The following is a 72,089-nucleotide window of genomic DNA, read 5'->3' on the forward strand; positions in this document are numbered from 1 at the left end:
TTCTACTCTACAAATATTTTTTGCTAACTTACTGCTGTATATGCCAGGTATTATGCTATATGATAAGGATCTGTGATGATTAAGACAGTCTTTTACCCCCTGTTAACATATTAGCGGGGGAGAGAGGCAAGAAAATAAATGATTGCACAGAGTCAGATGTGTTCACGACACAGAGGAGTAAGTGGAGGCGTGCAGAGGATGTAACAGGAGTTCAAAGGAGACCTCATCTTTGGGTTCCTTGGCTTCCCTAGAGAGGTGGTGGAGAGGTGACAGGGTACGGAGTTTGTGATGAGCTTTGGAAGGATGTTTCAGGCACAGGGAACAGCCTGAACAAAGCTATGGAGGCCTGAGACAGTTCCTGAGTGTGTGAGAAGCTGGGGAGACAGGAGACTGGGCAGGGAGGCAGGGGCAGGACCCTGATGGCCCTGCCTGTCTGTTGTGGGGCATGTGCCTTCTCTTGAAGGCCATGAGAAGCCACTGAAGGATTTTAATTAAGGAAAAGCCGTGGTTAGATAATCTGTGTTTTATCAAAACCTTCCTGGATGCAGGGTGAGAATGGAGACAGAGAAACCACTAAAGGCAACTGTAGTAATCCAGGTGAGAGGTGCTGGGCCCGAGCCAAGGGGCACATGTGTGTGTCTGTGTGTTTGGGTGAACAGGAAGGTGTGATAAAAACTCATGAGGTTGCTGAAATGACAACATTGAAAAATATATAAAGTGCTTAGAACAGAACTTGTATAATCTACACGGAATTAAGGTTAACTCATATTTCTCTTTGGGACTGTCTTGGGCAGGGTGGACTGCTATAACAAACCATCATAGCCTGGGTGGCTTAACATCCATTTCTTACAGTTCTGGGGACTGGGAAGTCCAAAGTCAAGATCCCAGCTGGTTTGGTTCCTGGTGAGGGCTCTCTTCCTGGTTGGCAGGCAGCTAACTTCTTGCTGTGTATTCATGTGGCAGAGAGAGAAAGCACTCTGGTTGCTGCATCTCCTTCTAAGGGCACTAATCCCACCATAGGGACTCCACTCTCATCACCTCTTCCAAACTTAATCAGCTCCCAAAGTCCCCACTTCCTAACACCATCACATTGAGGTTAGGGCTTCAATATATGAATTTCAGAAGTACACAAATGTGCAGTCCTTAGCAGGGACTGAATAAATCCCAGTGGTCACGGCATAGTTATGTTTTGAGTATTAAATAACATGATGGATGTAAAGCACTTATAGTGCCTGGCACTTAAGTGTTCAATCACATTATCAATATTAGGTTTATAGGAAATGTTATTGAACTAACACCCTAGGACCTAGTCTGACAATGCTGATTTGTATGTAAATTAGGGCAAGACATTTTCCCTCTTACGGGTCTCTTGCTTTTAAAAACTTTACCTGTCAAACAGAAATATCTGCATGGATATATCTAAATATCTAAATAGAATTATAATGGAGAAGTAAAAGATTACTTTGTTTTTGATTACAGAGATAATCCAATGCCAGTAAATTATCTAAGCATAAATACCGGAGAGTAATAAAAGCTACTATGTTGTTATAATATTTTTAAAAGATGACACAGTTCCTTAAGTTGATAAAGAGTACCAGAAGACCTATAGCTAACGTCATACTACATTTGAAAGACTGAATGCCTTCCCCCTAGGATCAGGGACAAGACAGGATATCTTCTCTTATCACTCTGATTCAACATAGTATTGAAATATTATACCAGTGCAGTAATGCAAGAAAATGAAATAAAAGGTATACAATTTGGCTATGAAAAGATAAAACTGCCACTATTCAATGACGACAATTATCTATGTGGAAAATCCCAAGGAATCCACAATAAAACTTCTAAAATTAATAAGTGAGTACAGCAAGGTTGCAGGATACAAGATCAACATACAAAAATAAATCACATTTCTGTACAATAAGAATGAACATGTGGAAACTGAAATTCAAAGCATACCATTTACAATTGCTCCAAAGAAAATGCATACTTTAGGTATAAAGGTAACAAAACACATACAGGATCTGTGTCCTGAAAATTTTAAAATTCTGATTAAATAAATCATAGAAGACCTAAATTGATGGATTGATATACTGTGTTTGTGGACTGGAAGAATCAACATATAAAGATGTCAGTTTTCCCCAAATTATCAATAAGTTTAATGCAATTCCTATCAAATCCCAGCAAGGTTTTTTGTTGACATAGATAAATTTATCCTAAAATTTATATTGAAAGGTGCAGGACTTAGAATAGCTACAATTTAAAAATATCTTTAAAAAATTTTGATTATTGTGGATACATAATAGTTGTATATATTTGTAGGTACATGTGATGTTTTTGATACAGGCATACAATATGAATTAATCAAATCAGGGTAATTGGGGAATCCATCACCTCAGGCATTTATCATTTCTTTGTGCTAGGAACATTCCAATTCCACTCTTTTAATTATTTTAAAGTATACCCTGACTTATTGTTGATTATAGTCACTTCGTTGTGCTATCAAATATTGCTCATTCTATCTGTCTAACTGTATTTTTGCACCCATTAACCATTCCCACTTTATCCCCCCTTCCCTGCTACTCTTCCCAACCTCTAGTAACCATCATTCTACTTTCTGTCTTCATGAGATCAATTTTTTCTAATATTTACCTCCCACAGATGGTGAGAACATGTTAGATTTGTCTTTCTGTGCTTGGCTTATTTCATTTAACATAGTGTTTTCCAGTTCCACCCATGTCATAGTTATAAGAATTTTGAAAAAGAGGGATAAATGGGAGAAATCAGTTTACTCAATGTTAAGGCCTGCCATATAGCTACTGTAATCAAAACAGTGTGGATCAATGGAACAGAATAGAAAATCTAGAACTAGATCCACACGAATATACCCAGTTTATTTTTGACAAAAGTATTAAAAAAATTCAAGGAAGGAAAGATTGTCTTTTCAACAAATGACCAAATGATACTGGAGACATCCATAGGCTCTCTCTTTCTTGCATGTGTGCATGCATTCACACACACACAGTACTTCAGTACTTCAGTCTTGTACCTTATACAAAAATTAACTCAAAATGGATCACAGACTTACATGTGAAATGAAAAGTTTTAGGAAAAACTTGGGAGACAATCTTAGAGATCTATGGCTAGGCAGAGTTCTTTGATTTGACACCAAAAGCATGATGCATAAAAGGAAAAATTGATAAATTGGACCTCATCAAATTAGGAACTTTTGCTCTGTGAAAGACCCCATAAGAGAATGAAAAGACAAACAACAGATTGGGAGAAAATATTTGCAAACCACATATCTGACAAAGAACTTGTATCTAGAATAAATAAAGTATCCTCCAAATGCAACAGTAAAAAAACCTATAGGTTTAGGGACCCAGAGAAGGTCCTAGAAGGGGAAAAAAGTAAATGACAAAGAGTAGATGTGGTGATTTATAGTTTCACTTGAGAGGCAGTGATACAACACTAAAGCACGTTTCTTAAGGTCATTTGAAAATTTGAATTTGTTCATGTGAACTGTTAAGATATATTGACATGAAAGAAAAACCACCATTGATTTTTGCAGGTCTGTACAAATAGTCTAGTCCAGTCTATCCATGGGAATGAACTTTGTTCCATTTCTTGTTGCTTTGCACTAATATTTATTTTGAAGACAAGTAAGATTAATGACAGGGACGCAACACTTAAAACAACAGTGAGTTATGTATAATTTGACAATATGAACCAGGAGCCATAAAAAATGTCTGTATTATCATCTAAAATTTCAATTGAGGGGAATATAACTTAAGAAATTGATTTGGAATAAGAAAAAAGCAACATACACATTATTCATTTATTCATTGCTAAGTTATTGGTAGGAAAAAAAATTGGAAGAAATCTTGATGGCTTATAATAAGGATAAATTATTAAATTCCTATTTGATGAACTATGGTGTACCTTTTAAAATAATGATTATGAAGATTATGTGACAACATGGAAAATGCTTTAAAAAAAGAGCTGAACATTACACCACCCAAAAGGAAAAGATGGAAAGGAAACATATCAAATGTTAACAGCTGTGTTTGCGTAATAGAATGATGAGTAGTTCTTTTCTTCCTTTTCTCTCACGATTATTTTAATCAGTTTCCAATTTTATAAATTGGAAAACCAATTAAAAACACCCAAATTAAAAAGCCATAAACTTAAAGCCAGAATGAATGAAATGGAGTTACTTTCAAGTTAGCTGTCCTGCACATAGCTTCATGAGGGATTTCACATGGGACAAAATCTCCAACAGTTACTGCAATTTGTAGGGAGATTGCATTTATTCTGACAGTGATTGGGGTGTTCGGAAAAACAGGGGAATAATAGCAGGAGAAACTAGACCCTCCCACCCCCAGCTGCCAGTAATTCAACCCAGGGCTTCAAGAACCGAATTTCTGTCTATACAAAGTGTGCTTGGCTCTGGAGATCGCCTCCCCCGGGCCATTGTGATGGTGATGGCCTGGTCCCCTCAACAGCTCCCAGAGGACCAGGCACTTACTGGCGGAGCCCAGGCAGCCGTCTGGCTTGGGGTTGCTGGTCATCAGAGACTCACACACAGCCTGTGCAATGTCGACCTGGAGGTGAACAGTCCCCTTTCTCATACCTACTCCCCAGAGGCAACAGCCCCTCATTAGGGTACAGTTTCTAATCCAAACAACCATTAATCTTTCTCAGGGTTAAAAGGCCAGAAAAGCAATTTTTGCTCCCTCTCTCTCTCTATTTTGATACTGTACTTGTCTGTATTTTACAAGAGCAGACTTCACTGACCACTTGAAAACACCCCACAGCTGTGTCTACAGCCACTCAAACAATGCCAAGCCCAACACAGCCCTTCCTGAGCACAGAGAAGGGACAGGCGCAATTACTTATTGTGGCACTTGACAATAAATCATCGTAACATGACCTGCTTGGAACAAATTAGTATTTTGCATCAAACAATAAATTATAGATGTGCATATATTTTAAGAGAAAATGCCACCATAAATGACAGTTTTATGAAAATAGTATTTTAAAAACTGTTTAATACCATTCTATTAATTTTCCTTACCTTGGCAAATAAATTCACCCATATGAATGGGGCTGTGACTCCTCAGAATATTTCTTAAAGGAAATCAATAGAAAAACAGGATATGAAATTAGAAAAATGCACTCAATTGTTAATCTCTGAGACATGAAAGTGTTTGGTTTATAGAAACAGACCCAATTTCCTATCTCACACTTCTATTTAATAGCTGGTTAAGTCACAAAACACTTTTCCATATTCTCTATTTGTAAGGGCCAGAATGATGGGTATCAAGACAAAAAACATTAAGGCTTCCTAAATCTGTTTCTTCATGCTTGACCTTTAAATTCTTCCTCTGCAGAGTCATCATCAGTATGAATATCAAACACTTCTCTTGGTGAGTCACATTTAGACGTCTGGCTACTGTTAGCAAAGACATTGAATATTTAAGAGGAGAGAATGCATTTCTGTATCTCAAATTATTTTACATTAAATTTCCTAAATTCAAAAATCTCACATTAAGGACTAGGTAATACATAAAATCTAGTCATAGCATTTTCAAGCTAGAAGAAGCCTTGGTTGAATAAAGTTAGCCTCAGGCAAAACTGGAGCAAAACCCAGGGTCCTCAACCTCTGGTCTAATGTTCTTCTATGACAATAATGTCCCATCACATTGCAGAATATGTTATGAGTTCTCTAACTTACCTGGACTGTTTTTGAGGTGGTTATGGTGAGGGAAAAAGCATATAAATAAATATATATATTTATATAAAGGTTTTGCTATGCCAAATATATTTTGAGACATTCTTTAACAACTTTTACTAAAGTTTCCTGAAGGATCGCAGATTGGTAGCATTTAGCTGTTCTCTGCCTCACTTGCATACAGCTTCTGCTCTCAATCTCCATGATTCTCCCAAAAAGCTGGAGGGAATTCTAGCTAGATATGGTCTGCAAGGTGTAGCTGAAATTCTCTTGGTACTCTTACACTTGCCTTTTGGGCACTTGGTATAAACAATTGGAATGTTTAAATTAAAATTACAACTTAATGGTATCATTTCTAAATAGAAAATGTAGACATATATATAACTATTTATATAACATATATTTGTGCATACAAAATTACTCAAAAAACATATACAAAAATTTTAAGTAGCTATGTTTTGGATGGTACAATATGGACAATTATTAAATATTTTCTTTTGTGTTTATCTTTGTATTACCAGGTTTTGGTACTGAATGTATTTTCTGTTTGTAATTAGGGGAAAACTCCAATAAACATTATTTTTAAATCTCAACAAAATAAAGACTTTTATAGAGATAAAGTGGGCCACGGAAGGTTGAATGGTACAGTAATGCTTTCCTCATCTGTTTTTAAAAATCTTGATGTAATTATGTATACAATTACTCATTTATAAGACTAAAACTTTAATTCAATTTAAAATATGAGTAAATCTGCAAGTACACTGAGATTTATACTGCCAAAGCTTGAACGAGCAAATATCAGTGGGTTAACCTTTGTGACGAAAAATGAGCTATAGAGATTTCTGTATTCTGGAAATAACAGAGAGGAAGATTATCATGCTATTTAGATTCTATTGGTGAGGCTGAAATCTATAAACTACAAAAATGCTTGCTTTTGAAATAATTTATTCTAAGCACCAGAAACATTTTTCCAAAGAGAGAATTGCCACATAGTATGTCAGTGTTTTTCCTCAAAAGAACAATATATTCACCAGAGGATTGGTCTCTAATAATTTACCCCTTTGGATTTGTTTTTACCTTTTAAGTATTAGTTACTAGTATTTTAATAAAATAAATCTAACCTACAACCTCATTAAAATAATATTTTTCTTTCTTTCTCCTCCTCCCTTTTAAAATTAGAAAAGTAATATACGCTTGTTCTAACAAACCCAAACAATACAGGTATATAAAATGAAAAGTGAAAGTATAAAATATAAAGTAAACATTTTCTCTTATTTCTCTATACCCCAAATTCCATTTCTTCAGTGATAACTTTTAATATTTTGATGTGCATCTTTCTTTTTATGTGTATGGAGACTTAAGTTTATATATAATTGAAAAAGTAAAAACCAGCTGTACTAATATATAATTATTCTGCAACTTGCTTTTTTGCCAACTTACTAGTTTATTATAGACATATTTCCAACACATTTACTTCATACTTATTAAGAGCACCATAGTATTCCATTGTTTAATATACTATGATTTACTTATTTATAAATATCAATATCAATGAATATTAAGGTTGTTTTAAATTTTTCATTATTAGAAAAAGAGCTGCCAGAAACATCCCTACCATATTTCTTTACATACTTGTGTTAGTGTTTCTATGGATATATTTCTAGACATGCAGCTAGTTATTCAGCATAGGACATACACATTTACACTTTTGATGGATACTGAGTTGTTGCCCATTTGCTACATGGAGGAAGGGCAGAGTATTCTGTAGGGTTTGGGACAGGAACTCCTGAAATCATCCCAAGGGTCTGACATAGTGGGCATTTGTCCAGCCTGTTTTATGGAAGTAACTTGACTTCAGGCATCAGGGAATATCCTGCAGGATACATTTATATTACATTCAAATCGGTAGCAGGTAAGTTGTGTGGCGATAAAAGACAAAGCTCTAACTAGATCAACTTTTGTTTTTAGAACTAAGATGGCCAGTGGTAATTCTTTCAGTTAAAGTGACAATTAATACAGTTTCATTGAAGCTTCGAACAGAGCAGACAGATCCTCTTCTGACTGGGGACGGGGTGCAAGCTTGGTGACCCTTTCCTGAAACAGTAAATAAAAGAAAGTTACCCAGGGCTTTGAAAAGACAGTTTGTAAGAGCTATAGAATTATGTAAATTAACTTGATTATAAGAAACAATGACTTGATAACAGTCATAACTTTAAAAGTGGTATTTTTTTGTATGCTTTGCACTGGTTGGTCTTCAGCTTGGAGGTTTATCAAGTAATGCCTCTTTCCCACAAAGCTTTCGGAAGCCATCACCCCTTGCTTTATGCCCTGGCAACAGCCTTCTGCCCAAATGTACAGACCCCAACCAGCCATGGGGAATACACCGCCTTATAATGACCAAACCAGGTCAGTCAACAACTTCTGCCAGGTTCTCTGTGCACAGAGAGCTCTGTCCCAGGCGCAGCGAGTGCTGCCAAGGAAAAGAACTGGGTCGCCCTTGACTTCCAACTTGTACTAAAGTATATTCAAAAGGACTTCAGTAGAACATTAACTTTCAAGCTACATGCAACAAGTGACTCCTTTTTTCTTTCTCTCTCTCCTTTTCTTCCTTTTTCTTTCTCCCCCCCCCCCCCCCCCCCCGTTTTTAGGGACAGGATCTGCTCTGTCACACAGGCTGGAGTGCAGTGGCATGATCATAGCTCATGGTAACCTCAAACTCCTGGGCTCAAGTGATCTTTGCTCTTCAGCCAACCGAACACCACGCCTGGCTAGCTTTTAAATATTTTTTTGTAGAGACAGGGTCTCACTATGATGCCCAGGCTGGTCTCCAACTTCTAGGCTCAAGGGATCCTCCCACCCTGGCCTCCCAAAGTGCTGGGATTACAGGCATGAGCCACTGTGCCTGGCCAAATGACTCCTTTTTTTCTATTAACTAAAATTTTCTCTCTACTTTCCCAAGCAAATTTGCTTAATTTCTCCAATGATTATTATGAGTCAAGTCAGCGAAGACAGCCAGCACATCCTATTGTTATTTATATTCCTGTCAGTGGCTCCTTTATCCCGCCAGGGCAGGGGGACTACAAGACTTGATGATGACTACCCTGTGGCCTACACGAAGTTGAGAAATTTGCCATTTGGGGGCTCCCTTTTCATGGGTCTCAGGGTGTGTTTCTGAAGACACCACGTGTTCGGGAGCGGACCCGCAGGGCGAGGGCAGCCCGGGAGGACTCCGCGGCCGCGTGCTCCGCTCTCCGCCGGCGCGTCCCCGGGGTCAGCAGGCGATGGACGCTACCGATTTAGCCAAGACGGTGGGGAGGGGATGTCGCATCTCAAAGTTCACGTCTACAAGATAGAAAGCTGACTCCGTGACGAGTCTGCCAGCCCCAGCTCTGAGGGGAGCGCCGTCTCGTAGGTGGAAAGAGAAAAAAAAACGAGCACTTCCGGCCCCGCGAGGCACCTCGCCAGGTGGGGCCCGGCAGTCCTCCCCGCGTCCTGCTCGAAACGCCTCCGAAACGGTCCGTTTCCACGTTTGCTTTACTCTCGCCCCCTAGAGGTCGTTCTCCCCACGGCGGCCAGTGTGATTTTTTTTTCCAGTATAAATCGGATCATCCATTCCTGTGTGTGACGCTCCGAGATAACTTCCTGTCGTGACTGGAGCAAAGCCACGGCCCGCGCGGCCGCCCTGCTCTGGCCCTGCCCTCACCCCGGATGCGACCCCTCTCCCGTGGGTCCATCTCCCTTAGTCCCGCAGACCCGTTTAAGTTCCGTGAACATCCTGACCTTGACCCTGCCCCAGGGCCTCCCCCCCTGCCTGGAAGTCAGAGTCGTCTCACCTCCCTCTCTGGGGCTCCCTCCACGCTGTCCCCACAAGATCATTCTCTCATTACCCAGGTTTTCCTTCATATCACTAATTATCTGAAATGACTTCATTTATATCTTATTCATAGCTAGCTGTTCACTGTCTGTCTCCCCTCACTAGAACATAAGCTTCAGGAGAGAGAAAAGGGACTTCATTTTCCTCCTCACTGTATCCCACCCAGTGCATGGTGCACAGTAGGCTCTCAGTAAGTATTTGCCAAGTAAAGGGAAGAATGAAAACAAAGAAGGATGTATTAAAAAATTAACTCAAAATGGATCAAAAACCTAGATGTAAGAGCGAGAACCCTAAAATTCTTAAAAGAACACATAAGGGAAAATCTTCACAACATTGGATTTGGCAATGATTTCTTGGATACACCACCAAAAGCACAGGGAACAAAAGAAAAAAGATAAAGTGGACTAAATAAAAATTAAAAACCTTTGTGCACCAAAGCACACTATCAAGAGGGTGAAAAGACAACTCACAAAACGGGAGAAAATATTGGCAAATCACATAGCTGATAAGGGATTAACATCCAGAATATAAAAATTATTCCTACAACTCAACAACAAAAAAGCTCAAGCAGCTCAATTCAAAAATGGGCAAAGGAATAGATATTTCTCCATGGAAAATACATAAATAGCCAATAAGCACATGAAAAGGTGCTTAATATCATTAAGCATTAGAGAAATACAAGTAAAAACTTCAATGAGATACCACTTCACACTCATTGGGATGGTCTATTATAAAAAATGGAAAATAACAAGTGTCGGTAAAGATGTGGGGAAATTAGAACCCTCATGCATTGTTAATGGCAATGTAGAATGGCACAGCCACTAGAGAAAACAGTGTAGCAGTTCCTCAAAAAGTCAAACATAGAATTACAATCCAATCCAGCAACTCTATACCTAGGTATATACCCAAAAGAATTGAAAGCAAGGACTTGGACACCAAAGTTCATAGCAGCATTATTCATAACCGCCAAAAGGTGGAAACAACCCAAGTGCCCAACAGTAGATAAACAGATAAATAAAATGTGGTATACCCATAAAATGGAATGTTATTCAGTTATAAAAAGGAATGAAATTCTGACATGTGCTACAGGTGTCAGAACACTGAAGATATTATGCCAGGTGAAGTAAGCCAGTCACAAAAGGATAAATATTGTATGATTTCACTTATAGGAGGTACCTAGGATAGGCAAATTCATAGAGACAGGAAGTAGAATAGAGGTTACCAGAGTTGGGAGAAGGTGAGAATGAGGAATTAGTGTTTAATGGATGGAGAGCTTCTATTTGAGATGATAAAAAAAGGTTCTGGAAATGGATAGTGGTGATAGTTGTACAACATTATGAATGTACTTAATGGCACCAAATTAATTGTATACTTAAAAATGGTTAAAATAGCAAATTTTATGTTATGTATATTTTACCACAATTTAAAAAATAAATTTAAAAAACAAAAAGGAAAGGATGGGTGGACCGATGGCAGAGAGGTATGGGATAATGCTGATGGGTATGGGTGAGGCAAAGGCAAAATTTTACATCCCAGCAGACCTTTTAGAGACCCTGAGAAATTCTAGAAATCCATAGCAAGGTAGAATCTTGTTCCCCGTTACATATGCATATGTTTGTGGTAGAGTCAAGAATTGAAGTTCAGCATTTGCTATGACCACAGAGGATCATCACATTATTCTGTTTATAACAGGAGAGTCTTATCTGATGAGCTCCAAGGCCCTTGCCATGGTCCTGTGTGTCTTTGGTGAAGTAGTTCAGCATTCCCAGAAATACCTGAGGACCAGCCAGAGCTGAGTTTCTCTCTCACATTTCTGGCCTCCAATGACTGGTTGAACAGGGCAAGGACATAAAGTTTGTGACATGTCCCTACAAAGATCAACTATGCCATATGAAAGCCAAACTCTCTCCAAATTAAGATGTATTAAGCAATGATGTGCTATTATTTATAGACATGGAAAACTGGAGGACTACTGATTAACATGGGCACTGAAATAAATTCAGACTTCTACTTTTAGTACATTCATAAAACAATATTTCAGCTGGCCTGTCTACCAAGGAGTGGAAGTGCTCATTTGGGTAGACAGCTCTGCTCAGTAATGAAATGTTTTGATTTGAAATGTAAATGTTTCTTTCCAGAGGTTTCAGAACTCCAGCTTGGAAGATTAATTTATTCTTGCCTGTTCGCCTTATAGCCTGGCTCTGGCAGTTGGAAGCCTCTGTACACAGGGCTGCTATTTGCTGCCACCAGTATGGGCTGTGGTGTTTGGTCAGGAATACTGCCCTGGTTGTTCCCTCCAGAGAAAACCAATCCCTCATTGCTGAACAGAAAAGAACCTTTATCAAATGTCAACTACATTGAATTACCTTCTGGCAATGTTCTTTGCAGGAACCAATATATCCTCATTGCTTTAAATCCTGTAGATACTAATAAGTGAAGATTACTCTACTGCATCTGATTAGTCTACTTCAAATTTTTTTTCTGAAGTTGCCATAGCATCCCTGTAAAATGTTCACTGCTGCCAAAAATCCCCCAAACACTAAAACAAAACAAAACAAAACACCCTTAGTAGTTCTTCATCTGAAAAATGGATGAGCTTGTTTCTAGGATATTTTCCAAAGTCCTACGAATCTATGAAGTCATACATACCTCAACCACATCGACTCTAAAATGGAACTAGTACTAGTTAATTAAAATTAACTATGTTTCTCCTAATCATGACAGCATGATCAAATGAAAACAGGCAGCATACGCCTTGGAGCTGCTTTATGAATGCAGCTTGAGGAAAACTTGGCTTCCAACTTTAAGACACAACTTATATTCAAAAGATTCCATTTACCTCCCATCTTTTGCAGAACTAAAAAATTCATTTTTTCTAATTAAAGTTTTGCTATCTGTGGTTTCCCAGTATGACATGTGCACTGAGGCATTCAAAATGATCCCTAAATAACTTGCTATTTTAGTGGGGGGTCTCAAATGTTAGTCTGGGTCTGTTGCTGTCATAGCTTCTGAAAGTGAAAGTCTGATCACAGATAGAACAGAAAACACTTGCCAATATATGCTAATAGCTGGAAGATGCCTTGCCACCAGCAATCACATAGCCAAGAATATCATACAGGTTCATCTGAAAATCATGGCTACCATTCTTGGAGGTGGACAAACATATATTCCTGAATACTTTCCTGGGCTAAACAAGCAGAACCTTTCAGGAGGGGACCTTGCAGAGTGGGCAGTATCACCGGGACCATGCCATAAACCCAGAAGCTACATTAAAATCATGGTGACCACTCAGTCTGTTGTGTTCCTGGATTAACCTTTCATGGCTCCCCTGTCTTTGGTTGAGTCCTCTTCAGTCTAAGGAAACATTTCAAAAAGTTACCACTGTTCAGCCATTAAGCTCACCTGGAGAGGAGAGGGCAGCAGGTATGTGTTCATGTAGCACGTTTACTAGCCTGTACTAGGTGCAGTGAAGGATGGGTGAGCAAAGCAGACAGATTCCTGCCCTCGTGGAACTTATAGTCTAGTAGGTTTGGGTAAAATAACTGTGACGGCCTTAAAGAGTCATATTTTTTGGCTATTAGTCCCATGGACTTATGGGTTAGAATTAGGGGGCTTTGCTACACTTGGAGACGCCTCTGTTTCTCATTAATTTATATTTCTAGATTCAGTTGAACTCACTGAGCCTGAATCTAAATCAGGGAAACCGTTAGCTCATGGACCATGTTTCACGTGTGCATTGGAAACCAAGGAATTCAACACAAACATCCAGATTGCTGATTTTTCTTGAAAGTTGGAAGTTCTACCAACATTGGGAGCTGAATTTCAGCTTGGTGATAATAAACTGTAGCTCAACTGTGGCTCACCCAATTAGACAGGTCACGTGTTTTCCAGCTCACCAAAGTCCCCACCACTCCATAACGCCTTAAATTACTTTGTTCATTGCTGTTCCCTACCTGGCTCCTGTGGATAGATGAGTCTGTGAACCTAGTCTAGACAAATATTGTCATGTGAGTGGTGAGGCTGTCAACATTCTAAGCACTGATGAAGTGGGGAAGAAGCAGCTAGTCTGAACTCTTGCTTCCCTGGGGTGGAGTGAGGGAAAAGCGCTGCCACTTGTGTAAGCAGGATGCTGTGTGAGTGGATATTCCAGCTGTTAAGTCAGTTCCAGGGTGAGGGAGAGATCCACGAATGCCTTAATGTTGGGCAGGAAGGCCTTATCCTCCTAGTCTCATAGTGTTGAAGTGACTTTCCCATGTTGGCCAGCAGGACTAAAGGAGCATCCTGGTGTGGCGGGTATGGTGTGGTGCACCAGCCAAGGGCTCACGCCTCTGAGCCCTCTACTCTAGGGTGAACTGCAATGCACAGGGTCTTGGCCCATTAGGATCTGATGTGCTAGCTCAACAGGGGGCAGCGAGGGGTCATCTCCTTCATGAGAACCTCGGGAGAGGAAACGTCATAGCTAGCATGGTTCTGCCAAATAAAGGATAGCAGCTCAGTTTACACTCTTTAGCAACATTTAACAAATAAAATAAGACCCACGGTGACACAGATATATATAAAATATAGAATCTCCCACATCCATTGAAAAGTAATTTTGTAATAGTGTTAGTTTAAAGCCATGACTACTCTTCACAAAGTAGTAGAAATTTGTAACTCCTTTATAATGGAAAAGAACATTAATGGTCTTCTTGGAACAGCTTCACATACTTTTATGGGAACACTTAAAAAAGCAAAATGGGGAAAGGGAAATTTTGCCATAGCTCAAGATCGATTTGGTTGTTTTTACCTTGAATTGTCATATAAAGGATCCTTTCAGGTGCACTGTGAAAGCCTCACCTTCGCCACAGTTGTGTGGAAGAACATAAAGGCGAAGAGCCTTGGTCCCTTCCACCAGGGCCCGGAAGAAAACTGCTGTGTTGTCCAGGAAACCTGAGAACCGCTGGACGACCCCTGGTTTCATCCCCTCTGACACGCCCCAGGTGGAACATGTCTTTCTGGAAGCTCTGTGCTCCACTGCAGGGAGTGAGGAACGCGTGGTCTCTTACCTGGGGCAGCGTTCCTTTCACTAATGCGGGGATATCGGCCTTGGTGTAGCCAACTGCTGCTAGGCCGTCATCAACATCCAGATCGAATAAGAATTTCCGGAGCGTGTCTGCCAACACAGGCCCGGCATCTTGGGTCCTGGAAGTGCGGATGTCAGCTCCTAGAGGACATAAAGCACCGACTGTAGAGAGGAAGAAACAGGCTCTGGGCACAGTTCAGTCACAAGGTCAGCTGAATGCATAATGTGCATGTACTGATCTCCCTAACACCGAGCAGGGGCACTGCGTGCCGCCCCCAGAGGCCAGCCCAAGTCAGCTGCGGGAGCTCACTCCACTCGGCGCTCACATTTCCAAGGGACTGCCAGTTCCTACATGCCAGCCCCTCGTGCGGTGGGAAGAAGAGGAACAGAGCCAAGAATAGAGGAGCAGAAGGAAGACCAAGAAAGAAGGCTGGTGTCTGGATGAGGAGGAATGAACACCTGTAGGACAAAACGCAACCTACGTAATTTTCAAGGCTTGGAATTTGCTGACATCTAGAGGTGTATGTGTTCAACGTCTCTTCTCACAGCAGCATTTTAGAAAAAGGCTAACACTTTGTGAACACCTTGTGAGACAAAGCTATAGAAGTACAAAAACTCCAAAATATACCACCAAAAAGGAAGAAAATAGTCTGAAAAGAATGGATTACATATGACCAGGGAAGAAAATATTTCCTCTCTATAGCTGTACAATTTTTTATTTTGGACTCTGTTGCCAAAGGGCAAGGTAAGTTCCTCTAAATAAATATTATAGAACCAGTTAGGCAGGACTAAGAACAGGACGACTGTCAGGAAACAGTGTTTCATATGTAGGTAGTACTAATGATAGCAGTGACGTGGGAAGAAGGTTACTAAGGGTTGGAGATTTGTAAAAGCAGAATTTTGATACAATTTTAATAATTAATACACATAATCCAGAGATGGCGATGTGGAAGAGCCATGCATGAGGTTCTGCCCTTGGGCAGGGTGGCTGTGAAAGTCCCCAGAAGAAGGGAACCGATTTCACAACTCTTAGCCTCCCCCAACCCCCATCTATTCTAGTTGAACACATTCATTGCTCAGAAGCGAAGCGCTCTACAGACAGAATGTAGCATTATATGAAGTCCATCCAAATGCTTCATACACTTTCTCTTGTATTATTCAAAAGGAGATCTGAACGTACAGTTCACCCCCATATTGAAGCACAGTATTAAACTGGTTTTGAGCTTCTCGTCTATGCCAGTGAGAACTGTTTCAGTAATCCAGGAAAAGGTATGAATAGAACGAGGTACAGGGCTAGCTGGGAGAGCAGCTGGATGAAAGGTAAACCTTGCCTGACAAGACCAGTCTGTATTACCCAGCGGCTGCTAAAATATGGATTAGGTGGAGAGGTGACACATGATACGGGGTTTACGAGGTTTTTATGTTCCCGGGATTGCTGCCATAAAACACACCATCAAAACCTCTGCAGTTTCCTATGAAGCGTTTTAGGAAAAAAAGAGGTGGTAGGAAAGAGAATACATTGGTCTCAAGCTAAGAAAAATCTAAGATTACATAGAGAATCAAAATGCTGAATAGAAAAATGTGGACTAATATTACAATTTCCTATTTAAGAAGAGAGAATGGGTGGGTTCTTCCAGCCTGGAGTTTGTCTAACAGAGGATCTACTTTTTCAATAATATTGCTGGTTGTCTGGAATGTTAGCTTTAAGTTCTCTAAGGTTTTCCCGTTTACCATAAATCTCACCTATGATTTGAGCTCCCCTCTATGTACATGGTTTGCGTATTTACAAATGGAGCTGAGTTCCAACATATGGTTGAACAACATCTCCAGTCCAAAAAGGAAAAGGGACACAAGATGTTTGGTGCTGTTTCCCTGCAGCACCCGCTAGGAAATGAAGCCTCCCCCACCTTCCCCGGCCAGAGCTTGTGTCATTAACATTCTCTGCACAGCACCTGGGACTCGGCGGGAGCACTGGCAAGAGGATGTCTGCGGTCCTTCCTACCTCCCTGGAAATAATCTCTCCAACGGCTGGGCTAGAAGAACATAATGAGGTTTTCTTTTTAGCCTTTCCCTTCCTACTCTAACTAAACACAAGCAGTGGAATAAGATGTTTTGCAAGTTAATGAAATCCTCAAGTCTACTTAAAAGAGTTTTTGTATTAGAAAAACACCTACATTTTACTTACCACTAAAGCTATCCTGAATATCATTTTATTTCTGGTAAGATTCGAAAGGCATTGTGGATATTTCATTACAGACATTATTTATGCTATAGTATGGCAAACAGATTCCTCTTTTGGGATATTTTTACGAAGTTTGTAGTTGTTTTGACTCTCTATGATTGAGAATTTACTGTTGCTTCCTGATTTTGTGTCATTTTATTATCAATTAAACACAGGAAAAGCCATTCGTAACATTAAAAGTATATAGAGTTATACTTTCCTCTGGGATGAAAACAGAGGAAAAATATTATTACAAATGTAACAGAATCAATATTGGGTTCCGTTTAATTGTGAACAGACTCTTAGAAGCATACAATTACAGAATTTTAGTGCTAGATAGGACTTTGGGCAAGTCACTGGTATTTTATTATTAAGTGATCCCAAAGCAATCTTTTTTGTTATCATCCTTTAGGGTGGATCTTCAGAAATGCTCCATCTGTATAGGTCATAGATTTATGAGTAACAGTTCATACCTAATATTTCTGCTGTCTCCAGGTGCCGCTCTGGAAACATCTGGGCAGTGAAAGTGAACACCGCTGGGGACGTGAGCACCACAGAAAGGCCATGGGGCTGGGGAGAAATGACACGCGGTGACTGATGCGTTTTCCCTGCATATTCTAGATATTATATTAAGCTACTTTACCCTGTACTCTGAGCAGTCAAGATTTGACAAATGTATTTATGGAAATTGTGAGAATATAAGATTTAATTAAAGAATTTATTAATATTAATCATTTTACCACCAGTGGGTGATCCACATTGTAATCCTTCGCTTTGTACGTCTTCACTAAACCCGAAATTGGGTAAGACATTCCATGGCTAGAAAAGAAAGAAAATCCTTATATTGACATATACATGCTAAGATTCAAGTCAACAATACAAAGAAAAATCTCGTGACAGAGCCCGTTACTGTCTCTGGACAGTATTATGATTTCACAGAGTTATATGTTCTGTTTTCTTGAATGTCAGGATATATTATGATGCACAGGATGTTTAGTGTATACATTAACAAAATCTCTGAAATGTTCGAATTCAAATGCTCAGAGAATTGTACGCCATTTAAAAGTATTAATCTAGAAGTAGCTCCTCAAACATGCTGGTTAATCTTAAGATCTTGAAGAATGGAAAATTCACTTTGAAGTTTCTGTCATAAGCTCTGGGCATGTGTTTTGTTTTGCCTTGGCACCTCCCTGGCAATGTGCTCCTGCACCAGCTGACGATGTTGGGGGCAGTTTTGTGAGCCAAGATCTGCTGCATTTGATGACATGCAAGCTTGACCCACTAGTGATTTGTCCCGCCAATGACAGATAGATCCTTTCAAATGTTTCATACTAATGGAGTCGAGTCATAAATGATTATTCTAGCCTGAGAAGCTATGTTAAGTAGTTCTATTTGACTGATTTCTTGTGCCTGAATTCTACCTTAAAGATTATTTAGATTTAGTTGTCACCAAGAAAGGGCATCATGGCTTTTGTTTGCACTGAAGTTCTTTATATCCTCTTAAATTCTCAGTGAACAAATAGGGAAATATTATAGTTGGCTAGATGATTCAGAAGATAAACATTGTGACAAGTTAATATATTGAAAATGAAATGCTTTACACAAGTAAAATGGTCTGTAAGTCTTAATGTGGGTTATTGGATGACTTTGTGGATATTCAGCAAAAGAGTCACATTTCATGGAAAGAAGTATTTTGGTGCACTTGATGAATATCTATCCAACAGAAGGTGTTCCCTGCCCATCCTGCATGAAGCAGATTGGAAGCTGTTGGTTCTCTGAGTTGTTGGGTACTTTGGAATGTGCTTTACTTCTCTTGGGCTCCATAGTATTCAGAAAATTACTGCTTAGTGTGCTGTCATGATGTGAAACGGTTCCTGTAGCTTTCAAAGGTAACTTCTTAGCAATATTCAATATTTTAGGCTGATTGTTTTTACTAGTTGTCTATGTTCTTTGTATAAAATAAAAATTACCCATAATTCTTTTTCCTTCTAGTCATTTGATGCATCTATTTAATATATAATCATATGGTGCATATAGTTTTATACATTGCTTTTGTTAATTAGTATTATTTGTAAACATTTTCTTATATAATTTTCTGTCCTAAAATATTGCTTTTAACAGACTTATTTTATTCTTTAAGTACTGTACTTTAGTTAATCATTCCCAACTGTTGAAATTTAAGTTGCTTCCCAATTATTCAATTATAAATAACACTTAGGCGAACATTCTTACAAGGAAATTCTTTGATCGTACCAATGGGTATTTCTTTAGGCTAGGTTCCTAGAAGAGAATTAGTGGGCCAAAGGGTATAATATTTTTCTGGCTCCGGGTGCATTTTGCTGACTTGCTTTTTGGAAAGGTGTTACCAATTTATGCTCCCATCAGCCGCAGAGTCTGAGGATGACCATCTCGTTTCACTCCTCCTACCAAAGGACTGTTCTTAATTCTCCATGTTCACCGGTTTTCAATTTTAAAGCAACATACAAATAAAGTTCTAATCAAAGAGATAAATTCTGGGCTATTGACAAACATTCTGATCCCTTTCTTTCTGTGAGCGATTAGGAGAAAGAAACCCTGCATTTGAGTATTAAAAATCCACAACACGTGGTGAGGATGCAGAGAAATCAGAACCCTCATCCACTGCTGGTGAGAATGTAAAATGGTGCGGATGTTGTGGAACACAGTCTGGCAGTTTCTCAAACTGTAAACCTGAATTACCACATGACCCAGAAACTCCACTCCTATGTATATAACAAGAGAAATTAATACCTGAACACAAATGTTCATAGCAACATTATTCATAATAGCCAAAAAGCCTAACAACCCAAAATGTCCATCAACTGATGAACAGATAAACACAATGTGGTATATCCATACAATGGAATGCTATTTGGCAGTGAAAAGGAATGAAGTACTGATATGTAGATAAACCTTGTAAACCTTATGCTAAGAAAAACAAGCTAGACCCCAAACACCACATATTATATGATTCCATTTACCTGAAATGTCCAAAATGGGGAAATCTATAGAGATAGAAAGTAAATCAGTAAATCAATAGTTGCTTAGTACTAGGGGAGGTGGAGGGACTGGTGAGTGACAGCTAGGGGCTATGGGATTTCTTTTTGGGATCATAAAATGTTAAAAAATTCCAGCCTGAGCAAGAGCAAAAACCTGTCTCTACAAAGAACAGAAAAATTAACCGGGCATGGTGGTGCATGCCTGTAGTCCCAGCTATTCATGAAGCTGAGGCAGGAGGATCACTTGAGACCAGGAGCTTGAGGTTGCAGTGAGCTATGCCGACATCACTGCACCCTAGGCTGGGCAACAGAGAGATACCCTGTCTCAAAAAAAGAAAAAAAAAAAAAAAAAAGTTCAAAAATTGATTGTGGCCTGTCTATACAACTTTGTATGTATACTAAAAATCATTGAACTATACATTTTAAATGTGTGAATTGTATAGTATGTGAATTATATCTTAAAAAGCTGTCATTAAAAAAAATCCATGATCCAGTAAACTGCATTCGAATTAAGAAAATATTTAGGGACCTAAAGCTAAATTTCTTCCTTCTACAGCATATTTAAATTTTACCATCTATCCTGAATTATAAACATTAAAAATTTTAAAGCAATAGTTTGAGTAAAGAAATAAAATCTCACATTCACTTACCACAGATGAACACCAGCATTTCCAAAGCCAATGCCAGCAAAAGCACTTGCCAAGTGCATATGAGACCTTGCTTCAAGATCATCAGGATTTCTGACAGCCCTGTGAATAATATAAACACCTAACAATAACACATCAACATTGGCATTTCCTATTGAATAAAGAGCCGCCTTAAGGAAAGATCTGAAAAAACAGAAATGCTGCTCAGCAGGAAAAAAAATTAGGCAAGTTATTCAAATGATGCCTTGTCTTCTAAATGAAAACCAAAGGGAAACATATTTTCTCATCAATGGTTTTAGCAAAGGCATAATAAATATGCTGTCAGGTTGCTCACGTGATATAAAAGGACCAAGAGAAGCAAAACACTGATTCTTGGATTGTGAGAGCTGCTCTAGGAAAGTGCCCTGAGACTCATTCTTCTTCTTCATTTGTCAATGACCTTGACAGCAGCTGTGAATGAGCGTAGAGTAAACTTATTCTCAAAATGCACCAAGCGAGACTGGCTTGCTGAAGTGACCCCTGTTGCCTGGGGCTACCTGTGGGCCAGACCCAGCCAGGCCAGCTATCCTTGGTGACACTGCCTCAAATGCACTCACCCGCACGGCCTCTTTTGGTACCTCTGGAGCTGCACATCTTTTCTTCCATTACTGTGGAAGAGGATATTATTGTAGGACACCCTTGCTTGCTCTGGGGTCCCCAATGCCACTTCGGAAAAGCAAATCCTCAAAGGCCCCTTTCAGATTCTGCTCAACCTTCCTGCACTCACTGCTTGGAAACCCTGCCTCAGGGAGGAAGTCTGAAGACTGCTGAGCAAACCCACTTCTCACTTTTTTTTTTTTTTTTTTGTGATTCTGTCGAGTAAGGGTTCCTGTTATGAAATAAAAGTACCACAGCCTTTTCCCCTTTTATCTGGAATGTTTAGGCATTCATACCTCCTTTGCAAAACCCAATGTTAGTTCCCAACTCCCTGAATGACAAGGTGAAGCAGCAGATGATGGGGCTCTCCGCCTTTCCTCTGTGCACTGTACCCCCTCGCCTCCCACTGTGGCTCTCCAAGCCTCTGTCACTGCCAGACAAGCTGGCTCCTTGTGATCTGTGTCCACTTCTACCTGGTCAAATGTTGCTGTCCCTCACTGGGGTCTCCCACAAGCCTGAAATTGTATTGGGTCCCTCCCCACTGCTCTACTAAAAAATGCAATTCCAAGGCCTCCCTAACCCCTGACCAGTGGAGCTTCTAGCTCAAGGCTAGAGGAGACACCATGTTCATGTCTAGGCCTAGCCTGCTTGTGCTCTGTCCTTCCCTTATGTGTGAATTCAAAAGTCAGTCCGACTTTGCGTATGTCCTAACATCGCAGGTATCAGCTTTCGTCTCTAAGAATATCTTTGCTCTCTCCAGAGCATATTGCCATGTGCTCTCCCATAGCCTATGGCTAGAAATGCATGTATGTATGTATTAATATTCATAAATCTTTCACAACCTTTTAGTAATACTTTTACATTTTCTGCCTTTTATATCTCCTGGGACAGCAATCTCACATTCTCTTCCATCAATTTCTTAAATTTAGTTCAGGTGAGTTCACTCAGTGGGTATAGACAGGGCCTTTGGACAGGGCCTGGGTGGGCACAGCCAACGTCCGCCTGTGTGGTTCTCAGTTCCGCCCTGGGTAGCCAAATCTCAAGGGACCTCTCCCCTCATCCTAGCTTTGGTTTGAGGCTTTCTGAACACACTTCCATTTATTGTATCTGCACCCTTAATAAATTAGGGACTCCTGTTTGTCCCCTGGCAGCCTTTGCCTTTTCAGGCTGAAGGATCCAGTTTTCATCTGCTCGGTCCCCTGACCCCTCCAGAGGCTGCTGGTGTCTGGTGCCTCTGTAGGTCCATTGACTGGTCTTCTGGTGAAATATCAGTGAATGGACAGTGCTTGGGACATTTCAGGATCAGGCACATTATGCTTCAGGTGAGGGCAAAACGTGGATTTTCTGTTCTGTTTCTATCCCCTTTGGGGTGACGTACCTCTTCATATACTTAGCAACGATCCGCAGCGCATGGACGGCCCAGAGGTCGCTGATTGGGTTGCTGCCCTGGTACGCCGGCCGCATGATGGGATTTGAAGGGCAGGGGCTCCGCATGTGGTAGGGGAGGGCAGTGTATGACTCCAGAGCATGGCTAACATGAAATATTTAAAAGACACAGATTGAAAGCGTGGTCTTCCTCCTTCCCTCCATTAGGATTACAAACTGTCGTGGAAACGGTTGGTACTCGCTCTGCTGGGGATATGCTGTCTAATGCTGATGATAACAATGTTTTCCACCAGCCAGCCTCCCATCTACGACAGTCATTGCTTATTATAGAAATTAATAGACTCAAGTTTATATTAACAGCACTACAGTGTTTTTGACCAGTATGTATAAGATCATATATGGACTTTTCCAGTGTAAATAAATCATTTTGATGCTGAATTATTATACATTTGAGCCACAAAAAAGCACTGAATCTAAGAAATGACTACCTTGTAGAATGTATTTACCATTTTATAACTTGCATTGATCAATTATCATATTACCAAAGGAGGGTCATAGTTAGACGAGACTGTTATTAAGAGTACGGTGTAGTGGGTGAGAACACAGGCTTTGGAGTCAGCTTCCCAGATGTAAATCCTGGCACTGGACCTTCCTGCTGTGGCCCTGGCAGGAGGCACTACCCTTCCTGGGTCTCTGGGACAGGGATAAATGACAGTCCTACTTCATGGTGCAGATGTGAAAATTAAATGACTTGACACATGTATTTAGAATAGTGACTGGCACATTGAAAAGCTTATTATTCACTATTATTATTAATTCCTGGCCTGAAAAAAATCTGATCCTTTCTTCTTATGTACCTGAAACTCAGAGTTGGTGATTTCAAGAACTAAGCTTCAGAGCTGCCTCCACCTGTTGGCCTGCCGTGGATTCTAGCTCATCAACCGCAGAAGATGAGAAGAGCCCTCACCATCCAGGTCAATGATGCAGTGGGAACACAATGTAATGTGAACTATGTTTTGCATGAGTTATAGTTTTCAGTCTTAGAATGGAGGATTTACTTTCTTCTACATGTGTGAAGCAGATAACTATTTTTTGAACAAAGCATTAGAAAAATTTTTGAAAAGCAGTTGGTAGATGGATGCTATGGCGTTGTGGCTCTAAACAGGGAATGCATGAACAATGCAAGAATGAGGGTGTCCACATGGGAAGGACAGGGTGGCCACTAAGTCAGCTGTGGTCCAGAATCTGATCCCAGCCTTGCAGCACATCTAGATTGCATCTAGATTCTGAATCCAAGAGCAGATCTGTTTCTCAAGGGCAGGCTGGCTGAGCTCACAGAAACTATGTGGAAAACCGGAAGCCAGATTATTGATTTACAATGAGAAGTATAACTGTTGAGGGGGACAGACACCTGAGTCTTCACGATGGCACCTTCTCTTCCTATGGTCAAGCCCAGGATGGCTGATTTATTCCCTAGCAAGGAGAACACCTCGGAGGTTTAATACACGGCTTATCTGCCTTCAGAACAGGCCCCTGGGCCATGGGGGCAGACTCCTCGGGCCAGGTGTTTTCTCCCTTGGACATCACCTAGAAGAGCAACTGCCATCATTCTCCTTCCTTCTGAGCCCGCTTTCCCCTTTGATTGACCGTGAAGTCTTCGGGCCTCTGAGTCATTCACCTAAAGTGACTGCTTTGGGCCATGATGTGTTTATTATACAGTTTACACTTAAGGAGGGTAATCTTATTTACTTTATTTCCAGATTATTAGGGGAAAGCTCATCAAAGTTCTAACGATATTGAACAGAAAGGAGTTGGACATGATTGTCAACAGTCTCTTGGCAGGCAGCATAACACAGTGAGGAAAGCAGACCACAGACTTGGACAGACCTGGATGTGAATCCTAACTCTGTCGCTGCCTGCCTGTGTGAACTTCATTCGACAGGGACTGATTCAGCACCTGTGATGTGACAGTCACTGTGCCAAGAGGCAGGGATAGAGAGGTGAGTGTGACGGCCCTATTCTCACCAAGGTCATAGTGCAGTGGGGAGACGGGCATGTGTAGAGAGAGTGTCTCAGAAACAATATACAGGCCATCCCCGGGGCAAGAACAAAAGACAAGTGCTCAGTTGTACTTGAGGAGAGGGGCAAGGAGGGTCAATAAAGGCTCTATCAAGGAGTGGATGCTCCCATGGAATTGAAAGATGAGTTCTCTAAGCAGATAAAGAACTGAATGTTGGGAACATTTCAGGGCCTAAGGAGTTTGGCTTTTGGACAGTAGGTGTGGAAAGCCACTGAAGGTCTCATAAGGTAGAGAGGGGTGTGTGTGTGTGTGTGTGTGTGTGTATGTGATGGTGAGATCGCATTCCAGAAGCTTGTGGAGGCCGATGTGGAGGACAGACAAGAGGACGATGGGAGGGAAGCGGCGAGGCCAATGAGGAGACTACTGCAACAGTCCAGGCAAGAGCTGGGGCGGGACTGAGCCGAGGCAGGGCAATGAAGCTTGGGAATAGGGAGCAGAAGGAAGAGAGACTGAAGCAGGACGAGAGATAGGATCTGCAGGCCGGGCGTGGGCATGAGAGAAGGGAGAAGTTCATATTGAGTCCTGACACTCACTGAGCTGGGGGACTCAGGAGGAGAAGCTGTGGGGTGTGGGAGGATGCAGTGAATTAGCAGATTTCATCAAATTTAAGATGCCATGCATTATAAGATGCACCATTTTTAAAAATGTACCACTGAAGATAAAAATACACTGTCATGCCGTAGACTTTAAGATATGTTCTGATTTCAGAGATGTTAAAACGTGGAAAAATGTGCATGTGCTTGTGGATGGACTAGGATAGCTCGGGACATGCTGCCTGTGAGGTGCACATGGGACCTCTGTGAGGCCCGGGGCCCAGGAGGGAGGTCTGCCGTGGAAATACTGGTTAGGGGGCCGTCAGTACGTTGCAGCTGAAGCCAAGAGAGCGCACAGTAAGACTCTACGCAAGTTACCAAACATCTCAAACTCAGTTTTCTTTTTCAATAAGACAAATGTCTTGTACTGCACAGCCCTGCGGTGAAGTGATGACGCGTGTCAGGTGGTGACACAGTGAGCATGGTCTGCCCTCCTCTGTGGCGTGCAGCCTGGGGCGTTCCCTAGTTAGTGTGGCGGAAAGGCAGGTGGTGTGCTCCTGAGATGCTGCATGCCAGCTCAAACTGCTCCTTTAGCTGTGTCCCTGTGGCCACGACTGTGGCTGGGGTGGTCCATCCTGAATTGCAGGTTTGTGGCCCACACCGGACCTCCCCTCACCTAATCACCACCCTCTACAGCTTCAATGTTTTCATCTAGGAAAGGGGAGAATGACAGCCAAAGCCAAGGGTGCTGTGGGGTGCTAATCAACAAACGCTTAGCAAGTGCGTTGAGCAACAAAATACTGTACATAGACCCAGTACTGAGCAAGTCCCTCTAAATGGCACTGGTACCTACCAAAGCACATCAAAGCCACTGTTGGCGACCAACCGTTCAGGCATGTGGAGGGTGTGCAGAGGATCAATCAGTCCCAGTGTGGGTTTGATGGCTCTTGAAGCAATGCCTAGAACATAAAGATTTGTAATAGAGGCTAACATATGGGACTTTAGTTTAAAAAATAATAATAATAAACAAATAACAATAAAATAAAAATAAAATAAAAATTAAATAACTTTACGATAATAAATCACCCTGAAAATATAAAAATATGAAAAAAGATTCATTTTCATGTAGGGAGGCAGCAAGGAGCAGTGGAAAAAGATTTGGCGTCGGAAGCCTGGGGTTTCCGTGCTGTGCTGGGGCTGCCTCCTGCAGGTTCCCAAGAACCAAGTATATGCAACTTTTCTCAACTCGTGGATGAGTGACATCATTGGCCATGGTGCAAGTATTTACACTACAGAAATTGGCAAACACTACAAATCAGGGCTTATTTGTTTTCTATTAAATTCCAGAGAGCTGGTTTACTAGCACATCGCCACCGGTCCTTGCTCTGTAACTTACTTTGTGTCTTCAGGCAAGTCACTTAGCCTCTCTGAGTTCTCTGTAAGATTAGACTGTAATAATACAGGGCTTCTATCCCTCACAGAGCTGTTGCAGGGATGACATGAGATACTATTACATAAAAGTCTTTTTAACACTGTACAGTAGAATATAAGTGATGGCTACTATTATTGTCTTTAACAATGTCAAAGGATAATGCAATTCAATTACATTGAATTTAATTACATTTAATTGCATTAAATTCTCTTAAAAAGAGAAGTTACTATCTATAAACGTGCAGTTGAATGCCAATTTATTCTGCTACAAAGGGCTGAAAGCAGAAAACTGAGCCAGATTCAAGGACAGGGACATCTCTATCATGTTATCTCAGAGTCAGTGAGTGAGAAGAAGAAAGCATAAAAATGACCAAGAAGACAGAAGCAGAACAGAAGTTACCTGGGAATAGGGCCAGAGGGATCAGCTGGGATGGAACATGAGGGAACTTTCTAGAGTGATAGGAATGTTTTACATGTTGATTGGGTTGGTAGTTACACGGGCATATATATTTGTCAAAACTCATCAAACTAGATTCTTAAAATGAGTGCATTTTATTATATAAAAATCACATCTTAATAAAATTGATTTGAAATGTAAAAGAGATGTCAGAGAGAGGGAACACCTATTTATCATTGATACGCAGTCACTAACTTGGGCAGAAAATGGCCAACTAAGGTTTGTGGCATTTCAATATGCTTTTGTAGGTAGTTCTCAAAAAGAAAGATTATTAGACTGCTTCATATTTTTATATATACTTCGAAAAAGAAAGAAAATGTGCATATGTACATACCTTTTCCTTAACTCCATAACTCCTTGATTTTTAAACATTAGGATTAAAGAGAAGGATATTGAAAGGTACAAGAGAGAATTTTTAAAAAATTATAGGCAAAGTTCATACCAGTTTTTACTTTCAAGTGTTGATAGTCAAAAACGGCAACCCCGGTAGTTTCACTCCCAGTTCCTGTGGTAGTTGGAACTGGAACAAAATAATATTAATGTTAATAAAGCCTCTAAATAAAGGTGAGTGGAGATATTTAATTCAGCCTTAGGAATAAAGAACAAAGCTAGAGAAGGAAGTTCCGTTGACCCTCTTGCTTGCCTGAAATATGTATCTGTATGAACATGTATGTAAGTCTAATGTGCGTGATGTCTGTGACTGCACTGATAGGCATGTGCGAGATCTTTATCTGTACTAACACACATGTATGTTTAACATATAGGTTCATGCATTATGCATATGCATGGTTAACATGTATCATGACTGTGTCTGCTGCATGAATGTATGTGTTTAATATGTGTGATGTCTATGGTATTAACATGCATTTGTATTTAATATGCATATGTGACCTCTGTATCTGTGTTAACATGCATGTATGGCATCCATGTCTGCATTAACATACATGCCTGTTTAGCATGCCTATGTGTTTACTAAGTGTGATGTCTGTTTCTGCATGAACATGTGTGTTTAATGTGTATGGTGTCTGTGTATGCATTAACATGTTTGTGTTTTTAATGTATGTCTGATTTCTCTGTGTTAAGCATTTATGATGTTTGTGCCTGTGATAACATATATGTATGTCATTCAAACATATGTGTGATGTCTGTGTCCGTATTAAAGGCGATGAGCTCTGGGAACCTCAGACTCCTCTAGTGCCAGAACTTAAGCAGCTGCAGCTGGGTATTCAAACGCAGGCTGCTCGGCACCTCCAGGAACAAAACTCATACATATTTGCCATCTTTAAAAGACATCTTTATTCCCTCTTGGCAGCAAGCACAGGAACGCTCTGCCTTTGCTGGGCTCTGTGGTTTTGTAGTTCTGTCAAGTTTCTAAACTTTACTAATCACCCCTCTGTGTGATGCTGACACAGTTTCACCAGAGGGTTCCATTTGCCAGACGCCAATTACGCTGCTCCCCGCTGCTCCCCATTCACGGCAAAGCAGCTCATCTGCCGCGTCACAATGCCCTTCACAGTTGGGTGGGGGGGTTGGAGAGAATAAAACTTTAAACTGAGGATACTTCCCAGGTACCAGTTAGTGCATTTTAGCTATAAAACTTTAAATAGTAATATGTTAGCAGCCCTAAAAATGGGAGAAAAGACAAGACCAGAAAACCCCTAGGTTCCCTGTGGAAACAAACGAGCTGTTCTGATTTGAATTTCTATGTCTGTGCCCTGGGCAGCCACACAGCAGATGTCCCAAGAGCGATGTGGCCATGCTGGCCACATGTCCCAGGGAAGAGACAAAGCCCGAGGTCAGCTGAAGAGCCATTATGTGGAAGAAAGGGTTGAGTCATCACCAGAAAAATAACAGGCAATGTTCTTCTTGAAGTCCATAGGGGCTTGTAAAATGGGACAAAGCAGAGGGGTTTAGAGGACAAACCTGCCAACAGAGGGATCTAATCATACGTAAATGGTGACTCTCATCCTCTTCCACATGGTGACCCCATAGCTTAGATCTGCAAACTTTCCTGCCACTGACCCAAATTGTCTCTAACAAATTCTGATAATGAAGATCAGAATTTTAAAATGAATGAATTGCTATCTATTTTGATCTCTAAACAAGGCATTGATTTTTGAAACGTACAAATCAGAAAGCTTTAGAAACATATATGCTAAAAGGACTGGCTTGCATCTCTCCTAAGGCCTTTAGCCAATTGCAAAATAAAACAAAGAAATCAACAGTCTTTACCTGCAATTAGAGGCTTAAGCGGCACAGACACAGGCTTTCCCTTCCCAATGGGGGCGTTGACATAATCTAGGAAGTCAGAGTGAGGGCTGGACGCGTACAGGTTAGCAGCTTTACAGGTGTCCATGGTGGAGCCGCCACCCACAGCAACGTAGGCATCAAAAGCTCCCTTTTTGGCAAATTCAATAGCTTCCTTGAAGCTTGGAGAAGGGAAAATAAAGACCATTATGTCATATTTTCAGAATTAAATTACCATGCCATTAAATAAGGCCTGGGGCAAGTTTTAATCCACAGGGATGGATTGGCTTCAGCTTAAAGGAAATGACAACAACGATATAAGAATACCTTGTATCTGTTGGTTCTACCCTCACATCGTCATAAACCTGAAAGCAGATGCCATTCTTCACTAGGGAATCCATAACTGCTTGGACAGGAGGGAGTTGGGAGAGGTTCTTGTCTGTCATCAGGCAAACATTTTTAGCACCCAAGTTTTGTAGGTCCTACAAAAACATTATAAGTTAGACTTGATTGCATTAGAACTGTAATAAACTCTTCTGGCAAATTTAACATTGTACATTTTAAAAAATAAAAGACTCGATTGTTGTCAGTAAGCACTTGTTTTATAAAATATGTAAAATTTACAGTAGGAGACTGGAAACATCTCAAATACTTGCCATGCCCACTTCTTTTGTAACTCCTGCTCCATATCTAATATTTGAAACAGCCATCTGAAACAAACAAACAAAAAGATTTAGGTGTAGGGTGTATTAAAGAGTTGACCACTCCATTTTCAAAACCCTAAAATGATTCCTCATTGTCTAGAGCACTAAGTACATACTCCTTAGCATGGTCTTCAGGGTCATCCCTGCTCTAGCCTCAGATGCACCACACTTGGCTCCAGTCACATTGGACTGACTTGTCTTTTCCCAAACACATCATGAACTTTCAATTGTTCCCTCAGCTTCAAATGCCTGCCTTCCCCACCTCCACATTACATTGACTCTTAAATTTCTCACTTTCCGAGTTAAAAGTTGTTATCTTCCCTGTGTATTTTTTCTTTTCACTCACTCATCCAGCTATCCATCCCCCCAACCATGCATCCATCCATCCTCCCACTCTGCCAGTGCTGCTGGCTGTCTGCTGTGTTCCAGGCCCAGTGCTAGGCTCTGGCATAACGCTTACAGGTGAGAGAAGAGCTTTTATACTGATGGTTGATGGGTCACCTTTGGCCTGAAGACATGTTTTATTCTATCCATGTTAAGTTTAAATTTCTTTTTCTGAATGAACTAATAACTCTTAAAAATCAGGATGAAAAAATCCAATGTGACCATCTGAATTTCGTTCTCTCTTGAACAACCTGGCGACTCTGGCGTTGCATTCCCACGTGGCAGCAACCAGGTGGGGCTGTGTGGAGCCACAGCCTCCACCTGTGGCCTGGCTCTCAGGGAGCTCAGCATCCCCCTCCCAGAATGAATTGTTCCTTTACTCTTGCTTCAACAGATTTCTCTGACCTCTTTTGGGATTGTTATAATTACAAAATGAAAGATTTAACATATAACATATATAAGTTGGAGAAGTTGTAGAATTGGGAATTTATCCCATTTTGACGGCTGTACAGAAAGACAGTATTTTAGACATTTTTCAGAAGTTCTCAGAAGATTTATATTCCATTATTCTAACAAGGTACTTTGTTAAATAGGGCAAAATAGAGATTATTAAACATCAATTAATAACAGATTAAAAATGAAATAATAATTTATTAGCAAAATACTCTAGTTTTATTTTTTAGGTCATTTATAAAAGAAAGAATGGATTGATTAAATCTACCTCAAAGGCATAATCTGTTGTTTTCCCAGAAGGTGAAAGTCCAGGAGCTAGAAATGTAAAAATTAACATCAGAGTAGGCCTCAGAAAAAAAGCACACATATTGTTATTTGATAGTACAATCTAGCAGTAAACATAAGCATTTCCTTTGAAGTTTTATGTAAAATATATTTTGCAGGTTTCACTGTTACGTATCAAATTATATAAAATCAATACTTGCATTTTAAGATAGAATGCTAATTTGAGGCTAACTTAGTGAAGATAAAATATTTAAAATATTTTCTCCCTTGAAATTAAAATATATGTTGGAAAACATAATGTATAAAAATCCTCTAGGAAAAAAAAAAATCGCCTGGAGTCTAGAGTTGGATTATTGTTAGAGAACAACCATTAGCAAATTCATTAGAGGCCTGCTCACACTTCTTATTGCAACTGTGATAATTTGTGTGAACCAAGTTTTTTTTTAATAAGGATAACTTATCACAGTAAGATATTTATGTTTCTCAAACTTATACATATACAAAATTTAATATTCTTGGTGAAATTTAATAAAAATTTTATAAACTGCTATTTCTTTGCAAGTATCAGGTTTTAATTATGATAAAAATAATTTGTTGTTATATTGGAACAAGAAGGACCTCATTGATAATTTTTATCCTTGTTTTTATCTGCTTATTTATGTTAGTCTTGGTCAGTTATATGATAAAGTTTATGGAACAATTTTCCCAACTTTTTTTTTTTAAGAAAAAGAGACCAGAACTAGACAACAATCTACCTTGGGCTCCTTGAAAGCAAGGGCACCCTTTATGAAAACTCAAATATCTTTGATTCCTCTTAGCCTCAAAGAAATAATCTATTATTCCTATTACTAAGATTTAGATATAGACACAAATATGATCCTAGAAAACAGTGAGGTTATCTTTCTCTAAATTATTAATTTCATTCCCCCAGTAGGAAATTTCTGATTCTTTGTGGAAACCAATGAAGAGTTAGAGAAAACTAACTGAAGACAAAATTCTGCATATGTTCAGAAGCCTTAAAAGCTGGGCATGCTTCTGCCTGGTAGATGGCGGTTAGTGGCCAGTAGGTCCCTAGGCTTGTCCTAAAGGGTGAGCTATTCCTCAGGTAGGAGAGAGCCCTGGGCTAGTTACACCTTCCATTCTCTGCACTGCACCGGGCTTCTCTGAGGGTTTCTGCTCAGGATCCTGTAAGTTCAGACCCCACTCCTTTCGATTTCTTGCCTTGCTGTTTAGTTTTGACCTTCGAAGAGACAAAAATCAGCTTTAATGTCTGTAATTCATGTGACATTCTAAGGACATCCTAAAGCTACATGGAGCTTCATGCTGCTCTCTAGACCATGGAGTTTGGAGAGTTTGGTAATGATTAAGACATTTATGGCAAACGAAACATGCCATTATTTTTAAGAGATGGAATATTAGTTTATAAATTGATACAAGCAAGCATTTTCTTTCTAGGTACCATCTTGTTCTTTAGTCTCTTTTAGAGATTTCTCAGAACCTTCTAAAGACTTCATCTTGATTAATTGTTTGATGAACTCAGACATTCTTAAAATCCTATTTGTGCACTTTTAGCTTTGGAAAACAATTGTATTTAAAATAGAAAAGCATTATAAATGACACTGAATGTATATTTGAGCCAAATCCGTAACTAGGAGCTTACATTGAGCTAACAATGCATAGAGCTACGTATTACCAATTTCGTAGTGAAAAGGGAACCATTTCATCAACCTCCCTCTCACATGCCTTGATTTTCTTCCTTTACAATTTGCCCAAATGGATATAAGTGCCAACTGTAGAAACCAAAACTGTGGCTAGTTTAAAAAACACAAAAGTATTACCTTGGGAGTAAGTATGAGAATGAGTTGGGCACTGGCATCTAGGGAAAAGAAAAAAAAAAAAAAGAAAGAAAGAAAGAATAGAAAAATGTAAAGTGAGAGTGGAAACCCCAAAATGAGAAGCTTTAAATTAACTCACATTGCATTCTAAGATGCTATCAAACTGGTAGGTAGTGGCAGACGCTGTACAATAGATCCACTCCCCCGCCCCCCGCCCCGAAATCACGACGGACAAAGAGTTGACTCAGAGTCTTTCCAGAGCTGTAAGATTATTTTTCCACGAACTCATTTATTCAAGCAATACCTACAAAATGCCTGCGGGCAGCTGAGATAAGCACTCCGGAGGGACACACAAGTTTAAGATGGGGTCCCTGATTTCCATGAGGCCCAGCTCTTACTGGGTTAGGAGCTTTGACCCAAATGACCCAAGGTTCACTGAACCCGTGCGCCTCTCCTCAGCCCCCTACGCTGGGAATGCTCCTTGTCCCAGTGTCTTCAAGGTGTTTTTCTTCAGACAGGCTCCAGACACGAGCCTCGGGGGAGCCTTCCCTGGTCCCCGGCTGGTCCCTCCCCTTCCCTGCCCGGCTGTGCCCGGCCCCGCGCTCGTCCGGTCCCCGGCGCGCCCACAGCGGACGCGCCTCGCTCGCCGGGGCCCCCACTTCTCAGTCCGCTTCTCTACAGAGTGTCCACGTCCTCCTTTTGGAAACTTTCCCTGCCCTGGCTTTCGTCTCCCTTTCCTGTCCTGGTCGTCTCCTATTTCCTGGACCGTCCCTTCTCTGGCTTCTCTTTCTCCCGCTCGCTATCTGATGGGGGGTCGGGAAAAGCTTTTCCGTTTCTTTGGATGGCCCAAGAGGACCCTGTCAGTAGTGGGGTCTCGGTAGATACCGCGTGCGTAACTCCTTCCTCCCCTCCTCCCCGCCAAAAATTCAAATTTGGAATTAAAACATCCGACGCGGAAGACGGGGTCAGGAAGGAAAAGGGTTGATCTCAATAGCCTTCCAGATCTCAAAAATTCGCAGAATTGTGAAGTCAAACCGATCCGAGGCGCGGGAGTGAGCGATCCCGTGGGTCAAGGCTGCCACCTAGCGGCCCCGCCGCCCAGGGCTCCCGCGCGGGAGAGGAAAGCGGCAAGGCCACGCCCGCTGCTCCACAGGTGGCCTTTACTTTCGAGAACGTTCCCTGCTCTGCGCCTTCCAAGGACAAGAAAAGAGAGGCAAAGCGGAGAAAAATACCCAAACTCAAAGCTTTCTAGCGCGAATGCTCCTGGGAGCATATGCTCCTCCCACCCCGCTTCTCTTATTTATTTTTTATTTTTATTTATTTCTTGACAGTTTTCATAACTCAAGCTCTGAGACCACCTCAATGACGCATTTCCACCCCTGACTTGTGGTCTGTCTCCTATGCCCTTGTGCCTTCTCAGGCCAGCCATCTGTCTGTGTTTCCTAGTCCCCACTCGCTCCATCCTCAGTATATTTTAGAGCTTCCCGCCTAAACTCTTCCCCCTCCTATGCCCCCTGGCCTGCGCACCCCCGTGCTCCCTTCCTGGCCTGCGTTTGTTGGCTCCATTTCTCGTGGCGAACACAGTCCTTAGCCCCTGAAATCAGGCTGTTGCGCCTACAAGTCCCAGCCTCCCGGCTGTTCCTCACCTCTCAGACCCCAGCAGCTCGCTCCAGCAGCACGGAGCACCGTGTGCCACCCCTCCGCGGGCGGGGGGGGCGGGGGAACTCTTTCCTTGGTGTCCAGGACTGCCTGCTTGCCTGGGTTCCCTCCAACTCTTCTTTCTCCAGCTCCTTTTCCACTCTGCCATTCCTAAATGTTGGGTTCTGTCCTGGGCTGGCTTCAGCCCTTCTGACCCTTCTTCCTCCCTCACCCTTTGTAGCCCACCTGTTTCTTCACCCGCATCCACCCCCTTCTCTAAGGACCCTTGCTGTTCCCTGGTTCCCGGTGTCATCTCTCATCTGGGTTACTACCAAGTTCCTAACTGGCTTCCCGAGGCCCCCGCGTTGCGCTTCTATTCCCCTCACTGTGGTGGTGGTGGTGGTGGGGTTTGTTTCCAGTGATGTCACTCCCTTGTTTAAAGCTGCTCCCATGGCGCCCCAGAGCTCTTAGAGAAGATTCTGACCTGGCCCCTCCACCCTACATCTAGCTCCATCTTGGGCTAAGCTCCTGGAAAATTATTAATAACTTTTTTTCCTTGAGTGAGCCACAATCTCTCTCTCTCTCTCTCTCCTCCAGAACTTTGCCCTTGTATTTTCCTCTGTCTGGAACATACTTTCCTTCCCTCTTCTGGAATAACTTCTGTTCTTTCCCATCAGGGGCAGTCTTCCCTGAGGCTGGAGGTCCCAGGGAGATACCCCTCTGTGATCATAGTACCGTGCCTCCCTCCCTATGAAAACTGTTACCACACTGTATTGCTGGTGCTGTTTTCCTGTTTCCATCTGCTCTGGATTGTAAATTTAGTGACGCCAGGGCAAGATTTACCCTTTCTCACACCTTTATTTGTAGTGGCTAGCACAGTGCTGGGCACAAAGTAATTAATCAATCAGTAGTTAGTACTGACTAAATGAATAAGTAAATGAATGTAGACATTTTTATCCCCCTGACCGTCTTCTCTCTTTTCCTGGTGTGTCAAGACAGAGAGCTTGAACTGGGGTAGGGAGAATAGGCTGTGGGCTCCCCTTCTTAGGATGGCCTGAAACCACCGAAGGGCTTCTCTGGACTCCCAAGAAGGGAAGTCTTCCTTTTCTCTCCTGCATCATCAGAATTCCCCTCCATGTTAGATGTTACCTGTCTGCATCCAGCATGTTTTTAGCCTATCCATAAGCACGTCTTCCCCATATTACATTACAAAACCAGAAACCTCTTGTCCCTCTTTCCTCTCTTGTTCCTGCTCCTACCTCTCTCCCCTACTGATGACCATACCCACTCTTCCCATTTCTCTTCTCCCATACTCTCTGGAACCTCCTGCAATCAGCTTTTGCCCCTGACTCTAATGACAAGCTTCCCTCACTAATGTCCTCTGTCTGGTGAGTTCCCTGCTAAGTTCTCAGTTCAGTCCTCACCTTACCCAACCTGTAAGCAACATCCTATTTCCCTCCTCCCCTGGAAACAGGTTCTTCCTTGGCTTCCAGAACACCACTCTCGGTTTTCTTCCTGCTGCATTGGCTGCTCCTGAACTCGTTTCTTTTCATGCTCTTGACTCTGACCCCTGGAGGATTCAGGCTTCAGCCAGTGGACCCTTCTCTTCTCTCTCCACACTCACTCCCTAGTGACCTCCCCTGGTCTCATGGCTTTTTTATTTTTATTTTTTGAGACAGAGTCTCGCTCTGTCACCTGGGCTCGAGTGCCATGGTGGCATCAGCCTAGCTCGTAGCAACCTCCAACTCCTGACCTCAAGGGATCCTCCTGCCTCAGCCTCCCAGAGTGCTAGGATTACAGGTATAAGCCACTGTGCCTGGCCAGTCTCATGGCTTTGAATATCTTTTATGTGGATGACTTTCACATGTATTTTTCTGTCTTGGACCTCTCTCCTGAACTCCAGATTCAGCTACCTACTCGACATCTCCACTTGGATGTCTATGAAGTGTCTCACATTTTCCTTGTCACAGACTGAGCTCCTGGTCTTTCCCATCCCAGCTTAATGGTGATTTCATCCTTCCAATTGTTCAGTCCAGAAAACCAGGTCATCCCTGGCCCCTTCCCCATCTGCCTCAGTCTCTTGTTCGGAAACCCCACCGGGCGTGCTTCCCCTCTGCATACCTTTCCCAAGAGCTACGTGGTTTGTTCCCTCCCTCCGTGGCCTTTCTGCAGCAGTTACCTTCTCAGTGAATGTTGTGGGTTCCTGAATACAAGGTCCTAATCCCGGGAACCTGTGACTGTTACCCTAAATGGTAAGAGGGACTTTGCAGGTGTGATTGAGTTAAGGCTCTTGAGACGGGGAGATTATCCTGGAGTATCTGGGCCCTAGATGCAATCACAGGTGTCCTTATATAATAGTATTATAGGAAGGCAGAAGGAGATTTGACAGAGACGGCAGAAATGTGACCACTGAAGCAAGATGTGGCGCTGTTGGCTGTGAAGATGGAGGAAAAGGCCGCAAGGTAAGGAATACAAGCTACAGCTTTAAAAGCTGGGAAAAAGTAAGTAAATGAATTCTCTAGAGCTTTTAAGACCCAAGAGGGACTGTGGCCCTGTTCACACCTTGATTTCAGTTTTGTAAAACTAATTTTGGCCTCTGACCTCCAGAACTGTAAGAGAATAAATGTGAGTTGTTTTAAGCCAAGTTTGTGGTAATTTGTAGGAAACTAACATGGTGAGGGCTGCTCTGACCAGCTCTAAAATTGCATCCCTTCCTCAACATCCCACCTCCCTTTATTTTCTCTTTAATACCTGTCAACAGCTAATGTACTCTAAATTTTACTAACTAGTTTGACCCCCGTGCCCCACACAGGCATGTAAGCACCCTGATGGCTTGGTTAGGCTGTTCTGGTCCCTGCTGTGCTCCAGGGAGGAAAACACAGCCAGATAAAGGGAGGCTGTACACCTGTGGACAGAGTGTGACTCTCTCCCTCCAGGGCATTCCCCCATCTCTCCAGCCAGGCCCCGCCTTGCCTGTGTCTCTGCAGTGCTGGCTGTCCCTCCACTCAGCTGCCTGGCAGTGCACCTGCTCTGTGGAGTGAGTAGCGAGGGAGGCTGGAGTGCATGCCATTTCCAAGGAGGTGGCCGTCATCTCGCTTCAGTCCTAGCTCACTTTCTCTGGACGAAGTGTGTACCCAATGATGCCATTTTCCAATTTTCCAAGATTTTTATCTGAAACCTCCCACGTTTTAAACGTTTACCCTATTAGAATAATAAACCCATGCAGAAGACAGCACCATTTAGCTGCGCCTGCTGCGGCAGTGCGGCTCCCCAGGAATTCACCCCTCAGCCCTTTCCTTCTGGGTCTACAGTTTGCCGAGGACTTTGCTTCCACGGGTTTCAACTGTTCTATACACAGTGTGAATCTCCAACTCGCTCTGGAGCTCCACAACAACACATTCAATTACCTACTGAGGATCTTCACGGGGATATGCCAGAGGCACGTTCAACTCAAAGTGCCCACGACTGCAGTGACCATCTTCCGCCCAGAGCTAACCCTCCTACAGTCCCTACCTTGGTGAATGGCCCACTGTTTACCTGATGCCCCAGCCAGAAATCTCAACTCCTTCGTCTGTGTCACTAATCAGATACAAAATCCTATGGATTCTAACCAAGTCCTCAATAGTTCTCCTATCTGCCCCTTGTACCAGCTGCCTCTCTTTGGCGCCTGAAGCCATTACCTTTAAGCTGGAGCACTACAATGAACCCTCGTCCTTCCTCTTCACTCCACACTGCCGCCAGAATGTGCTAACATAATTCTAATCTTGCCACAACTCCTTTCTTATGCAACCATTCCAAAAACTTTGTGTGACACTGGTTCCATGGGATATGAATAGTGTTGCATGACAAAAGAGTTCTATGATGACACAGGCTTAAGATTAAGAATTTGAACACAGCTAAACTTTCTCCTTGTGCAGAACTTCTTGGAGTCCTTCCTGTTCTAATGTATATCCCGACTTCACAAGAGGGCAATACAGGTATTAAGTAGTTTCCCAAACTTATTTGGCCATGGCATTCTTTTATCATGAGGCATTTCAAGGTATTTCCAGGTGTTTCATGATGAGAAATATTGCTTCAATAACTTTCCATTATCTACAGGACACAATTCAAATTCCTTAGCATAGGCCTGAGAACAGGGACTGTGAAGCCAGAGTACAAATTCAAATTATGACTGTGCAATTTGCTTAACTGTGTGACACTGGACAAATTATTCTTCATGCCTTTGTTTATCTATGAGGAAAATGATACTGTATGTCACAACATTGTTGTGAAGATTAGAGTTACTATTACTTAATAGTGCATGCAAAGTGTGCAGAATGGTATGTGGCACATGGTATTAGCTATTTTCTTACTCATGATCTTTCACCAGCTATCTTCTCCTTCCTCACCTCCTAGGAAGGTAGGTCCAGACTTTACTTTTAGATCCTGGAACTACATCTCTCCATCTGTGGTGTGGCTCTTCCCTCTGCCTGAAATTAATCTCCCGTGCCTCTCCTTTCCCCCTTTCCCTGTTTTTCCACACCTACTTGTGCACTTGCACAAGCAACTAGTCGTCAGGTGATTATTATGTACCTGGCATTTCTAGAGAGGCATCCAGGGATGTCATAGCATTGAATACCCAGACTGTCTGCACCTGCCAGGCGGTGTGACTCCTTGTGATTTCTCACATCTATTTTTCCCTTCTACCCCTGTCTGTTGCCTTAGAACAGGCCTGTTTTCCTCCTGTAACCCCATCCTGTTCCCCACTAGATTTTAAATCGCTCCAGAGCCTTTCATCTTCGTTATCTCCAGAACCTGGAATAGTGCCTGGCGCTTACTATGCACTCGAGAAACGTGTCAATTGGATACATGAATTTGTCTTGGCCACCGTGCCAAGCTCTCCACTGCCTGCCACGATGTGGGGCCAGGCACTGTCCTCTCTGGGCCTTGGTTTCCTTAATGGTAGACAAGCAGAGCAAAACCTGCCTCACTGCATCCTGCAAGGTGGCATCGCACACTCTGTGACCTGGCTGTCCCATGTGGTGCACGGCGGGAGCGCACTGCAGTATCCCTTTCCCCAAATTCTTTAAACAGAGGAAGACTGCGCGGGGCTCGGGTGGGTCACACCCGAGGGCTGCGTGGGCACAGCGGGATCCCGCGGTCCCCCGCCCGCCCCCGCTCTCGCACTCACGATGCGCGCTGCAGTTGCCTCAGCAAGTGCGCGACCCGGGCCCGGGCGGCTGCGGCCATGGCTGCACGGAGTCCTCCTCTCCGCCCACGGGCGCCGCCCTCGCCGCCGGCCAATCCCGGCCACCGCCCTCCTCCCGCCCCCTCGGCCACTCTACCCACTGGCCCCGCTGGGTCATCTGCCCAAGTTCTAGCCCTGCGGTGGCTCCGAACAAGGAGTCACAGCCAGACCCACAACTGCCTCAGCTGTAATGGAAGGTAACTTGCTCCGTAGGGTCTTGGGTACTGCCTTAAATCTCTCTACTTAAAATACTCTATTTTTCTTATGCTGGGGACTTCGGGAAAAGTAGAGGAACAAGGGCATTGTTTTCACTTTGCCTTCTAAAATTATTTTAAATTATCAAGACCCTGCATTTAGTCTATTTTAACAGTAAACAAGAACCTTGCAGAGTCCTTTTTTTTTTTTTTTTTTTTAAACGGCCAATGCTGCATCCCACTGCTAAATCAAGCAAGCCTAGAAACAAACAAAACAATAAGCAACAACGACAGAAAAACCCAGGAGAATTTAAAAGTTGTTAAATGCTCCGTGAATGGATTTGCTTTTCACGGTGCCATTAAATGGGTTCACCAGTAGTTAAAACTTGCCATGATTATATTATATTCTGAGAGGGCCTAGCAGTGCCATCCATATCCGTCATGTCCCAGTGGAAAAGTTAATTAATGATGGCAAAGTTCAATTTTAACTTAACCGGAAAGCATCCAAAGATAGTAATAACTAAACATTTGCATTTTTAGTAATCTGTTATTATGAAATTTGAATCCTTTTGAAATATTTTTACAGAAATGAGTTTACTGGGATCAAACTGGAAGACCGATGGACAGGAAGACAACCTAGGACAGCAATAAACATTTTGCCTCCTAATCAAACCAGCTCAGACCAATTTGACAAGTGCATCAAAAGATAGTGTTTGAATTAAGGATTTTTTGTTTCTTTTTCTCTTTCCAAAACAGACTCTGCCTGAAGTCAAGCTTTAAAAAAAACTGGGGATATAAATGTTAAGAAACAGCTACGTATTTTCTGGATTAATAAGGATTGTTACCATTATTTAATGAGGCCCAAATTTATCATTTACAGCAAATCAATGTGTTCAGTGTTGAAAAGCATGAAATCCTTTTGAAAAGACTTCAGTTGTAGTACACTTTCAATATATTTGATATCAAAACAAGTATGAATTTTTCTAATAAAACTGGTCTCGCTGAAACCATTATAATCTAAATGCTTGTGTTTTTTAGAAAGCAAACGAAAATAATCTGTACTAGGTATCCAGGTAACTGGCTTCACTTACAATTTCTACCAATAGTCAAAAAGTTAAAAGCAGCACAAGATATGCACACACACTTTTATTAAGTAACTTTTAAAACAGTTACTTGTCAATCCAGTTTTGAAAATGGTTGTAGTCTTTCCTCTCTCCCTTTGATAAATACATAAACTTGTTATAAAAATAATGCAGAAACATACAAATCAACCTATTGTAAATCTCTGAAATATGACCAACTCTCCCTCACCCCATATCCAAAGTTAAAAAGAAAGAAAAAAATGGCTATTTAAGAATAGAATCCATTCCCAGTCTCGGCCAAATTATTTCCCTAATTCTTATGTCCACAAATGCATCCTCAGTCTCCAGCCAAAGTTTTGGTTGTGGGAAAACTGATTTGTCCAACACTTACATACTCTCTTGAGGGGAGGGCAATCTTGTCCCTTCAAGCTCAACGAAGGCGGCAGCCACGTCCTTCTGCATCCCGTACAGTTCCTAGAACTTAACATTTAGTATATATACAGCTTTTGGTTTACAGTAACGCGTGAAACTATTACTTCCTTCTCTTTCCTCCTTGGTGCTGTCCTCCCTTCCTCTTGCCACCCAAGCCAGGCGGCCTGGAATTCATCTTGCCTCCCAAGCCCCCTTTCCTCTTCCCTCCCTGGCTGGGCGGGCCCCCTTTTCTCTTGCCCCCAGGACCCTGCCTGCCCCCCTTTCTTTTGCCCTTCTGGCTCATTTTCCTCCTCTTGGCGGCCTCCTCCTGGTCCTCCTCCCTCATCTGCTTATTGGTGGCCCTCGTCACATCCAGCCGAGGCTTTTTGCTGTTCATGACTCGAAGCAGCTCCAGCTGGTTCTTTTTCTCGGCTGCAAAGTCCCCGAAAAGGGGCTGAAACTTCCTCTTCTTGCCGGAGCCCCGGGGCGCCTTCTCCTTGGGCAGGCGCTCCTGGAAGCGCCCCACAGAGGCGGTGGAGACCTTAGCCACCTCCATGGCGCGGCCCAGCTCCTCCTTACTCTGGTGGCCCGTAGGGTGCATACCGGCCGCGCTGGGCAGCTGCATCTTGTGCGCGCGGGCCAGGTTCCGTAGCCTGTTCAGCTCGTTCTTGGCCACCCGTTCCTTCTTGGCTTGAATCCGCTTGGCGAACTGGTCCTCCATGGGGTCGGCACCGCCTGGCACCTCAATCAGCCATTCCTTGGTGTCGTCCCGGGCGCGCTGGTAGCCCCAGCGCCGCCGCCACTGGCCGCTCACCTCGTCCCACACCAGATTGGTCTTCTTCTTCGGACGGATGCCCTTCAGTCGCGCGAACTGCTGCCAGCGAGTAAGTGGTCGCGGCCGGGGCACCGGCTTCTCACGCGGCAGGCGCGTGGTGGGCTCAGGCAGCCGCGCCACCAGCGCCTCTTCCACGCGCTCCGTGGGCAGCTGCCATAGCTGGTTGATGAGCAGCTGCGTATTGTCCCGCGCCAGAGCTCGCAGCTCGGCCTCCGGCGTGGGTCCTGCGCACCGCAGGCCCGTCGGGGGGTTCCGGTCGGAAGCCAGCAAGTTGCCCAGATCGAACTCTAGCTCTATCTCCTTGTTCACGGTGATGCGCTGCAGCTTTTCTGCCTCGTCTCGCTCTGCCTTTGCCAGCAGCTCTTCCACGCTCTGGCCCTCCATGGCTCCGGCTCGGCTCCCTCGCTTTGGGGCCGCAGCTGAAGTTACTTCTTGGACTGCGGCGGTCCCAGCACCGGCAACACAACCACGTGTAGACGCTCGGAGGCTCAATCCGGAAGAGAAAGGTTCGTTTCCGGAGCAGCCGGAACCGGCTCATAATCCGGGCGGCGAGAGGCGAGGCCGGCAGAGGGCGGTGTTGGAGAGATGATGGGATTAGAAGCGAGACCTTTGGGCTCGCCCCCGTATGGAGGTGGAGCTGGCGGAAGGATCCCGGACTACAAGTTCCAGGGCGCTGCGGTACAGAGGGCGGTCCAGGGGGCGGTCCAGGGAGCGGTCCAGGGAGCGGGGGGCGCGGTCCAGAGGGCGGGCCCAGTTTTGGGGCTGCAAATGGCGTGGGTTCTGGATCAAGTGCTTTAGTTACAAGTTGTGTGTTACAATTTCAGTGTAAATCTGTTGCAAAGACGTTTAGCTAATAAGCCCTTCTTAGGGCTAGACAGGTTATTTGACTGGAATCAAAACCCGCTTTCAGGGTCCTAGATGTAGGCCAAGAAAGACACATCCCCTAGATACTCCTAAGGCTAAGCATGAAAGAAGACTCGGTTTACTTTGGGAGTCATTGGGGCTGGCAATTAGACCGCCCTGGGTGGGCGCAGGTGTGCAACGACCCCGGTGAGGTGACTCAGAGCTCTGGGGTCACATCCTCTCCTGGCGAAAGAGTGCCAGGCTTCCTTTTTTGTTTGTTGTTTTTTGAGACAGAGTCTCTGTTGCCCAGGCTATAGTGCCGTGGCGTCAGCCTAGCTCACAGCAACCTCAAACTTCTGGGCCCAAGCAATCCTTCTGCCTCAGCCTCCTGGGTAGCTGGGACTACAGGCATGCGCCACCATGCCCAAGTGCCAGGCTTTTAAGTTACACTGCCTCGGTTCCAATCCTGACTGGGCCACTGTTTGATCTTCACCTATTTAACTTGTTTGGGCCTATTTTAAAACTTGTAAGATGGGGATACTAATATTACTCACCTTCTAGGGCTGTTATAAGTGGGCTAATATGCCTCAAAGGAGGCTTAGACTAAGGCCTGGAACATCTAGTGAGTACTCAATAAAAGTTGGCTAAATACCAATTATTATTTAATCTTCACAATGGCTCTGGGAGCTAAACTGAAGAGGCAGTGTTATTATATATAGGTTTCTTCGGTCAAACTGCCTAGAATCAGATCTCACTTTACCATTTACTGTACTTATGTGGACGGGTTGTTTGACCTAAACCTTATTCATAAGTTGACAAATATGAAACATTAATTCCCAGTACCTAGTAAGAATTCAGTGTTAGCTATTATTATAATTAACTATGTTATTCTTTGTTATGTTAACGGTATTATTTCCACTGGTGAAAAAAGGAAGGCTGAGAGAGGTGACTTATCTAAGGTTATACAACTAGGAAATGTGGGAACAGGAGGTATCTTAACTCTGATTTTAAGACTATATATTAATACATATTCTTGGCAGTGTCATCCCAGCACTTGATACTCAAAAATGTGGTTCACTAACCAACAGCAGAGCATCACCTGGGAGTTTGTTAGAAATGCAGAATCTCAGGTCTCATCATACATATAATTTATCAGAACCTTTATTTTAAAAAGATCTCTAAGTGATTAGTATGTACATTCAAGTTTGAGAGGCACTACTGATTGTGTGGTTTACAGCACTTATTTTCCTTTCACTGGAGGCTGGAGAATTTTTTTTTATTTTTTAAAACTTTTTTAAAAATTTCAGAATATTATGGGGGTATAAACAGTTTGGTTACATGAATTACTTTTGTGCATTTTGAGTCAAAGTTGTGTGTCCTTCACCCAGATAGTGTGCATTTTACCCGTTTAGATGTGAATTTACCCATGCCTCCTCTCTCCAGGCTGGAGAATTAAAGAATAGAAATTAACACATTAGCAGTTAGGAAATAGACTCATTTGAGTTTAAGGACTACTAGACTCTCCTTTCTTTCTCTTATCCAAAGCATTTTAGGATTTGCTGGGTTTTTTTCCTGAGCCTTTCCCTTACCATTCAGCATCAAGTCTTTAACATCAGTCATCCATGGGACCAATACCATGTTAGGTAACTGCCTTGAACCTTAAAACTTTTGGGATTTGTCATAGGAGAGAGTTAAGAATATTGACATGACTGCTGTGGGTTTAACTTGGCTTCTGATTCATTGATTCACTTGACAACCATTTAATTGAATGGCTACTATGTGCCAGATACCAGATACAAAGATAATTGAGACCTTATAGAATGCTGGAGAAGGAAGATAGGTAAATAGAAATTTACGGCTGGGCGCGGTGGCACGCCTGTAATCCTAGCACTCTGGGAGGCCAAGGCGGGTGGATCGTTTGAGCTCTGGAGTTCGAGACCAGACTGAGCAAGAGTGAGACCGCATCTCTACTAAAAATAGAAAGAAATTATATGGACAACTAAAATATATATAGAAAAAATTAGCCAGGCATGGTGGCACATGCCTGTAGTCCCAGCTACTCCGGAGGCTGAGGCAGTAGAATTGCTTGAGCCCAGGAGTTTGAGGTTACTGTGAGCTAGGCTGACGCCACGACACTCTAGCCTGGGCAACAAAGTGAGACTCTGTCTCAAAAAATAAATAAATAAATAGAAATTTACTATACATTATAGTGTGATTGGACTTTAATAGGAAGTATTTAATATAACTATGTAGGATTTAGCTCCTCTGTAAATCTTCTAAATTAGGAAAACAAGAACAGAAGTATTTCTCACTGGGTGAAATTCTGTTTGGTCTTTTAGTCTGGATCATACTGGTCAGCTCTTATTTTTTTTTTTTTTTTATTAGAGACAGGGCCTTGCTCTGTCACCCAGGCTGAAGTGCAGTGGCCCAATCATAGTTCACTGTAGCCTCAAACTCCTGGGTGATTCTCCCATCTCAGCCTCCAGAGTAAGTAGGACTACAGGCCCATGCCACCACATCTTGCTATTTTTTGTCAAGATGAGATCTCAGTCTTGCTATGTTGCCCAGGCTGGTCTTGAATTCCCGGCCTCAGGCAATGCTCCTGTGTCAGTGTCCCAGAGTGCTTGCTGGGATTATAGGCGGGAGCCAACATGCCCACCAGGTCAATTCTTAATTGAACTCTAATTGTTTTATGTTCAGTGGTTATTTATTCATTCATTCATTCATTCATTCATTCATTTATGGAGACAAGGTCTCACTCTGTCGCCCAGGCTAGAGTGCAATGGCCTCATAGCTCCCTGCAACTTCAAACTCCTGGACTCAAGCCATCCTCCTGCCTCTGCATCCTTAGTAGCTGGGACTGCAGGTGCATGCCACCACACCTGGCTAATTTTTCTATTTTTTTGTAGAGATGGGGTCTCACTCTTGCTTGGGTTGGTCTTGAATTCTTGCCTCAAGCAATTCTCCCACCTCAGCCTCCCAAAGTGCTAGGATTACAGGTATGAGCCACTGTATCCGTCCTGTTCCATGGTTTTTAATAGTCCAAATGGATTTTAATTTCCTTAAGGACTAGAGACTGATTTTCATTTCCACATAGTGTTGGATACATGTTAGATATTCAATATATGATTGTTTAAAAGAATAATAATTATAGGTTTTTCTAATTAAAAGAATATTAATGTTGGTTGTTTCAGAGTCAAGGTGAGCAAAAGTAGTAAGATTGGGATTTGAGGCTTTAAAAAAACAATCTTATTGAGGCAAATGGTAAGTTGTGGTCTTCAGCTCGCATTTGTTACCATCCTTATTTTAGGCAAGATTATACCATGTTAAGAAAAAGAAAGCCTGCCAGAGTTGTATAAATATATGTGAATATATTTATGAATATATGCGAATATATTTCCATACCACAGCAAACGGTGGTATATGTTGTCTTTTCCTTTTGTTGGTTTCCCTTCCTCCTTTGTCCCATGAATGCAGATAAATCCCAACATTTTGTTTCTTCTTGGTTTCCCTTCCTCTTTTTGTCCCATAAATACAGAGAGATCCTAAGTTTGATCATCAGACCCCACTTCTTTTTTTTCTATATCTGCCATTTCACCTACTTGTGGTGTTGGCTGGTACTTTTGTGTGAATGGTTCTTAGAAGTACATCTTTATTCCTTTCCTTTTCAGAGCTCTAGGCTTAAATCTCCTACTACCTGCTGGGCTCTTTCCCCATACTCTAAACCCAATATGTCTAAAACTACATAACACATTATCTTCCCTCATCCATCCACTCCCTCTTTTCCCCCTAAAATGTTTATGGAAGGCCTTTGATGCCTGAGGCACTTGCTGGCAATGGGAATACAATGGTTAGTAAAAACTGGCTCAGTTGATGTTACCATCATTCTATAGTCTAGCAACTTTGGCTTGAAACTATGAAGTCATCTTTAACTTTTCTCTTCCTATCTACAAAACCAATCAGTGTAAAAGCCCTGTTAGGTTTGTCTCTGTATAGTACCCTTTGCATTTCCACTGCCATGACCTTAACATTATTCTCCTAGACTAGATCTCTTCTAGCTGCTTCTCCAGATTCTCTCTCCACTCTGCCCCCTGGCTTCCAGCTGGGTTCTGCCAGAGGATACAGTGATAGATCAGAAGAGGTGAAGAGAGTGAGGGCAGGGCTTGTATGCCTCAGCCTTCTGCAGATTGCCATCAAAAGGCCATGAGAGGCCAGGTGCGTTGGCTCATGCCTGTAATCATAGCACTTTGGGAGGTCGAGGTGGGAGGATTGCTTGAAGCCAGGAGTTTGAGACCAGCCTGAGCAAGAGCAAAACCCGGTTTATCTTTCTTGAATCACCCAGTTTGACTGCTACCTGTTTGCTGCCAGAGTGCTGACTGATACCCTGGGAACCATCCTACGGGCATCCTGAGAATTTGTTGCCTGCATACTCTGTGGATCTTGCCAAATCACCCTTCTCAAAAACTGTCCTCTTTACCTAACAAAATAACAATTACTTTTGGTCTTGCATATTCATGATCTGGACCCAAGCATCTCATTTTAGTCACATGTCATGATAGTCTTCTTTATGCTTGTTTTCTGAACATTTCTTCCCCTCTCTTATTTTCTATCTTAGCTATCTCTCTAGAGCCTTAAGGACGTTACTCATGAAAGGCAAAAATGAGGTGCAGGACAGAAAAAGCAGCAATTATATTTTTGTAGCAACTATTGCAAAATTTTTTTATTAATAAAAGTGAACCTGGGGGGAAGAGTTTTTTCCCAAATAGGAGCAAGAAGTTTAAAGACATGAAAGTAATACATTTCATGTTCTCTGAAAATATAGTTACTTTGGTCAGTAACATATTTTTGTAAACAATTTCTTTCTTCATTGACTGATACCCCACTAATTTAGATTTACTTTCTAAATGTTTCTCAGTTGCCTCTTTTTGGCAGCAGAAATTGTTAGGGATGATTCAACCATTCTTTAATCTTGCTGTGAACATAGTATTTTTGTCTAGGAAATTCAGTGTGCCAGTAATTTGATAAAATAGCAGAAAAGGGCCCTTCAAACACTTACATTATATCCACATGGCTCATTTTTACTGATTTATAATTTTAATTTGAAAGTACTTGAAGGAACAATTTAATTTTGAAAATTTCTTATTCATCCACAAAACTTGTATTCATGTGCTTCAGCTTAGATAGAAACCTATACTAAAATCCATTATTTTATTTTAAAAAGAAACAAAGAAGATGTAGCATTAAGATTTTAGTATAGAAGCAGGCAGAATAACTACCAAACATTTTCATATGAAGAATTTTGGATTTTAGGATAGTAAAAATGATGGTAGAGTTTTGGAACTGATTTAAGTTGTTTTGCTCTCCATTGCAGGGGTGGAAAGGGTGTGATACCTTTCCTCACCCCTCATAGGGGTTACAGCTGACACTCCTATAACAAAAGACAGGTTAACAAAAGTATGACAGATTTATTTAACTAAAGTTTTATGTGACATGGGAGCCTTCAGAATGAAGACCCAAAGGCCCAAGGGAAAACTGTCCATTTTTATGCTTAGATTTGATGAAGAATTGACAGCCGTGTAGGAATGTGAATGGACAAAAAGGGAATGATCTAATAGACTGAAGGGGGAAAACCCAGCAAGTTTTGTCTGTTCAGAGTCTTCTTGGCCTCTCTGTGTGGCATTCCTTCCTCCTGGGTATAGAGCAGGACCCCTTCTGGAATGAGAGTCTTATGATCCACTATCAGACAAGGTAGATCTGAGAATTTCTTTATAGCCAGCTCTTACACAGAAAGGCAGGGGAAGGTTAAAGTAATATTTCTAGTTTCTATGACCTGCCTTTGGGAAGAGGAATTCTGGTTTCTGTGGCCTGTCCTGGGGTGGAAGGAGGAGCAGAAGACAGGAGGGCCGGAGAAGATCGGAGAGAGACCTTGCTTCTGAGGCCCTTACAGTGTCCTTCAGTTCAAAGTACTCAGCATACCAAAGTGCCATACTTTGGGGTGCTGTTTTCTGAGCCCCAACACTGTAAAAGAAAAACACAATAATTGGTTTTCCAAAAATTGCTGCATTCAGTTTCTGCATTTGTCACAATCTTATTGCCACCTGTAAAATATGTAAGCACCACTAGCTAGTGGTTTCTGTTCATGAAACATCATCATCATGTCCCAAGAGAATGAGATTGGTGTTAGCCTTTAGATTTTACTTCTATAAGGAGGTCAACACATGGATGAAAGATTGATGTAAAAAGGAAAACTGAAGTTCCAGAATTTAAGGGATATTTACACTCAAAGAATCTAACAGAAAATTTAGGTCCACTCACTAAACTATCATTTTTAAATACATTTTAATTTATGAAATTAAAATTGTAATAAGAAATCCTTTTTTGTTTTTATTATTAAAATGAGAACAATTTTTGTAAATTGCTTTAGAGTAGATTTATGCCAGACGAGGCTACTGAGTCCTGAATACCTTCCCTCTAAGGCAAGCCTTGTTGGCATGCAGCCTTCAATCTGTCTTTGCAGTCATAGACCACATATGAACTATATTAATCCTTTCTAAATGAAGTATCTGTCAATCAAATTTTCCTTTTAAATTTCCCACAGGAGCAATATTAAGAATACACAGAGAAGTTTGAAGTTATGACTGTGCCTAATAAACATTAATTCTTGCTTCCTCTTTATCATGAACTGTTTCTGAACATTATTAGAATACATCTACGAAAAAGTGAAAACAATGAGCTGAAAACTAAACCTATGACCGCATAAGTGTTAAATTATGTAGTCTGCATTTTTCTAAGTATTTTTACTTGCCAAAGGAAGACAGCAAAGGAAGAACCTTTTAGTGGCAAGTAGGTGTCACTGTATACTTGCCAGCATCGGAGAGTGCACCAGTCTCATTTAGCTCCCTGAACCACTTGGTGATTCAGAAGATCCAGTTACTTGTAGCATACTTCTCCCCAGGCCTAAATAGGATTTATTATTTAGAATGTATGAATAATGATACTGGAATTTACCAATATTTCTTTCCCTTGCCTCATTATCCAAGATAGTATGCGTTTTCGGCTGGGGAAGCTGACTTATGGTGTGTCCTAGGTTCTCTTCCCTGGAAAGCTGGTGGATTTCAAAGGAAACACAGTTTAGGTCTCAGACTTCCCCTTATTCATCTGGAAAATGAAGGGTTTTGACTAGGTGCCTTTTATGATTCATCTCTATGATCTTTTTCTTTTATTAAAACTCTATATCCTTCAGATGCTCCAATATTATTTTCTTATGAAGTGCTTTCTTTCCTGGTTGTTGATTAAAATTTTTGACCAATATATTCCATTTTACAAACCTCCCCCTCTTCCTGAGTCATTATCTCATTTCCTAGGCTGGTTGTATGACTTCACCTAGTGACACAGCTCCCTCTGTGCTCAAGGAGGCTGTGACTGTACAGGTGTCAATCAGTTTTTAATTACGTGGAAGTCGATTACTGTGTCTTGTAGTTTATTCATGATTCTTTTTTTTTTTGCTCACCACGAAAGAGAATGAGCAGGGTATACTCCATCTTGCTCTTTGTTATTTGTTCTGGAAGAATGTCTTATAGAGAAGAAGATAGAAGATATATTTATAAAATATTTACATTTATAAAGTCAAATACGAGAATAGAAAGATTGTGGATTGACTTTACCTGTCTCTTTTCTGGCTTGGTAGCTAGAACTGATGATGTTCTTTGATTATTACAATTATAGAGAAGTTTTAAAGAAAGCTTCAAAATTAACTCCCCCAAATAAGAAAATTGGGAATGTTAGTGAGGGAATTTTAATACAAGGAAGGTAAATAAAAAAAAAAAAAAAAAAAACCCAAATCCCCTACCCCCCCAAAAACCCCATTCCTAATATGTTTAGTAATTATCATTCTGAGAATGAATCTTCATGATTTCTGGTCTGATTACCTGGACAAATTCCCTAATGGACCATCACCCCATCTGAAAAATGGGCTAACATTATTTCTTAATTTTAGAGTTCTGTGAGTTGGAGATGAATCAAACACATTTTCATAAAGAACCCTACGGGGATAGTCAGGAGACTGGTTCCAGCTCCAGCTCTTGTCACTCCATAGTTAAGTGTGGCTTTGGCCAGTCACTTTACCTCTCTATGAGTCAACTTCCTTCTATATGAAGTGAGCTTCACCAGCTTCTCTCCATGTCTCTTCCAGCTCCATGTAGCAGCCTATGCTTTTGTTAAGATGGAAAACAGGGTGGGTGATGGGAAGCATAGACTTGCAGTCAGATACTTTTAATTGGAGTTCCATGGCTGAGCTTCAGAGGGACATGAATCCCTTGATGTTTTATGCAAATGTGTGTACATGTGCATTTTTATGAATAGAAGATCTTCCCCCCTCCCCATCAGATTCTCAAAGCCTCCATACCTCTCCCCTACAAGGTTTAGAACTACTGTACTATAGGAGAGGGAGATAAATGAAGGCTGGAGGGAGTAACTGGTGAAGGGTTTATGAAAGAAGAGGAACTCGAGTTGAACTTTAAGCCTGGGTAGAGTTTTAATAGACAGTAGGAAGAAGAGGGGATTCCAGCAGATGGTAACCATATGAAAAAAGGCATTGTAGCCAATATTTATGGAGCAAGTACAATATATCAGGCACTGATTATCTTTACAAATCCTTACAATAGGCCTAAGAGATAGATGTTATCAGTATCCTCATTTTATAGATGGGAAGACCGAAGATCATGAGGGTTAAGTTACTATGCAGTTACTATTAAATAGTTGGTAGAACCAAGATTTAAAGCTTTACATTCCAATTGCAGAGCCCAGGCATATAAGTGCTACACTATAAAACTTCTGTTCTCTGGTCCATTAACAATTTGGTTTGCCTAGGGCAGATGATTTGTGTTGGGGACAGGTAAAAAATAAGGTTGGCAAATAGGTAGGACGGTGCCAAATGTAGTGCAACTTTAGGATCAGGAAGAATTGTAACTTGATGCCATGGGCAACAGGGAATCATGGAAGATTTTAGACCAGTGAAGACATAACCAAATGGTTTGTCTTTTCCTTTCTTTCTTTCCTTTCCTTCCTTCCTTCCTTCTTTTGTTTTTGACAGAGTCTCACTCTGTCACCCTGGCTAGAGTACAGTGGCATCATCATAGCTCACTGCAACCTTAAACACCTGGGATCAAGTGATCCTCCTCCTGCCTCAGCCTCCTAGGTAGCTGGGACTACAGGCATCTGCCACCACGCCTGGCTCAAAATGGCATTTTCTGAATTGTATTTTTTAAATCTTTCATGCGCTCACTGATTTTTTTGTTTTCTTGATCTATCAGTTACCGAGAGGAATGTTGAAATCTCCTACATTGACTATAAATTTCCATTCTATATTTTGATGCTATGTTATTAAGAGCATGAACATTTAGAATTGCTAAATCTTCCTGGTGAATTTTTCCTTTTATCTTTTTCTCATAGCGACCATCTTTGTCCTCAATAATGCTTTTGATGACATTATAGCCATATTACTGTTCTTGGTTAGTATCTGCCTAATGTCTCTTTTTCCATTTTTAATTTCCAACTTCTTTGTGTTCTTTTGCTTTAGATATATGTCTCTTGTAAACAATATAAAGTTGAATTTTATTGTTGGTTTGTGTTTTAAATCGAATCTGATAATGTCTGACTTTTAATTAATATATTTAGATTATATTTATTGTGATTACTGATATATGGAATTTATTTCTACCTTATTTTGTGCTTTTTATTTACCTGCCCTTTTCTATGGCTTTTTTTTCTCTATTCCTGCATTTTATTAGCTTGCTTGAGTTTTCTTTCATATTTAATCTCCTGTTAGTTTGGAAGTTAATATTCTACTTTCTTCCTTTTAGAGTGGTCCTTCAAGTGTGGACTGCATAATTGATTTAAGTCTAAAGTTAAACAACTTTACCCGCCTCTTGTCAAATATATGAATTTTAGAATGCTTTAACTCTGATGGCCGTCTTTCATACACACCACTATTTTCCTGAATTTTAGTTCCATCTTATTTTTATGTACTACAAATTAATCATCTTAAAAATACTGTTATTTTATACAGTCAAATTTGTCCATCTGGGTATATACTTCTTTGCATCTCAGGCTTTCCTTTTGAGTCCATTTCCCTTCTTTCTGAAATACATCTTTTAGTAGTGTTGTTGGTGAGGATCAGGTAGTAGTAAACACTTTTAGTCTTTGTTTATATGGCTTTATTTCATCCTCATTCTTGAATGTTAAGTTGGTTAGGTATGAAATCTAGCTTGCCAGTTATTTTTTTAGTTCTTTGAAGGTAATATCCCATTATCTTCTGTTTTATTTTGTTTTTTTTTGTTTTTTTTTTTGGTGTTGCTGTTGCTACTATTAAGAAATCTGTCAGTTGAACTGTCATTCCTATGTAGATAACTTCTGTGGTAGGTGCAGAGATGTGCCTCCCAGATCCGTCTTCAAGGAGGGACTTCCTGTCCAGTGGAGGGGACTGTGACCATCACACTGTCTCTATCTGTCAGCTCAGGGAGAGGGTCTGTCTCAGCTGCAAGAAGCTGCTTTCCCTGAGATCATGAGGCAACCTGCATTCTGTGACTGAGCAAGGTGGGCATAGAGAGGCCTGTTTCACCTCAATGCAGGACACTCTGAAGAGTAATTCTTTCCCCTGAGCGACCTGTTGGGTTGGTTGAAGCTTTTTCAGGCCACATCACACTGTGTTTTCTCCTTCTGTTCAATTCTCTTTCCATCCGCTTCCGTTCCCAGGAGTTGATCCCTAATAAATATTTTTTTCCTATATCTCTATCTCATTGTCTGTTTTAGAGAACCCAACCTACATAACTTTTCTTTTCTCTGTGGCTTCATCCAAGGCCTTCACAGTGTCTTTGGCTCCATAATATTTCTAAGTATGGATTTCTTTTTATTTATCATGCTCAGGACTTTCTCTTTCATTAGCTATAAATTATTACTAGTCATTCTCATTTTGAATATTACTTCAGCTATTTCTTTTTTCTTTTCCTGGAATAGAAATAAAAAAACTGGAATTTTCTATTGCTCTTTGTGTGCTATGTTCAGTGTGCTTCCTCAGATCAATTTTCCAGTTTACTAATTCTCCCTTTAGATATATCTTAACTGCTTTTTAAACTAACTATTATACATTTAATGACCACATTGTACTTTTGATTTGTAGAAATTCTAATTGTTTTGTTTTCAAGTCTGTTCTTTTCACACGGTATCTTCCTTTTTTTTTTTTTTTTTTTTTTTCATATTTCAAGTTTGTCTTTCAGGCCTTTATTATATAGTCCCCATCTGTTAGTTCTATTATCTGAAGACCCTGAGAGCATAATATTGCTTTTGTTGTGTCTGTTGATTTATTTTCCATGTGTTTGATGATTTTGAATTATGAATGTTTCTTTAGCAGGGCTTTATCTGTGGGAATCTTATGTAGTCTGGATTGAGGGCATGTCCCTCCAGAGAAGTTTTGAATTTGCATCATCATTAGCCTGAAACCCTCTTTTATATTAGTAACTTGGTCTGGGGGCTCCTAGATCATTTGGGTTATATAAATCTAAAGCCCAAACTCACGTGAGAAATACCCCTTAGCAATGTCTAGGTAAAACATTTTTTTTCCATATCTGATCCAGGCTGTGTCAGTCAAGCTTCTTTATTAAAATTTCCTCCACTAGTGGTAGCATTTTTTGTTTCTCTAGTATACTCTTTCATCCAGGTCCTTCGTGACTCCTGGCTTATTTGGGCGTCTTGGTTCTAACTTCCCACCTTATGTGGCCCAAGAGCTTTTCCCTGGGAGCAGTAAAATCCAAATCCCCAGGTGCTGGAGTCCAGTCCCCCATTGCTTCCACCCCCCAGGGCTGCCATCACACCCACTCTCAAGATTTCCACTCCGGTTTTTAGTTATTTCTTTGCTTTTGGTCTCTGAGACTATCTTTTCCTTTCACAACAGCTCAGCTATGATTCAAAATTATGTTTGTCTTATTTCATCCTACATTTTTGAGTGTTTCATAGTAGGCAGATTTTGGGTTATCTAGTCTACAATATTGTTGGAAATGGAAGTGTGGTGTTTGCCATTTGAAATTAGTGGTAGTAGAGCTGATAATATGTAATATTTGTGAGAATTTTGAGGTATAAAAAGTGAAGGGCCAAATATCGCTTCCACATAGGAATATTCTTTGAATATACAATTTAGGGAGAAAAGAGTTAAAGCAGCTGGTCAGTGATCCATTTGTTCCCTTCACCAGGGGATGTTCCCAGGTGAAAGAAAAGAATGCGGGTGATCTGCCTATCTCTGTGTTAGTTGTACCTCTAAATAAATAGTTTGATGATATTTGTTAGGAGGAAGAGCCCTTATCTACAGAATCTTCTTAACAAAATGTTCTTGACAAAAGCATTAGTTATAGTAAATAAACTCAGAATGTATGAATATATAAGGCATAGTTACCTGGAGAATATCATGTAAGCTGTATAACTCTCTGGGAGAGAGAATGGAGATATTCATAATATAAGTATTCCTCTTGCTATGTGAAGTGAGCTGTGAATCACACTTAGAAACCTCATCTATTTTTCTGGGCTAGAGAGTACATGTATGACATGGGAGGGAAGGACCAGGGAACTGCCCTGAATGTCCCTGACCTTTTCTTCTGAGCCTTTTCATTGCCTATATCCTTGAAATTATTAACTAAGCCTGATACTGCTAAAATGCCTGGTTCATAGTAATCTAATTAGAAAATCTGCTTTTTTTTGTTAGCTTCCTATCTAAAGAAGCCACCCACCTCCATCACATTAGCCTGTTTTATTGTCTTTATAGCACTCATTTATTTTTTATGGTATGTCCTCTCTTACTTTCCCAAAGTAAACTCTTTGAAAACAGGGACTTTGTCATGTTCACTGCAGTAGCTATAGTGCCTGGACCATTCTAGAACAGTGCCAGAAATATTTGTTGACTAATGCTCTAAATGCCTATTGAATGAATAAGCTATAGTCCTTACCCTCAGGGATTTTATGGTCCAGTAGGGAAATTAAAATATATACATATCAGACAGGAAAAATATGAAGAATCAAGCCATCATAAAGCAGTAAAGTAGAATGGTTATGAGTGTAGGCTTTGAAGTCACAGACCTTGGTTCAAATTCTTCTTCTGCCACTGACTGTTGCAGGCTGAACTGTGTCCCGTTCCACTCCCAAAATTCATATGGTGAAGTCCTAACATGCAATACCGCAGGATGTGACTGACAATGTCTTACAGCTATTTCAGTATCATACATAAATCTGCTAAATTTTTAAATAACTGCATTGTATTCCATAATGTCAATGCATTGTAATTCAGTTAACCATTCCTATGGATGGACATTAGGGTTATTCTCATTCTTACACTGTTGCAATGAACATATTCACACATACTGTATAACTTTGTACATATGTGGGATAGGTTTTGAGTAATAGAATACCTGAATCAATACTTCATATTTAGTTTTGATGCACACTTGAAAATCATTTCACTCATAATATTATGTCATTTCCATTTTTTATTTTTACCAGAGGATTTTCTACCTTATTAGTTTTTGTAAAGATCTATGTTTTGGCTAATTGATACTCTCCATTGTATATTTATTTTCTATCTTATTAATTTATGTTCTTTCATCAGTCTTTCTTCAACTTAGATTTTTCATTATTCTTTTTTTAAACTTCTACATGGTTGACTTAAGTTCACTAATTTTCAGACTTTTTTTTTTTAATATGTAAGTATTTAAGACTATACCTTCCCTTCCAGTACTGCTCTCACCACTTCCCTCTTGTTTTGATTTATGGACTTTGATTTTTCACCCAGTTCTCTGTATTTTCCTGGAATATATTTTTCTTCCTTTTAAATTCAATTTTTCTATGCCTTTGTTTTTTTTTTTGGTACATTTCTTATGAGTAGCATATTTCTGGATTTTAAAAATCCACCTGAGAATCTCTATCTTCTAAAGTAAAGTTTAACCCCCTAATATTCATTAGAATTTAGGATATATTTGAATTTATTTGTAAGTGTCTTCATGCTTTTTATTTGTCCTGCTCATCTCCTTTGTTATCTCTCCGTCCCTCCCTCCCTCCCTTCCTTCCTTCTCTCTTTCTCTCTTTCTTTCTTGACAGGGTCTTGCTGTGTTGCCCAGGCTGGAGTGCAGTGGTGTGATCATAGTTCACTGTAACCTGGAACCCTGGAACTCCTGGGCTCAAACAATATTCCCACCTCAGCCTCCTGATTAGCTAGGACTATAGGCAAGAACCACCATACCTGGCTAACTTGTTTTTATATTTTGTAGAGACAGGGTCTCACTCTGTTGCCCTGGCTGGGCTTGAACTTCTGGCCTCAAGTGATCCTCCCACCTTAGCCTCCCAAAGTGCTGGGATTACAGGTGTGAGCCAATATGCTAGGCCTCTCTTTATTTTGAATGATAGTTTATTTGTGTTTATTCTCCCATTTTTTTCTAATTGTTCAGAAGTTAGACACTGTTTTTCTTTTCAAAGTTTCCTTTGGATTTTTTCTGTTTATATTTAACTTAATGAAGTCTAAGGTTAATCAATATCTTAACACTCCCTACTGAATAGTAGAAGATACTGAACTTTGATCATCTTCCATCAAATTATTGACTGTTGTTGGCCAGTATTTTAGTTTTATCTTTTCTTTGCTCTAAATTAGACAACATTATTATTGCAGATAATATGTTTAATTTACTAGTTTGTTTATATATATACCAATATCTTTGCTCATTTTTCCTTTCTGTCTCTTAAAAATTCTTTTGGTTCATTTTCTGTCTTCCTGAAGTACATCCTTATAAAATTCCTTCATTAAATTCTGCTGACGGCAAACTCTTGTAGTTTTTGTTTATCCGAGACTGTCTTTAGTTTGCCCTAGTTAATGAAAGATAGTTTACTTGAATATGCAAATCTAGAGTGACAGTTCTCTTCTCTCAGCACTTGGAAGATGCTATTTGCCCTGTCTTTTGGTTTCTATTCCTGCTCTTGAGAAATGTGCTGTTTTTCTTACATTATATAAATATTTATATAATATCACCACATATTTAGATATAACTATATATTTACTAGATTCATTGATCTCCATTGTTTTGATATACTTTATGTTCTCCTACAATGAATTTACTACTTAGATTTAATTTTCTTTTGATTGAGATGTTCTGCCTTGAGTGATTTCCTCAGAAAAAGTTATGGGTGGTATAAATTTTCGAGTCTTTTTACGTTAGAAAATGCTCTTCTTTGACCTCTTTTGTGGTTTGAACCTGTCACTGCTAGGCTTGTTGTTCTCCCCCTTTAAATGTATCCATGTCAAGATGCACCATGGCAGAGCCATGATGGAAAGATATTCAAAGGTTTATTATCCGTTCAGGCACAGGCGCAGTGAGGGAAGCTGGCGTGGGCGGGCGGATGGATTTTTATGGAAGGCTCTGTGACTTCCGTATCAGTGATACTCCGGCCTGGCATGGACTTCTTGGATCACAGTTTGCTTCTTTCAAAAGTCTCTAAATAGTGTTCCTTTTTGTTTTTTTCTTCTGGTTTCTAATACTACCAGTGAGAAATATGACACCAATTCTGATTCTCTTTCCTTTTTAAGTAATCTGACCGTATCTCTCTCTAGAAGTTTGTATAAATTTGTCTTCATCTGTAGAATTCAGAAATATTATTGGAATGTGACTAAGTAAGTTTAGTTTTTCATTAATCCTGTCTGGCACTTCATATGACCCTGTTATTTGAAATGTCAAGTCTTTCTTCAGCTTGGAGAAGAAAAAGAAAAGAATGGAAAACTTTCTTTTTCTTTTTCTTTAATTGTGGTGTCTTGTATTCTTTTCTTCCCTTTGGAATGCCGTTATTTTCATTTGCTTGATAGGCTTCTTGGAACTGTCTTCCATATTTCTTTTCATGAGTGATTTCCTTTTATTTACATTTTTCTCTCTATCGTAAGCTATTTTCTCCATTTGATCTTGCCGATCTTCTAGCTCACCACTCCCGGTTACTACTTTTGTTTCCAGCAGTAGTATTTTTTTGGGTTGTTCTCTTTGGTCTTTAATTCAGAAGTGATGTTTATTTTTTAACTTGCTAAAATATGTCTCTTCCCTTTAAATGAATCTACTCAAGAATTGTCATTACATTTTTATTAAAGTTCCCTTCAGGTTTTCTCCCCCATTAAATATGCCTCAGTGAGAGCCACCTGTTCAAGTTATGTTCTACAAACTTTCTTTGTCTGCTCGTGTCAGCTGGTGGGGGGTTGGATCTAGTCTGGAGTGGGATTTGGGGTCTGTTTAGGCGACATGGTCCTCAGTGCTGGCGAGGTTCGATGGTCTCAGTGACACCCTGTAGCAGCTGCGTCTTCTTGGAGTCCTGAACAAGATGCCAGAGGTGTCCCCCACTGGCTGTTCTTCCAATTTCCCTGGAAACTAAATGTCAGATATGGGTAGGATTGCCTGTGTCTTTAATGTTCACACACACACATACACACACCCTCCTCCCTCATTAGCTGTTAATTTTGCTTGTTAAATGATATTGAATAAAACCTGACACATGGAAGCATTTGTAATCCAGTCCAAACCTACATTTTTGGCCCCTTTCCTGACTCCTCCTCTATACACAAAGTGTTTCATAAGTTCTGAATTATTCTTCTGTTCCTTAAACACATGATGTGTTTTCTCATTTTCAGATTTTCTATCAGAAAGTAGAGAAATAAGAATGAGAATATTAGAAAAGTGGACTCAGGCTGACACCACCCCAGAATCTGTCTCTCAAACACATTTTTTAAAACAAATAAGGAAACCGAGTCTTGTTTAGGATCACATAGCTAGTTTGAGTTAATAATCAGCATGTGATGGAATGCAAATCTTGACAGGAAGCAGTAAGAATGTGAATGGGGAAGTCTTGCTGGTGAAATGCAGGAATAGAGGCAGATGCGTAAGGAGAATTGTTAGTTCATTCATTCATTCATCAAATGTGTATGAGTCTGACCTTCACCAGATGAATTGGGAGGAGACAGAATAGAAATGGATGAGGAATATTTTAAACAGAGTGTACCTTCTTCAAAGATCAGAAATGTGAAAGTGCATCATGTGCTTGAGAAACAGAATAATTCAGAGCTGCTGAATCACTTGGAGGGATGGCTGGAAATGAGGATATGAATGAATGGGGCCAGATTGTGAAGGGATCTGCATGTCATGCTTTGTTCTATATTTATTCAACCACTATTTACTGAGCACCTACTGTGTGCCAGGAGCTGTGCCAGGCACTGGGGATGTCGGAGTGAGAGAGGCAGCATTCCTGCTCTCCAGGAACTGCAGGCATTAAGGAGCTGATAGAATGAAGTAATTAAGCCTGTTGATGAATGGACAGTTCACTCTCGTGACAGTCAAGGGGAAGGAGACTGGAAGCAGGAAGTCCAGAGAGGAGCCAACTGCCTCAGTTCAGGGGAGGAATGATACAAGCCTGGGCTATGGGAAGGGATGGCAGGTGGCAGAGCAGACGTGATAGACATGCATGGGCAGGGAGGAGGCTGAGGAGGCTCAACCTGGAGAGGGAGGCCAGCCAGTAGCCTCTAGCCGCATCCTTCTTTGGCATAAAGATGGTGGTGGTGATGCCGCACCTCGGCTCTTGTTTCTGCTTCTTGTGGGTTCTTGGAGAGAGATGGAGAGAGAGATAGTCTAACCATCCATCTTGCTCTCTATGACTTGAAGCATCACATCAGTATTTCCAGTAAACACTGGGTGTGCCTGGAAGCTATTGTCCCCAAGCTCAGCCAGGTTGGAGCTCACCATAATCGACTTGCTGGAAATGCTCCTGTGCAGGAATGAAATTATTTTCTAAGTTTTACTAAGGTAGTTAGAGATCCCTTTGAGGCAATTCTGTGAATTATCTCATATGTCTGTTGTAAAAAGAATTGCTAAATACGGCAATACCGCACCCTTGAATTAAAAAAAATACATATACATTATTTCAAATATTTAGAGACTATTAGTTTTTGTTGTCTTCATTGTCTTTTAAGAGCTACAGAAATAAAGGGGAAATGGTAACTGCCATTTTAACAAAGGATATTTTGCCAAAAATCTTTTCCCCTCTTTTCCCCTCTTCTTGATATCTTGTTTAAAGCTGTTTTCTTAAGACATACTCCAAAAGCGTTTATTCCCTTGACAATATATTTAATAACAGACAATTTAGCAGACACTATCAATACCTTCTGAATCTCAATTTCTCAATTTCTTCTAAGCAAATAAGTGCTGAGAACATTTTGTTACGTTATAGTTTTCTCCCTGTTGATAGCTCCCAGGTTAGCCATATATGTAAGCTGCACACCGGAGCTCTCCTGCAAAGCCTCCGAGACGGCATCTCATGCTCTTTGCAGCCTTGCAAATGGACACATGATAGGACATCTTAAATTTTTTCCCTTTTCTAGCTTGTATCAGTCATGGGTCAACAAATACTTGCCAAATGCCTAATGCAACAGAACACCAAGTGTCACATGGAGACAACAAGATGACTGCATTGCAGGGACTGTTAATCTAACTGAAAAGACAAAATGCCACCATGGGAAGGTGTATATTATGAAAAGCGTGGCAGAACTTCCCAGACATTGTACTATGCTATGGCACATGTATTTCATCCCTTCCCATCATACCTCAATATTGGGCTGAATGTTCTTCATTGGCCACGTATGGCCTACTCATCACATGGGGCCATCATCTGCTTCAATATTTTTGGAATAAGACCTAGTGCCTCTCAAGAGGAAATAAGATCTGGTTAAGTACCATCAAAATAAGTTTGAAAAGCTATCTCAATCTTCATGAAGCCCTTTCTGATATGCATAGTAGCAACCAGTAGGAAATAAAAAATGACATAATTTACGAACTTGATGCTGGCCAAGGAAGAGTCATAAGCTTAGGAGTTTATTTGGAAAATTTCCTTCTTTGGTGATGCTGCCATCTTCTGCTTTGCACACAGAGAAGAGGACAGGCCTTCCCTTGGAAACCGTGTCTTCTGACTGTAGTCTTTGGCTGGAGCCTCAGCTGTGCTCTCCTTCCACCAGCACTAGAGGCAAGGGCAAAGCCAGGGCCTAGAAAGTTCCTTGGGAGTCATCAGAGTTGGCACTTTCCAACTCTGCACCATCTGCTGTCCCTGCTCCTGGATCCTGTCCTCTTTGGGTTACAAAAGTCAGGTCTGAGCCGACCTCAGAGCCCACTTCTAGGCCAGCAAACTCAGGTTAGGGCTCTTTCAAAACCACATAATCATGCTGCCTTATGACCTAATTTCTGTTCTGGACTCTTAGTCATTGTGCACTTTTGCTGAATTTAGGTTCAACCTATAAATCAAACTTATTAATGTTTTGTATGACTAAATTATAAAAATATAATGTGGTATCATTTTAGAATTTGAGACAAATGAAAAGTGACCACCATAATTTAAAATGTAAATCTTTTTTTCAGCAGAGCTGAAGCCAGAAATAATTAGAATTTTGGAACAAAAGCCCAAGAGATATCACCAGTTTGGACTTTATGATTTAAAACATGTCACACTTTCTAAAGATCCTCTGCCACTAGATTCTCCATGGCATGGCGTGCTGAGTCATGTGGCTTTTCTTTGCTTTCTTTTTTTTTGTTTTTTTGTGATATAGTATTAATAGATTAGAAATGTAGTTCCAGGGTCTTGAACCTGTGAGAATGATGGATCTAGGTTTGGAATGGTAACTCCAGGGTCAGAAGGGCCAGGCAGGAAGCGTACATGAATGAAGCCGGATGTGGCACAGCTGACTTGAGCTTGCAGGAGATGCCACTCTTAGCACAACTGATCGCTGCCAGGCAGGAGCGCTGGCCACAGCTGCCACACCTTCTGACTATTTGTAGAGATCTTTGGGCTTATGGCTTCCCTGGTCCAGAAATTTTGGAAATATTATTTAGTAACTGTGGGTTAATCTAGGTCTAAAAATAATTACCCAAGGAACCTGTTGTGTTTGCATAATCTCCTGGAACTGGCATTTCCCTCAAAAGGAATCTGGGCAATCCCTTCAAAGTGTCTGGTGTGTTTGTTTCTCTAAGTAGCCAATTGCTTTGTAAGTTCTTTCCAGTTCATTAGACTATAGTATAGTCTCATGTGCTCTTAAACCTTATCAGCAAGCAAAAAATAGTAAAAGGAAAAAAAAATCATGATTAGAAAGAACTGGAAAACTGTCATGGGAATACAGGTTCCTAAATGTTGACACCAGAGACTCAGATATGGCTGAGAAACAGCAGCATCTTTCCTAAAAATCACACTCATCCCCACCAAAGTTGTTGTAACTCAGAGCAAGAGAAATCTATCTTAAAGGCGAATGATGAAGGTTGCTATGGAGATGATGCAGGAAATGATTCAGAAGGTTGCTCAGAAAAACATTTCTTTGAATATTGATAAATCCCATTAACATGTGTCAGTCTATGGCTATTTTAAAATGAATCGGATATGAGGGATTCCTCTGTCCTTCAGCTGTGCCCATCAGTTGTGACTCATACTTAATTGCCACGATAGGCATGAAAGTGGGAACTTCCAAATGACACTGTGTGCCATGGAGTTACACATGCAGAGTGGGTGGTTTTCGGATTTCAGTATGAATGAGAATCACTAACAGTGCGTATTACAAAGGTCCATTTTATTGTGATTCCGGGTCTGCAGACATGTTGTGAGAGAAATTACTTTAAAATCAAAGAACGGAAAGCGTCAAAGGGTGAGGTTTTGCCTTGTTTCTTTGATAAACGGTCTTGTTCACACTCTTTGGAAGCCATTCCTTCAGCTGCAAAATGTTAAGATCTCTTGAAGAAAAGAAAGTATGTTTTATCATTGTTCAGAGCCCTTTATTCACCTGTTCGTGATGACTCCAAATTTTATACTCATAACCCAGAAGTTTTGTTTGAACTTCAAGTGTGTATACCCAACTGGCTGCTGGACACCTGTGCTTGAGTGTCTAATAGAAGTCTCCTACTTCACATAGCCACACCAAAACCTCCCCGAGCCTGCTTCACCTGCAATTTTCCCTGTTTCAGAAAAACTTCAAATCATCTTTGATTCTTTCTTTTTTTGTTGTTAGAGACAGGGTCTTGCTCTGTCACCCAGGCTGGAGTGCAGTGGCACGATCATAGCTCACTGCAACCTCAAACTCGTGGGCTCAGTGTTCCTTCTGCCCCAGCCTCCCAAGTAGCTGAGACCACAGGCACATGCCACCATGCCCAGATAATTTTTAAATTTTTTTGTAGAGCTGGGGTCTCACTATGTTGTCCAGGCTGGTCTTGAACTCCTGGTCTCAAGCAATCCTCCTGCCTCAGCCTCCTAAACATGAGCCACTGCACCCAGCCTGTTTCTTTCTTTCTTCATACCCCATATCCAATTGGCCAACAAATTCCTTTGCCTCTACCCTCAAAGTATATCTAGAATCTGATCATTTTCCTCCATCTTTTACTACATCTAGTCCAAGATTTTAGCCATCTTTTACAAGAGTTATTGCAGTTCCCATAACTGGTTTCTCTGCTTCCATTCTTTTTAATTAATTAATTAATTAACTTATTTATTTCAAAATATTAAAGGGGTACAAATGTGTTTGTTACATGCATACCTTGTATAATGCTTAAGTCGGGGCTTTTAGTGTGCCCATCATCATAATAGTGTTCTTTATACCTGATAGGTAAGTTTTTACTCCTCACCTCCTCCCCGTCACTCCCTTCTTGGTTTCCAATGTCCTTTACATCTCTTTGTGTCTGTGTGTGCCCATCGTTCAGCTCCCAGTTATTTGAGAGTACAATGTAGTGTTTGTTTTTCCATTCCTGAGATCCTTCACTTAGGACAATGGTCTCCAGTTCCATCCAAGTTGCTGCAAAAGATATTCTTTCATTCCTTTTTACGGCTGAGTAGTACTCCAATATGTGTGTGTGTGTGTGTGTGTGTGTGTGTATGTATATGTACATACACACACCCCCCCCACATTTTCTTTACCCATTCACAAATTGATGGGCATTTAGGTTGATTCCACATCTTTGCAATTGTGAATCGTGCTACAATAAACATTCAAGTGCAAGTGTCTTTTTGATAAAATGACTTATTTTCCTTTGGGTAGATATTCAGCAGTGGGACTGCTGAATCAAATGATAAGTCTACATTTATTTCTTTGAGGAATCTCCATACTGTTTCCATAGACGTTGTACTAGTTTGCAGTCCCACCAACAGTATATAAGCATTCCTTTCTCTCTGCATCCATGCCAGCATCTATTGTTTTTTGACTTTTTAGTAATCACCATTCTGACAGGGATAAGGTGGTATCTCATTGTGGTTTTAATTTGCATTTCCTTGATGATTAGTGATGTTGAGCATTTTTTTTCATATGTCTAATGGCCATTTGTCTATCTTCTTTTCAAAAACTTCTGTTCATGTCTCTTGCTCACTTTTTAATGGGGTTGTTTTTTCTTGCTGATTTATTTGAGTTCTTTGTAGAGTCTGGATATTAGTCCTTCATGGGATGTATAGTTTGTGAATATTTTCTCCCAAATTCTGTAGTTGTCTGTTTACTCTGATGATTATTTTCTTTGCTGTACAGAAGCTTTTGAATTTATTTAAGTCCATTTATTTTTGTTATTGCTGTATTTGCCTTTGGGATCTTAGCCATAAATTCTTTGCCTAGGCTAATGTCTAGAAGAGTTTCTCCTATGTGTTCTTTTAGAATTTTTATGATTTCATGCCTTACATTTAAGTCTTTTATCCATCTTGACTTAATTTTTTATATGGTGAGAGGTAGGAGTCCTGTTTAATTCTTCTGCATGTGGCTATCCAGTTGTCCCAGCACCATTTATTGAATAGGGCTTCCTTTCTGCAGTGTATGTTGTTGTCTGCTTTGTCAAAGATCGGTTGGTTGTAGGTAGATGGTTTTATTTCTAGGTTCTCTCTTCTGTTCCATTGGTCTGTGTATCTACTTTTACACCAGTGCCATGCTGTTTTGGTTACTATAACCTTATAGTATAATTTGAAGTCAGGCAATGTGATGCCTCCAGGTTTATTCTTTTTACTTAAGATTACTTTGGCTAGTTGAGCTCCTTTTTGATTCCAAAGGAAGCATAGAATAATATTTTATGGATCTGTGAAATATGACATTGGCATTTGATGGGACATTGCCTGCTGAGCAGCTTGTCCAACTTTTGTCTTCTTCACTTCACTCCCACCTCCTGTCCGTGGATTCTCAGTTCTCTTGCTCAGATGATCGATCCAAAGGTGGGTATCTGTTCACCACTTTCAATCCTCTCCATGAGAGAGGTGTTGTGCAGGCTGCTTCTAGCCCACCATCTTGGCCTCTCCCCTCTCTGCTTCCATTCTCGTTCCTCTGTAATATGTTCTCCACACAACATCCTGTCCCTCTTTTGTGCCAAGCCCTGCAGTGGCTCCTCATGCCTTCATGTTGGAGCCACAAAACAGAGATTGACCAGTAAGGTTCAAGATCTCTCTGACCTTTTCTTCCATCTCTCTCCCACCTGTTCACTCTCCTCTAGGCTCAGTGTCCTCCTCACTATTCCTTGAAGCCACAGGGCCTTTGCACTAGCTGGTCCCTCATCATACTAGCTGCCTGGAATGCTCTTTCCTGGGATATCTGAATGGCTCCCTTCCTCACCACCTTTGGGTTTGCTTAAACATTGTCTTTTCTAAGTACCAGTTCTCACTCCTTTATTTAAAATTGGACCCCCTTCCCTTCCTGCCTTTCTTCTCCACTGTGAGCTTCCCAAGCCCCTTTGACCTGCTCTGATTTTCCATAGCACCTCTCCCCTGCTAACATACTGGATCATTTATTTCATTTTTTCATTGATTGATTTAATGTTTATTGTTTATTTTTTTCCCTCTTACACTAGAATGTAAGTAACACAGGGAAGTGATTTTTGTCTATTTTGTTCACTGATGCGTCTCTAGTGCTTGGCATATACTAGGTGCTCAACAAAGATTTGCTGAGTAAACTCAGCAAATATTTGCTGATGAAATATTTACGAAGTAGTTACTGAACGTCAAGCATTGTTCTAAGTTCTAAGAATATAGCCTGTGAACTAGACTACCACTGCCTTTTTGGAGCTGAGTTCCCAGTGGGAAGTAACTGCAAAATAGCAGAACTGCAGAGTGGGCAGCATTTTGTGTGGAGACTGCAGTGTGATGGGCTGATAAAGCAGCCACAGGGTCAGAGAGAGAGGAGAACACCTGGTGTGGTCCTAAGCAACAGACAGAGTGGATTACAGAAGGTGCCGTGTGCAGAAAAGCTAAGGCTTCCAGAAAACAGAGTGAATCACAGTGTTCAAAAGTACAGGAATTACAGAAAAGAAAAGTGAGCGTGAAGATGAAGTATTGTGCAGGAGAACGAGAAAACTTACATAAACAGCATATAACAAAAACTCCAAATAACAGTGGCTCAACCACACAATGGTTTATTCTCCCACAGAAAAGAAATCCACAGGAGGGTGACAGGTCTTGGATGGAAGCTTCACGATTCTGTCCCACCATCCTCAGCACACACCTTCTAGCCTCAGAATCACTTTCCAGAAGGAGACAAAGGGAAGGGCAAGAGGAGTGCATCTCCTACCTGAGGAATCGTCCAGAAAGTGACACAACAGTTCTCACTGAGTAGACCTTAGCTGCATGGCCACCCCTAGCTGCAAAGGAGTATAAGAAAACTGGTCTTTTAGTCAGGAGCATTGCCACCACAAATATCTCTGCCATGGGAATATATGAATAAATTACAATTCATTAGAAGAGGACCCAAGATTAAAACACAGGATGTGAAAGAGCTGGAACAAGAGCCTGACTTAATCATGCCTGGGGGAAGGATTGGTAGTTAAAATCTTCCTGTCTGCATAATTTATCATTAGCTCTTTTTTAAAAAATAAATTTTATTGTGTATATTTAAGATATATATGGATATATAGCAAAATGGTTACTATAGTGTAACAAATTAACATATCCATCATCTCACATAGTTACCCATTTATGCCCTCTGTGGCAAGAGCAGCTATAATCCACACATTTAGCAAAAATCCTGAATACAATACACTATATTAACTATAGTCCTAATGTTGTACATTAGATCTTTTGACTTGTTCATCCTACATATTTGCTACTTTTTATCCTTTGACCTACATCTTCCCTTTCTTTTCCCATTAATTGTTTATTTTCAATTTTTTGTGTTCTTCTGTTTTCAATTTCTTTTCTGTTTCGAGCCTCAATATAAGAACATTGATCATGTATTATTTGAAATAGCAATACCCAAATCTGGTCCTCTGACTGATGGGCAATAAATATTTGTGTGTTGAGGGGTAATTAGCAAGGAGGAAGATTTCATAGTTATAAAATTGATGACCGACCCCTGAGGGGATGGTTAGAGTTTCAAACTGAGAAGGTGCTTTGGTAGTTATCTGATTAATGCTTCTGATATGAAACAGTGATTGTCGTTATGTCTTTTGAATAAAAGAAATATAGGAAACTAAGATAATTTCTACCTATTTATCAGACCAAGTTTTGGGAGTCTTTTTAAAGAAAATCAGGAGTCATTTGTTTTAAAATTTTATTATTAGTACTTTAAACAAAAAAGGAATAAATGTACAGTGAAAAGTCTTTTCCTACTCCAGGCTCTCAGATGCCTAAGCCGCCTCTGGACTTGCAGTGCCTCTGGCCTGAGCAGACAGTCTTACCAGTCTCTTGTATAAGAAGGGGCCATGAGGCTGGGTGAGTGATATGAAAGTGAATGCTCACTTCCTATTGTTCACATTGAAAGCTTTGATTTGTAGACATTAAAGGAACAACAAGCTCAAATGAGACCACCTCCAGGAACTGCCTCCTTGGTTATCCCAGGCGGATGTTCTCACTGCCTCCCAAACTCCTTCACGGCTTTTTAAAAAAATTGTGGTGAGATATACATAAGATTTACCATTTTAACCATTTTTCAGTGTACAGTCCAGTGGCATTAAGTACATTCATACTATGTAGTCATTACCACCATCCATTCCAGAATTTTTCATCATCTCAAACGGAAACACTTTTTTTTTTTTTTAATTATTAAAGACAGGGTCTTGCTCTGTTGCTTGGGCTAGAGGGCAGTAGTGTCATCATAGCTCACAGCAACCTCAAACTCCTGGGCTCAAGTGATCTTCCTGCCTCAGCCTCCAGCAGCTGGCGCTACATGCACGGTCCACCATACTCAGCTAACTTTTAAATTTTTTGTAGAGACAGGGTGTCACTATGTTGCCTAGACTGGTCTCTAACTCCTGGCCTCAAGAGATCTCCCGTCTTGGGCTCCCAAAGTGCTGGGATTACAGGCATGAGCCACCATGTTGTCTCCAAACTGAAACTCTTTACTCATTAAACAATAACTCCATGTTCCCCCTTCCCCACAGCTCCTGGTAATGACCATTGTATTTTATGTCTGTATAAATCTGACTATTCTAGGTAACTCATGTAAGTGGAATAACACAAGATTTGTCCTTTTGTGCCTAACGTATTTAACTCCCAGCATCAGTGTCCTTAAGGTTCATCTACGTTGTAGCATGTGTCAGAATTTTCTTCCTTTTTAAGACGGAATAATATTCCATTATGTGGATATACCACATTTTGTTTATAATTCATCCGTTGATGGACACATGGGTTGTTTCCTTTTGGCTATTATGAATGATGCTGCTATGAACATTGGTGTACAAGTATCTGTTTGAGTTCCTGCTTTACATTCTTTAGTTTCTTTTGTGTCTTTTTATAACACACTGTCATCGATTATGGTTGGTGCATGGATATACAGGTGCTTTAAATTCCCTATTAAGTTTGAAGCCCTTGAGAGCAGAGCTCATGACTTTTTTTTTTCATTTACACACTCACACATTTGTTCATTCAATAATTAGATATTGAGCATTGCTGAGTGCTGGGTACTATGCTCAACTTTGAGGATACAGGGTACATGATGAACATGACCTCTATTCTCTTACAACATAGGTCTAATAAGGCACATTTTTATTTGTCATTGTATTGAGTATAATGTCTTGTACATGGCAGATTGCAACAAATATTTGTTGACATGTTGGTTGACTTATTGACTTCGAGGATTCTCAGTGGTTTCTGAAAGTGTCATATCAATTATCGGATAGCAGTAAAAGTATTTTGAACAAATCTAAGCTCCATGAGATTAAAAATCATGCTTCCTTTTGTTCCTTATTGTATTTATAGCCAACAGCATGGTGCCTAGCACACAGTATGGGCTCAATAGTTTTTGAATGAATGATGATGACATAATTTCTTCTTGTGAAATCTGACAAGGGCCAGACATTAATGCTGATATATTATGATTGAAAAACTGAGGCATTTAAAAAAAGCCAGAAAAGTAGTGACTGAGTCAGGAATAGAGCCTGGGTCTCCTGACCTACAATCTGATGTAATTAGATTTTGTGCCCTTGATCACACTAGCGTATAAAATTAGAACTGATGTTCCACCTTTCTGCGAAAGATGTGAACTTTAATTAGGTGTAATCACATACGGTATGGAGGTTTAAGGTCTTCACATTTCCTAAAAATGATAATTAATCAAATTCTAAAATAAGCTTGTTAAATGCTATTCTTAAATAAAAAAAGGTAGTAGCATATGATGATGAATTGCCTTTTCTGCTGCGAGGAGTGAGGTGTTGCTGTGCCGCCTGCTTGGGAAGGCCTGGCCAAGCTGCATCTAACTTTATATGCCATTTCTCTGATCATTCAGCTCAACCCCATTCTTGACTGTCGATGAATTATTGAGTCCTTTTGTATCTTTCTGAGCAACCTGGCTTGGAAATATTTAATCCTATGTTATATGAGTTGAAGTGTAGATCATTTTATTTCATTAAGAATTCTGGATAAATTTTTCATGAGAGAGAGATTTGAGGCTTTTAATTATTAAAAAGTTTTTGGATTATTTGTGAATCTTAAAGCCAAGCTACTCTAAAAAATTTCAGATGTCTCAATTTCCAAAAAAGTCTCCCGTATTTGAAATGTGTAAACTCATTTTACAATAAAACCTAAGCAGAGCAGAAATTGGAAACCCCAGAACAGCACAGACGAAATTCACACCCAGCCTTAGCTGATCAAATCCTTAAACTCGCACTGGTCCACTGACGGCACAGCGGGTAGAGGACTTTAATTCGTAATTGTGTATACAGCTGTAAAGAGTTTGACATTTTAAGAAGAGTGAATTGAGCAGAAATCTCCAGAAGAACACGAAGAGAACAGAGTGGGCTCATCCCAGTGCTACCAGTGCTGGCCCCAAGGTTATAAGGGCTTGAATACTGTTGGAAAGACAATATGCCTAAAGGTCAGACTTTCTAAATAATGAAATATGTTTTTGCCTTTATGACAACAGGAAATGCTCAGAAACCTTCAAACTTAGTATACTTTGTCATAAGAATACAGATATGCCATCAATTTTGTTGTTATTTGTGCATTTCCCATCATACATTTTTCTAGAGTTAGGAGCAGGAAGGTACCACAGCCAGGTGGTGGCCCATGGTGTTGGCTCTTCATTGACAACATTTTGTGATTTGGGTGAAATATGTATAAGTGTGCATTCTGGCGGAAAGGGTCAGAGCAATAAACAGGGGTCATAGCGTGAAATCTAAGATATGAAAATGGATTTTGGCCAAAAGTTGTTGCCTGTAGTGTGCCATCCTTCCTCCCTACCCAATTCTGTGCGATGCAAGAGCAAGAGACCCTCCCTGTTAATAGGCTCCTCCCTTGCTCCTGCTGGACAGCTGTCAGTGCCTGTGGGAGGAGAGATCAGCAGTTCTCATTGTTTTGGTCACTTACGTGTATCCTTTGGAAGAGAGTTTGACATTTTGCAATACAGATGGAG

The 72,089-nt window shown here is 41.0% G+C and overlaps 2 protein-coding genes across 2 annotated transcripts; both read right to left on the reverse strand.

Annotated features, from left to right (window-relative positions):
• Positions 1-7,161: 7,161 nt before the first annotated feature.
• On the reverse strand, positions 7,162-39,867 carry ADHFE1 (alcohol dehydrogenase iron containing 1). Its single transcript, XM_069466437.1, has 14 exons — positions 39,795-39,867; positions 32,990-33,027; positions 31,135-31,181; positions 29,982-30,035; positions 29,653-29,807; positions 29,311-29,507; positions 27,521-27,598; positions 26,044-26,149; positions 22,570-22,722; positions 20,559-20,657; positions 17,632-17,710; positions 17,365-17,461; positions 14,654-14,811; positions 7,162-7,828 (listed from the first exon to the last, which is right to left on the reverse strand). Exons 1-14 carry the CDS (start codon positions 39,851-39,853, stop codon positions 7,745-7,747), a joined length of 1,404 nt encoding a protein of 467 aa, XP_069322538.1. The 5' UTR covers positions 39,854-39,867; the 3' UTR covers positions 7,162-7,744.
• Positions 39,868-41,159: 1,292 nt separating this feature from the next.
• RRS1 (ribosome biogenesis regulator 1 homolog) lies at positions 41,160-42,875 on the reverse strand. Its single transcript, XM_069466438.1, has one exon. It carries the CDS (start codon positions 42,755-42,757, stop codon positions 41,660-41,662), a length of 1,098 nt encoding a protein of 365 aa, XP_069322539.1. The 5' UTR covers positions 42,758-42,875; the 3' UTR covers positions 41,160-41,659.
• Positions 42,876-72,089: the final 29,214 nt, after the last annotated feature.

Source organism: Eulemur rufifrons, chromosome 3 (assembly GCF_041146395.1).
Source record: "Eulemur rufifrons isolate Redbay chromosome 3, OSU_ERuf_1, whole genome shotgun sequence".
Lineage (NCBI taxonomy): Eukaryota > Metazoa > Chordata > Mammalia > Primates > Lemuridae > Eulemur > Eulemur rufifrons.

What these genes read in the sequence shown, in the direction of transcription:
- ADHFE1 (XM_069466437.1), bottom strand. Translation starts at nt 39,853, where the DNA reads ATGGCCGCAGCCGCCCGGGCCCGGGTCGCGCACTTGCTGAGGCAACTG. An exon ending in CAACAGATTATGCCTTTGAG is followed by an intron (nt 30,036 to 31,134) that starts GTAGATTTAATC and finishes TGTTTGTTTCAG; the next exon opens with ATGGCTGTTTCAAATATTAG. An exon ending in GCTTAAGCCTCTAATTGCAG is followed by an intron (nt 27,599 to 29,310) that starts GTAAAGACTGTT and finishes ATTTTGTTCCAG; the next exon opens with TTCCAACTACCACAGGAACT.
- RRS1 (XM_069466438.1), bottom strand. Translation starts at nt 42,757, where the DNA reads ATGGAGGGCCAGAGCGTGGAAGAGCTGCTGGCAAAGGCAGAGCGAGAC.